The sequence below is a fragment of the Cyprinodon tularosa genome, unplaced genomic scaffold, assembly GCF_016077235.1.
Source record: "Cyprinodon tularosa strain WSP-4 unplaced genomic scaffold, ASM1607723v1 ctg324, whole genome shotgun sequence".
Lineage (NCBI taxonomy): Eukaryota > Metazoa > Chordata > Actinopteri > Cyprinodontiformes > Cyprinodontidae > Cyprinodon > Cyprinodon tularosa.
Window position 1 is genome coordinate 730,075 of NW_024039035.1, and position 62,426 is coordinate 792,500.

Here is a 62,426-nt window from a genome sequence, read left to right on the forward strand (position 1 = left end):
GTTTCAGAGGAGAGGGGCTTCACAGTTTCCACTGTGTCGCAGTATATAAAAAAAAACAATAACAAAGAAACTCGAAACATTTTTCATATCAAATCAAAACATTTTTATGTACATATATGCTTTATTACCTTTTTTTCTAATTTCTGCCCCCAACCCCCACCCCTCTCACTTTTTTTCCTTCTCCCTTTTTCCATCCTCTCAATTCCCCCTTCTCTTTATCCCCCGACAACAACAACATTTGGCCACGAGTCACCAAGCCCATTCGTTCCCATACACTCTCATGAATAGATCCTATCTCCCCCCCTACTGCGCTGCCGCAATGGTTCAACCCGCTGAGAGGGGGAGAGAGAGGGAGACTGGGCGCACAAAGGAAGTCCACATTCTGATCGTTCTGAAGGGAAATAATTGGGTACATGATGTAAACACGGAATAAATATCGAAAGGCATCATTCCAATTTACTCCCCTCTATTCTATCTCACTTGTCCATTAAAGGTGTTTAATATTTTATGAGGTAGCTTTACTGACTGCGCGTCTGTCTGTACGAAGAAAGGCAGCCAGAGTGGGGAACTAAAGCCAAGAATGGAGGAGAGGGAAGAGGAGTTGAGCTTTGTTCCAACCTCTCTTCGATGAGGTTGCTGGACTTTCTCGCTTGCTTTGGAAGACGCGATGTTGATGCGTAAAAGCTGACCAAGTTCTAAAAGGGTTGATATTCTTTGCTTCGTTGGAGCTACGAAAAAGACGATGGGAGAGAACGCCAATATGTTGCATTTCTGAGGTGAGTGAAATGTCTTTGTTCAACTCAAATTAGTCATCACAACTAAAGCCTGAAAAATAGCTCAGGGTTTTCAGGCTTTTTTCTCTCAGCCAGTAGACAGCCCATCTTTCTAAAAGCGTTGCTTGCTGAAGCAGGTTGTTGTGTTGCCAACACATGCGTGTCAGTTTGATCCGTGCTATTGTGTTCCCTCTTTTGTTTTCAAACCGATACAAGAGAAAATCCAAAACCAAAGAGCTCCGAGACCATGACAGGTCACATACACTTGATTTCTACGGGAAATACACAGCCCATACGTCAAAAGTGAAATAAAATAATAAACCCCTAATCTATCTATCTATCTATCTATCTATCTATCTATCTATCTATCTATCTATCTATCTATCTATCTATCTATCTATCTATCTATCTATCTATCTATCTATCTATCTATCTATCTATGTTACTCTTTATCTTTAAATTTAGGAACTAATATTTTAGTAAAGGACTTTGCAAAAGTTGATTTACTTTATACAGTTTGTCATATTACAAAAATAAAATTCATTGTGTTTTCCTGATGATTTCTGTTACAGAGCAGCACAGAGTAGTGCATGAGCAAAAAATATTAATTATTTTTCTTTAATTTTCTTATAATTATACATTTGAGCCCTCTCATGAGTGACAACTTTTAATAGAATAACTGCATTCCCCCCAATTTTTTTCTCTTCGGTTATGGCAGCAAGCCCTTGGATTGGACCCATTATTATTATTATTTTTATTTTATTTTTTATTTGAATATAGCTTTAAAGTTTGACAAGACAGTCTTCACATAAAAAGGTATTGCAGAGGGTAAAGTCTGCTTTTAGGGAAGTGAAAGTGTCGTTCTCAGCTACAGTGAGGGTGAAGAAAGAAGGAAGGATGTCAGATTTGAAAGCACCGTTTGACACTTTACCTAAAAAACTCAGAAGAAACATTTTAAGCCAAATGTAAACATCATTTGTAATGCAAAAAACAATACCTGAGGTCTAAATCCTACTGCTTGTAGTTGCATTTATCCAACCATAGATGCTCAGCAGTAGCAGCAGCAGGCATATCTGCAAGATTCCTACTGTCCTGACTGCTGAATATTTATGGTGAACTTATTAGGGATGTCACAATCCTATATTAATATTGGATATCAGTCCAATATTAGCCAAAAAACTAATAACGGATTTTACCGACCAACATCTAAAATCTCCTATATTTTCGTGCTGATAGAAATGGTCTGCTTCTGTTAAAAGTTTCTGTAACTCCTTGCCTAGTTTTTCATGGGTCAGCTGTTTTCATACCTTTTATTGTTGTTCCCTCTTTTAGTAATAGCTCTTGATCAAGCCTTTTCCAACAATCTACACTATAAAATAAGTATTAAAAGCTGATATGATTCATGCTAATATCGTATCAGCTCAATATCATTATTGGCCAATTCTCAAAGCTGCAATATGGGAAATGAAAAAATTTATCGGAACGTTTTTGTAATAAAACAGCTAAAAGATAATATAAACAGTTTTAAATCTCAAATTAAAGCAAAACCCTTATAAAAAAGTTATAGTTGGTTTTGTTGTTGTAACACGTGTCCAGGTATTGGCTATACCTGATTATCATTAATAAAAAATAATCAAATTAAAATCTTCAGTAGCTTTTTCTGGTCAAAATATTCCCAGACATTAAGAAATAATAATGTTGATTCTTTCAACAACTTTTTTTTTTTAAGGTTTAATCTTTACAGTTTTCTCACAGTGGAGATTAGTATGTACAGGGAGCTGGGAAGAATGTGTTTCCTTTCAAACATAATCATTTGCCTTTTTTCTTAAAAAGTTTTACATCAATATGCTGATGAAGACACCCAGGTCATAGTCATTCCGTAAAAGTTTAAAAACAATCCACTGGACTTGGTTCCACATCAATGTTTCCGCTACATGCTTTGTGGTGAATATACAGTATTTTTTATGGCTTACATTCTTTCTTTCTTTTTTTAGCATAAATTTATTTGCCTTCTTCCACAAATGCCAGATTTATTGTCATTAGATTCTTGCTTCACACCTGAGTTGTCTTTCTCTGCATCTGCACCAAAGCTACCCTAACACTTGCCTTTCTAGGTTGTTGACTTGGGTGGACAGCCTTTTGCCTTGCAATATTTACTTATTAGGTCACTTCTCAAAAACATGGTTGTACTGGAATTTTACTTTTACTGTTCCACTTGTTTCATGTTATCTAGTGATGTGCCTTGGTCCATGACAGTGGGATACACTGAAGTCTAGGATTAGAATGTGACATATTTATGATGTGAAAAAAAAATTGCAAGTGCACTATTAAAGTTTAGTGTGCATAGCCTTTTAACTGACTTCTAATTATTTAGGTCAAGAAGAGATACAAAAATAGCATACGACTTAATAATCAAAAAAGCTAATTGCAATATTTGGTTGGTTTCTCATACTTGGTCTTTTGTTTGAAGCTCTGTAGAAAATGCTGGTGTCAGTCTACAAGCATTCTTACCTTGAAAGTTGATACATTTTACCTTAAGAAAATGTCCCTCAAGTTTGTAACGAAGTAAATGAGCTAATTAGAAATGTTCTGATTCTGATACCAGTATCGTAATTTTCTCAGATACTACCGAAAATGCTGGCATCAGTATCGGTGAGTAATGGAGTCCAGGCACCGATCCGATACATTTACTATCTAGTTCCTTTAGTTCTTACACAGTTCTTCTTCACCACTCTTAAACAGTTGCACTGTTCACCTGGCACCTGTTAGAGATGGCTCCATTCAAGGGTTTAACCGCAGCCTGGCCTTACCACATTGAAAATCATATGACAGTCATGCAGATGTGGGAATGATATCGGAAGAGAACAAATGGTATGGGAACATGTTTCTGCTCAGAAAGATGACCTTAAGGGAACCTAGTAGATAAAAAAATATTCTTAAAACATAGTTGATTTAATGACTAAATTTTTTAATGTCACATCATGTTTTGTCTGCAACACAGCATGCCTAGGAGCATCTCTATTTCATCAGAGCTAATCTTCTGCCCAGAGGAGCTAGCAATGATAATATTTAAAGATGGAAAGTCATTAACATTAAGTGCCATTGTTGATGATCCACAACAGGATCCTTTGGGTATTTTTCTAATCATAATTTCATAGTAAACAATTTGATATTGTTTAATACGGTACTATTATTCACTTGCCCTCAGTTCCTCTGTGTTTAATACTACTTAGCTTAGCTTTGTAAAAGTAGTGACGCAGAAGGACTAAGTAGGTATAGAGATATATGACATGTATAGAGATTTAAACCCACACGTTCATCCCCTATGAGTTTCCCATATGGCGCTTCCCTGACACTTACGTAACCATAATAGCAAGCCAACCAGACCTCAGACTTGGGACTTTAGCCAAAGCGACAGGCTCAGTTGATGAGAAGTCTAGCCAGAGCTGAAGGTCTTCTAGTCCTCATGGCATGTCTTTTATCAAAAGCATCAAATTATACCATCTTGTATAAATCATTTGGGTACCTGAAGGCTATTTAGACAGGGAGGTTTTTAACATCATAAATATTTAAGAAATATTTCAGTTCTAAGATTTTAATCAATAAAGTGTAGATCTCACTGCTGATAGAACGAAATTTTGAGCTGAAAATGTATAAATGGAAACTCATCACTAATGTAGAGGATGTCATGATATCGCAATATGCTCCTATGAAGAGTTATTGTTGATGTTTATGGGGCAGTAGCAAGTGATATATGAATTTTAGAGTGCAGGGGTAGAAAGGGGAGTGACTTTTTGTAATTATGTAGAAAGGGCAAAGAACTGGGTAGCAAAGTTAACAGAGAAAGGATTTAGAGTGTGAGTGAACGGGTGTGAGTCAAAGGCTAAAAAGTCAATCCTAATTTTATTAAGGCACACTTCAGCTAATTTCCCTGCTTATTTTTTGCTATGAAATACCAGTCACAATCGTGTAGAGTTGTGGCCTGATATGTTTCCCTGTTAGTTTCCAGCTTGCAAGCATCCTCCTTCACAATATAAGAGCACCTCAGGCGAAAATCACTACACAGATCCATGCACCATCAGGGTGACGCAGGCAGTCTCTCAATTCGAGCCTTTGGCTTCAAACAGCTCATTGAAATCCCAGTGTATAAGAACCCTCTGGCAGTGCAGCACGCCATGTCTCATGTTTGTGTTTGGATGTCATGTTGTGGCTAGAAGGATCTTTACATATCCAAATAGGCAAACACGTGCCCCTGCCTGTTTCTGTATAGATAATTCAATTCTATCTATCTATCTATCTATCTATCTATCTATCTATCTATCTATCTATCTATCTATCTATCTATCTATCTATCTATCTATCTATCTATCTATCTATCTATCTATCTATCTATCTATCTATCTATCTATCTATCTATCTATCTATCTATCTATCTATCGCCTGTCTGTCTGTCTGTCTGTCTGTCTGTCTGTCTATATATATATATATACATATATATATATATATATATATATATATATATATATATATATATATATATATATATATATATATATATATATATATATATATATATATATATATATATATATATATATATATATTTATTTATTTATTTATTTTTTCATATAAAGATACTATTGATACTTCAATACATATAATGATGATATATCAAACCTACTTGACATCAGAGAGAGGTGTGTCATTGACTTTTAAAGATGCCAGATTACAGAACTAATAAAGTTAGATAAAAAAGTTAATAGGGTTTAATTTTCCATCCATACCAACACAACCTTTTTGTCAACGTATGTTATGTCAAGGGAAATTGATCAACATGTACCAGTTTAAATGTCCTTTTAGATATAAGGTACTCTGGTATAAGGTATAATGTTCTGTAATTGTTCAAAAATATTCATATTTCTATTATTATGTAAATGGTCAATTTTTGAAATGTTATTTTCTTAAACCTTCATAGTTCCCTGCATAAACTATTTACTTTCCATAATAAATAGCTGTTACTTTGATAATGGTTTCACTTTGCCAATGAAATTATTTTCTTAAAAGTTAAGATTCCCTTATTTTTTTTATATATAAATCTATGAAGAGCTGAGAACTGCTGATGTTTTTACTATCACTTTAAGATTTGTGACATGCATCAGACCTGTTTTTTTTCAAAAGAAGCTATTTCTCTCCCATGATCAGGTTTGTGGGGATGACTTTGAGCCGTTCAGCTCCAGGATATATATAGTTTTAATTATTAAGTAATAGTACTCAAGTCTATGTGTATGCTGCAGGGCAAAGGATGTGGGACAAAACTGGCGATGTGGCCCCAGAGCCCCGGGTTGTGGTAGATTAGACAATACTTATGTGAAACAATTCAGCTCACCAGAGTTAATCATATTAAAACATCTCCCTTCATTCCACTCAAACCCAGGCTGCCAGCCACACCATTTTGGTCAGCTGCCAGAAAAATCACATTATGCTATTCGCATCCTTACTGTTATATTGGGCAAAAAAATGGAGGAATTACTAACAAGAATGAAAGAATTTAAACAAAACAACTCAATTATCTGAAAATACTGCAGTAAAGACAAGTGAAAATATACTGCACTATATATTGTCACAGTCCTACATTTGAATAGTCACTTTCAGGCTGGCTTGGCTAAGGCAAACAAATCCTTGTGGGATTGGAGACAAATTTAATGCGGTTGCTTAAAGCAGGCCGTTTTCAGTAAGCAGTGAAAAGAGGAGAGATGAAGCCAAGTGGCTGAAAGCAGCTGAGAGGTTCTCGCTACTGAAAAGAGGGACGGTGAAAGACGGAGAATGAGCTGTAATCTGATGAAAGCCTCTTTACTCCCATGTCACCTCACCTTCAGGCCCTGAGCAATGGCCAAAGCTTACAAATGGACCAGTGCTGAGGTTAGCGACTTTTACAAACACACAATTAAATTCCTATTGTTATGACACATATTACATTCCCTCCAAACATGGTTTGTACAGTCATCATAGACAGACTTAGTCTTTGTTTTGGAATTTTTACTTGTTTTTTCTCTTCAAAGTGAACTCTGTCTATAAAAGTGAGGCGAAATAGAGCTATTTAGAAGATTTTTGATTAATCTGAAATGTTTAGAACAGATTAACTGAACAAGCATGACATTGATGCTGACATTGATTAAAGCTTCTTTAAAATTCATATTTATGCAGTGCAATAATTTGTTAGTGTTGTTTTTCCTGTATGATCTAATTAATGCTACCCTTCCATTGTTTTTATTAGTGAATTGGCAAATTAATTGAATATCCTTTCTGTAAAATACTTTAAATAGAACATAAAATCTACAAAGATCAATTATCAATTAGACGATTATCAATCTGTGTCAGAAATTACTTGGAAAATGGTGTAATGTGACAGCTGCGACCAGCTATTTTTGTTTTGTCCACATCTTCCACCGTAGCTTCCTTTTATTCATTCTCGTTTTACTTTTATTCCGCATTTGACTATGATGACAAGCACGATAGCACACAAATGTTTATTTATAGTTGTGCAGCTTTCTCTGTCAGATATGTCTGATGTGATTCTGCAACGTCTAAAAAGATGTTTTTCTGTTGCTAATACCTGTACAATATTATATATATATCTAAATCACAGTTTCCCTTTTTCTAAACAGAACTATATGTGTGTCTACATGTTTAAGTTAGAATCAGAAAAAAATCTACTTATTATTAGTCAGGGTTTGGTGCAGGACCCACGTAGAAAAATAAGTTTTGAAAATAAGGGCATAGTCTTTCCCTTCAAATATAAATATTAACTAATGATTCAATATTTTAGACTAAATATGCTTAGAAATTATCATATTTTATAGATCATGACCTTAAAGGCTTTTTCTATTGCATTTGAAATAATACCCTTTTTGTGCAGTTTGTGTTTACTCCCTAATCTGCCAGATTTTTATCCAGATTGCAAAACTGTCTTTAGTCATATTTAGGCCAAAAGAAGAAATTTGCATAATATTACTCTTCTTATAGTGCTGCATTACCCTGCGTTATTGACTTTTCCTCAGCCTAACAGAACTATTGCTTTAGACAAAATCATTGTCTGCCTAAATCATCTCTTTGATGAAATCTATTTTGGAATCTAAATAAACTATATACATGGTCAAGCATGTATAAAACTTAAATAAATTTTAGAAAACAGATACTAGAACTGCTATTTGCAATGAGTGCACAATAAGGGAGGGTGGAAACTACGTAGTTTCTATAAGTAGCTCAGTGGAAAAAAATATAAGTATCAGTAATAGGCAAGTTGATAATAGATAAAAAACAACTTTAAAAATTGTTATTTTAACAACATCACATTTTATATAAAAAAATTGATGTTGTTATCATAAAATTCTCAGTTTGCTTTTTGTTTTAAGTTTAAAAAAAATCGAAATTAGACCTTTTGACTTGAAAAGAGGCCTTCATACGAATATTACTTCACTTAACAAAATAAAAAAAAAATAGCACCTTGATGCTACAGTAGGTGGCAGTATGCAGTGATAAGCTCTTTGCAATAAGCCCATATAGGAAGAAGAAGCATCTTGCTATGCAACACCTGTGAGTTAGATTAATTATCTTATCTTGGCATATTTGAAGTGCTCACTAACACAGGTTTAGTGCTTTCTAGCTAAGTCACTTCAATAAAACAAGACTCATGCACTTAAAAAAAAGCATAAAAAATAAATAAATAAATGATTATGTTTTCCAAAAATACTTAAACATGACTTAGGTTGTTTGCCTATGAGGCTAAGGAAATATCTGTGCATCATTTTTAACTGTGTGTGATGTATGAGAAATAGTCAGATTTCAAAATGAAACAGGAGCAGGTCTGAGTTCACATTTTTGGTGGAAGGAACAAAAAAAATACTCTCCTAAGCTAGAGATGCCAACTTACAGATTCCTAAAGGGTCTAGATCTGATTTTCTATTAAGTTTCAGGGTAAATACTTATTACGTCTTCAGCCATATTGCTTATCTGCAGGACGTGGATATTCGCTTTGAACTGAATCTTCACTTTTCACTGTCAATCAAATATACAACAGTGAAGGTATTTTCATAAAGCAAGGCAGTCTCCTCCTTACTGGTTACTATGCCAACTATAATGACAGAGGGTGTAGTTCACTGTTTCTTTATAATCTTCTTTGTTTGTATCCCTGCATCATTTTTCTCAGTGACTTAGTTGATGAACAAATGAAATATTTTTAATTAAAATAATATAGTACACTTATTCAAATAATGAAAAACATTCAAACATTCAACATGCAAAATTAAACAAAAATGCAAAGTAGTGAAGAAAATGGGTGAGAGTTTGGACTTCTTCTACTGCCACCATTTATTTATTTAAACAATGTATTTAGAGCTTTGTGTTAGCATGTATGAAGACCTGCTAGAAGTCGTTGCAGGAAATTTTAGTAAACAGCATATCAGTGTCAAATCCAACCTCTCATCAACACACTAGTCTGGATTACAACAGCCAACAGTTGACATATACTGATGTTTTATTAAGCAAGCCCCTTTCATATCTGATTATAATCAAAATACCAAAATAAAAGTCATATATTCAAACTGATGTCTAAGGTTAAATAATTTATTGTTCGGTAAGTGAGGAGAATACAGGTAATGGTACATATATCCCTCCGTACACAATAGGCAAATGTGGGACGGCAGCTTCATGTGAGCAGACTACTTTGCTCATCCCCCAAAACACACGTGCACACAGTATTCTTCCCTGTGGCAGATGGCCTAGATTGAAGCTCAGTCACACTGTTAGTAACCGTTAGATCAGTATTCATATGCTTGTGCATGCTCTCACTGTTCGTTTTTTTTAAATGCATCATACTGTTTAACTGACACCAACATCGAGCACATGGTGTTTTCACTATCTTAACATATCATTTATTCTAAACAAATATTCTTCAGAGTTTGTGAGTAAGCATTTTTTCTACCAAATATTTAAGCTGTATTTACAGTACAGTGCAGTAATTTCATTTTTTGCATCTAAAGGTTAGTGGGGTTGGATAACTTAAAGTCTATTTTAATTAAAAATAATTTCCATCCACATTTTACAGAATGTAATCTTTCTAGTATTAAAGATAACTTTAACATAACAGTCTAATGACTTGGTCACATTCTATTTTTTCCTTTTTTCTATTCTTGTAAGATCGGTTTTACTTCATAAAGTAAACAAGCTTTAGATCTAGGTATTAGCTTTAATGTTATTAGCTAGGTTTACCCTGAAATCATTTAATTTAGGACTTGTTGACCATCAGCTGCTCTCACACGCTGGGTCCAAACATGAAAAATAAAATCAGGTATATGATGGATGTTTTTATTTTGGGAAAAATTATGTTTTCAATTTGATATTACTTTTTTAATTCTTTTTTTGCCATATTTCATATATATATATATATATATTTTAATCCAACTTAATCTTCTGGTATAGAAGATTAAGTATATAAGTGTATACACAAAGAAATATTTGTTAATTTAACATTCAATATGTCTAACTAACATCCGATATCAAAGATCCAGGCTTTCAACATGACAGGGTGGGTTTTGCCATCGGTGCTGTACACAAGAATACAACAGCTTGTAGTTACTTTTCCTTTCAATAGGACTTTAATATGGTATACACTGCATTTTTGAGTTGTGACATTTACTCAATAGATCTTTGTTTCATGCTCAAAATGTTGTGGCAGTTTGTCTTAGATCACATTACTGTACACCACTTTATCACCCAGATCCAAAAAAATCCTGCACAATACCTTTAACACTGTAAATGTATCGAGGAGGATTTTTTAAAAGACCCACCCTCTCTACTTTAAAGAAACATTTTGTGTGCAGGAGCATCCAAGAGCCCATTTCTCCTCATGCATCAAGCTTACTTTGTCCATATACAGCTGTCCACATACAATTATATAGTGGAATTTATAGCCAATTCAGTTCACTGACCATTCAGACAGATGATCACTGCTTTTTGCTCTGTTGGTCACGTAACTCCTCCTCCTCTGCATGGTACGTGTGCCATCTTTGTTATTAGTCGCTGCTGTCGGAACATAGTGACACATATGGGGACAACGGACTGCTGGGACAGCAAATTCCATAATGCTCTCCGCACAAAGCATTCTGGGATATATCAGCAATGGCGGCACGCAAATCATTATTATGACTGAATTGTATGTTTTTTCAAAGTAATTTGGAATGTCCCTACAGTCTACCTACAATGTGTATTCATACTCCATAAATATTTCTGTTATACAACATTGTGAACAATCTTCCAGTTTTGGCATTTTGAACTGTAGTTTGCTAAAGTAAATGGGAGAAAGTGAAATTTTCTATAAAAAACAAATGTGATGTTACCAATTACCTCTGAACACCAGCAAAAAGATAATTAAAAGCACCTTGGAGGGTGCAAAACCCAATCTTCAAACTATATGTTGACAAAAAGATTTATTTGACCTGTTTTTAAAGTACACAGTAAACTGCATGACAGCTATTCACATTAGGCTTTTTCTTGTCCTAAGAACTGACTTCAATCTTGATTGAAAGCAACCATTTCACATGTACACAGTCCAAATCTGCACTTCAAATGAAGGGCTTTCTTGTGTGATTTTTTTTATATTTTTTTTTGCCATGTTGAAGATAAAGTAGTGTCAACTGAGTTTTACATTTTCAGTTGATAAAGAAGCCTTCTGTTTCAACTTCCCCAGGAAAAGCAGTTTATTCCTGTTCTGATGATGCTGTCACTGCCACTCACTGTGTAGCCTTTGAAATATTCATGTTGACACACATGCATAACATATAGAATCTTACATTGGCTCTAACAGTTTTACTCTTCATGTTTTGTTTTTTTTTCCGTCAGTTTACCCTGTATAAAGAAAATATAGAAAATATTTGACATAAAATTTGTCTCCTGGGAGAAGAAAATAAATAAATAAAACACTCACTTAAAAGTGAATCATTAGAAAAGTAAAAGATGTACAGGTATATACCAAAATGTTATATGTATGTTTTATATCTTGTGTTTTTATTCTTTAAAGTGTTATGGAAATATTAAGTCAGTCATGTTTGTTGTCAGTAAATTGTGACATAATTTTAAATTTGTGTATTATTAGAAATATTGGTTCTAGTAAGAAAACTATATCTCTAGTTTAAAGTTGATATATACTCTAGTTGAAAAGCGGTAATCACAATTTTAGACCTAAAGTAAAAGCTGGTATACAATAGTATTTTTGCAGTGTCACCAGTGGTCTTGTGTGATCTCTAGCCTTTGTGTATCTACTCTTTGAGAAGAGTGGAATAAGAAGCAAGGCTCAATCAAAAGTGCATCAACACAGAAAAGTAATCTGATCGCCAATGGTTTTATGTGACCCTTAAATTATTTTCCATGAAAGTTGATGGAGTAAGGATTGTGTGCTGTGTTTTCAATGCAGCGGATCTCATGTCTGATTCTGGGCTCTTTGTCAGCAGGAGACAGAACACGCCTGTGAGGCATCATTTAAATGTTGATTTTAGTGAAGTGATCTCACTCCAGTTCATGAGTGTTTAGAGGAATACATAATTCTGTGTTTTTTTCTGTACTCTGAAAATAAGGCTTTGAGTCCTGTGACAAAATGATACATTTTTATTGTTTTTAGGCATCCTTTTATGTTTGCAGTAAATGTTTATTGATGCGCAATAACTCAAGGTTGTGTATTTATTTATTTTATTCTCAGAGAAAATAATAAAGTATTACGGCAAAGGGAATAGTTTTGGAAAAATCAAAATCAGGATTAATTTATAATCAATATGTTATTGTATCATATAACATATAATTAATGGTGTGATGTTCTCTCATCCATTTTTCATTACATCCAAGCATAATGTTAAAGTTCATATATACTTTGCAAAATGGTCTAATATGAGTCAGACTGCAAAGAGAATTCATAGCTACTGTCCAAACTCTATCTGTCTAAACATCCCTCTGCTTTGAAGCCTGTGATCTTTTTCATCTCTGACCCAACATGTCTTATATTGTTCTGCTGGAGCTTGCTGTCCAACTTCTTATTGTATGCATCCCTGCTTTCTCTTATCTTGACCTTAAGTTTCTATTATACATACCTCAATAACTTCCTGCGTCCCTCCCTTAAGGCTATTTTTTGTTTAGCTGCTCCTTCAGATCACTGGTGATCCAAAGTTTGGTACTGTTCTTGTGAGGTTTGTATTATCTACACCAACGTTTACAAAGTCAGTGATACTTACTTAGTCACTGCATTGATGTCTTCACCATATTACTGAGACAGTACATTCCTGTGTGAAGCGTTTAAACAATCTTTCTGGGCTTCTTTAACTTTTTGTACCCATTAAATGGATTTATCTTTAATACAGGTTGCCTCTTATTAAGGGGCTTATAGTCTGAGCAGAGAAAAAATTATTTTTTCAAGAGTTCTTATAGTGCTATGAGTCGTTGACATTTGCATATATCAAGTCCAAGGTTTTGTTTTCTATGGTGCAGCACCTTGCAAACTGTTAGAATGTTGGCAGTGTTGCAGAGAGTGAGGAATTATTAAAGTCAATAGTTATAATACTCAAATGCATTTGACTGTTGTGTATGTAGCTCAGCAACAATGGAACGGATGATATCAAATGCAGTGTGGCAAAACCAGAAGGTAGAATGTAAACAACTACCAAAACAACACTAGTAAGCTCCCTGGTTAAATAATATGGATAAAAACCAACTGCCAGCAGTTTAATAACCGGGCTACAGAGAAAAAAAAATTCCAAGTAATGGATGACACCATTTGCTGTTCACAAGCAGTGTCAACCCACTTAATTGATTTTTTTCAGCCTTCTTCAAATATGTGTGTTCATATGGTCAGAAATCCTGGCAGAGAGAAAATGGATTTAGTGATAGTATACTGGTTAGGTCCTTGCTATGGCTGGAAGTTCTTCTTACTTGCTTCTTAAGGAGATCACATCCCATAATGATTGATGGAAGAGATGGCTTGTATTTAATACTCCTCTCTGTTCTCTTTGTTCATGCTCTTAATCCAAAATCAAATTTTTTTATCACAGCTTGTACTTGCAGAGGTAGTTGAGTATTTTTTCAGCTTTTGAGATGTTAATTATCAGTGTCAAGGTGTAAAAACCAGTTAGCTATGGTTGCAATATTTATCATAATAACAATTGTCCAAAAATAAAAAGATACTTGCAGAGCTACTTCAACGTGCAGCCACCTTAAGCAGTGATATTCTAATAATATATATGTACATTTTTGTTGAAATCTTGGTCTCAACAGAGTCTGATGCTGCATCGAATATTTAAATGGTGAATTGCAGTAAGGAATCTATTTGGTTTATATGTAGGCTTAATTCTACACATACATTTGACTATGCAAAGGGTAGTAAGACTGTTATTCCTGAGAACGGTAAATCGAGCAGTTACTGTGGAGACCCTGAGAGTGAATTCTAGAATGGCACAAGCTGAATAGGGTCAGAGGTCAGGTCTATCTAGAGCTAAAGATCTCAATGGAGACCATCATGGAATGGCTCTGAACATTCCCATGGAGACGATCCCAATGAACCATTTGGAAGGTCTTACTCTTTCTGCTGGTTGTTACAGCAACAGCCACAACGTGACATTGATGCATAATTTGTTTTTGTTTTTTTACTATTCCTTGTTCTAACCTTACTGGTTGGCTTTTATCTAAGATGAAGTAGTCAACAGCAAAGGTGAAGCAAAGTTCCATAAGCAAAACATATATTCTGTGAATGAAAATTGATCAAATTTATTAGTTCAACCAAACCCGGATGGTTCCAGTTTAAATAAGCTCCATCAAACTCCTGTTGTATATATATATATTCTTTAAATTCATTTAAAATTTCACATTACATCTGTCTTTGACAGAAAGTGTGTTTATAGCTTTGCAAGCATTGTACTTGTTAAAAAAGGCAGTGTATCCAAGCAACAGAACAAGTTATTCTATGTGTTTTTCACTTTATGCTGGGAGGATATAAGACCACCTCTGAATACAATGAAGCTAGGCCCACACCAAGAAAGAAAAACAAATAATTGTGCAAGTCTTAAATGAATTGAACTTTAAGTTATTACTTCAAATTGTCTGAAGTTAATAGTAAAAAGGTTCAAAGGTTATTTTGTGGACACACTTAATCTTCATACTAAAGAAATTTAACTGCTTCACCTTAAAATGTTCTTATTTTTGAAACTGGAAACTTATGCTATATATCTATTTGGATACATTTCAATTACAATCAGCCACTAACTACAATTACTCTAAGTTTCATGTGAGCAGATTGCACTGATAAATACAGAAACATTTTGAAATAATTATAGTTAACAGGAAGAACATAAATTAAACTAAAAGAAGCTTTTAAGTCTATTATTTAATTCTGAAGATAACATACAGATCTGCTCCCACTGGTGTTTTTCTTTTGATTATTGACTGTAGATTCTGCATTTGGGAAACATCCAAGACTGTAAAAGTTTTTCCTTGTGTGATTGGTGTTAGTTAGCTAGGGAAAAAAAACAACATTTTTGGCAAAGAATAATCATTTCACCAAGCTTGGCTTGCTTTGAACTTCTCTAAGCTTAAGTAAAGTTGATTTTTGAAGTCTTTTCTATCTGTGTTTCCCCTCAGTGCAATGTATAATGAAGCTTGTAGCAACCTTTTTTGCTCAAAGTTACATACACTTATTTAAAAAATGTATTGCACATGGTTTCGTCTCATTAGTTAAAGTGTTCAGCTAAATGTTTCTTCCAGCAATAGAGTCTGTAAACTCTAGTTTTCTGGCTTTGTGTCACAATTTTGCCTCTGTAAAAATAAACTTTACAATATGTTTTCTTAATAATTCAAATATTAAATGTAGTCTGTTGTGGAGATGCACATTTGTTGGGGAATGATGGGCAAAGGCTATGAGAATTCAATTTCTTAATGTAAATTTTATTTCATTAAATATTAGGCAAAAGGGAAATAAGAGCTGATGATAAAATTAGCATTTTACAAACTACAACAGAAATTAAACGCATGTATATAACATGTTCTTTTGTTAAATCCTCCCAACAGTGGTCAGTGGTCCCAACGTCTAGACCTCCATCTAACCAAGAATATTGTATTTTCTAAAACCTGAAAACTGCAGTTAAAAGGCACTCTCCTTCTAATCTGACATAGTTTGAGATGTTTTGCATAGAAGGATGTAGCTATTAAAAGCTTGGAGAGCTATGGAGATATAATAATAAATACTTGTAGCGTAAACAGACATTAAAGTGTTTATATTTTATTTTGATAGAGGAACATTATATAAGGCACATTTTCATGATGATTTTTATCTTAATCTCTTATCTGTTCTTGTTACTTTACAGTTAATAGTACTTTGTTTTAGTAGGTCACATAAAAACCCCAAATAAAAGGCATAGAATCGACAACACATGAAAGACTTTGGCGGAGCTTCCAATATTTTTCTTAAGTCTTTGCGAATGTGCATTATGTGCATTTACTATTTTTTTTTAATGAATATAGGTGGGAAGAAGAAAGAATAAAAAGAAATGCAGGTTTGTCATCTGTCATCTCAGACATTAAAGGTTCACTGATCTGGATTAGAGAGCCTTTTTATGGTAATGGATACGGAGAAGGAATAACCAAAACCATTAACAACAGTGAAAGGAAATTTGATGATTGTAACAGTTCCAGAAGGTTCAGATAGCATTACCCACCCTTGGAATGAAATGTGTTTTTTTAAAACCAGGAATAGACAAAATATTTGTAAAATACACAGTGTAGTACTTCATATGCTTAATGAGCTGGTGTATAAAATGCAGCACTGATGCTTTTATACAAATGTATCAACTGCTGAGGTCTTAATTTGTGTCTCAGCTAGACATTTAACCACTGGGATGTGGTACATGAATGAGTGTGAAGCTGTGTGTGGGTGTTTGGCTGGCAGCAACACTCTGTGCTTCATGAATCACACAACGCACTGCAACAAAATAGAAAAAGATTTTTTAGATGCTTTAGTAAAGCATTTTTCTACTTAGCAGATGTTTTAAATCTTTAAAGCTTTTGGCAAACACAATTTTAAAACATCATTTTTATTTGTTGCATATAGATCGACATAATTCTTTGGTCTTCCACAAACCACAATGATGGCAGCTTTGTTACATGTAAGCATCAAAAGTTCTTGTTTGGATAAAATAAGATATAAGACTGCTTGCTTTACAACTGCTTGCTACACACACAAAAAATCCTCCTGATCTCTGTACCTGTCATAATCCCGGAAATAGTGATAAATTAAAGCATATGTTGAATGTAAAGACTGACATTCATTATCTTTAAAGTTCTGTTTTTCTGACATGAAAATCATGATGACTTAAGACTCTTAAATTCAGAGTATTCTTCATACAAAAAAGTGATTCTGAGGGGTTTAGACAGAGTTTACACATATAAATCTAATGTGAGAATAAAGAACAGATTATATGATGAAGAAGAGAAAGCTATGGGGCAAATGTGTCAGCCCTCAGCTATTATCAGTCACAATCTGTGCTTTTTTCTCACACCTTTATCACTTAATAATACTAGAACAAGGGAACAATAAATCAGTTTCTTACATTTCTCTTATTTGTTTACTGCTGAAAGCATCATTGTTGCTTCAAGTGAATTGTTAGAGAAAGTATGATGCAAATATTTTTTTCTTTTGGTTTACAGGCCTTTGCCTGTAAGAAAAAAAATCAATAAACTGTCTTGTAATAGTGCCACAAATTCAGACAAAATGTTAATTTATGAAAATGAATTCTGTTTCGCTCTATACAGCAACTTGTATTTGTGCTGCACCATCCTCCCTATTTGTTACAACATTTAATGGACTTGTTAGTCAGCAATACTGGCTGCACTGCATTTCATTTTAAGAAGGACTTTTGTGAACTTCTTTCTTCAGATGTTTTGTTTTTCAAAATTATGGAACATGACTACCGCAGTGTCAGCACTCACAGCTGAGTACTTAGAAGAGCAATCAATAATCGCTCCTCCTCTCTTCTTTTTTTCATGTCCTCATTCATTTCCATTCCCCTCTTTGTCACCCTTTTCTACAGGCAAATACGTCTCCATGGGAGAGGTCCGCTGATCCAAGAATCCCTGTGTCTTTTACCCCTCCCCATCCACCCTTGAACCCTTCCCCCTCTAGTGGAGCCACAATGACTTCCACAAGCCAGCTTCTGGGTTTAGCTGAGATGGGCCTAAAGTGTGACCAGGAGATTGAGAGGAGGTATGAAATCGTACCATCGGTGGTCTGCTCCATGTGCTGCCTCTTTGGAATCATCTACTGCTTCTTTGGTGAGTGAAGCTGTGAAAGAAGACTCCCATCATTCACTTAATGTGAGATTTATGGTGAAGTCATTAGTACTGTGCGTTTAAAATAATAACCATCCCCCTAATCAATAAGTAATTCACAATAATTATTCTCATTCTTACTATAAGGACATTTTTTCAGACTCCGGGCTTAGAAGAAACACAACACACACACACAATTACATATAAAAACACTTCTAGGAAATATAGAACAGCCTTAGATGATAAAACTGGAAAATGTAAAGCACTCCCACAGGAAGAAAGAATAAAGAAAACCCTTTAGAAGCAAAAAAAATAAAAATAGAAGAAATCAGTAGAGGATAGAATTTTTAATTTTTCTAATATTTTAATTTGTTTAAATGTTTAAAATGTTTATACACATTTTGTGTTTTTCTAAACCCCTTAATTTATTTAGAAGGGGCTATGAACTTAGAACTATTATCTTGTATGTATATTTTAGTTCTAGCATTAAGGCACAATAATCCTTATTTAGGCCTATATTTGTGCTAGCACTGAGCGAAGTCACAAATAATAACAACTCTGAATTTCTTAAAGGGAACAAGGAATCTGATAGAGTACCTTGGAAATGTTATAATACTACTGAACCTTTTAGTTTCCGTCACCCTACAATCGCATCTGCTGTTTTATTGCAGTGTAATGTCATAGATCAACAACGTAGGGAATAGTTTTTAGGTGGCAGGAAATGATACATGGGATTCTAAAGTTTAAAAATCTTTGAAGTATTCTTGCTGTCTTTATTTTAAGAGTGCTTTTATAATCCATAAGGGATATTACTGCAACTCACATTATGCTGGGTTTTACAGATAAACTCTAGATGCTGATAGCGTTTGGCTGTAAGATCCCCTGTGGTGGTCTGTCTTGTATCAAATCTAAAGAAGCCACTGACTGAAGAAACTGTTTTGTGACAATGTGATGGAAAGGAGGCTCCGGGTTGTTAATATTGTTGTTTATCTTATGAAATCCTTGCTTGCTCAACCATCTCCACAGGAGTCCCTGTAGAAAACAGCCACCCGCCTTTAATGGGTTGCTGGCACTGATGCTTCAACAGCAACAGATGATGGCAGAGGAGATCACTCTCTTCACAATGGACTTAAAGAATATTTGCAGGATCTTACTGCAAACATTTAAAGCCCTAAAGGCTGATGTATACTAAGAGACCAGGTCGTCTGCATGTGTGTCACCGTGAACGCAATGTGCCTCCACTCCTTCCGCAGAGACTCTGGTGCACCTCTCAAAATTTGTAGGTGACCGCAGGCAGTATTGTAGACAGGAGGTCTCTGATTGTTGAAATCTACATCCACTCTACACTATGTGTATTTCCTGTTTGGTACCTTACCAGCTTTTTTGTTTATATGACCTCCATTGTGGAAAAAACGACTCATGATGTTGGACCAGCTAGAAGAGCAAACTGCGTGTTAACACTGGGACCCTTTTTCCACCTGGATCCCCGCTCTTTTTCACCCTCATGTCTCTCCTTTGTTGCCTAAATTTGCCCCCACTTCCTCACCGCCTTGGCCATATATAGACCCACAGCTAGTTCATGATTGTCGCTCTTGCGTTCTGGCGTGGAATAACATTGTGCAGACTACGCTTCAATATTAAGCATAAATCAAAAATATCTGCAACAAGCTCACTGCGAGACACTGCTACGGGAGTATAACCAATCCTTAAGCTTCCTCTAGAAGTCCAGTCTGTTTAATTCCTTCTTCTAGAGGTCTTTATGGTTGTAGCTTCCGCCCAGTTTGTTGTTTAGGTGAACATCAAGGTATTTAGTCCTCTGAGAGTACAGCCCCCCTGGTGATTCTGTCTCACTGAATACCTGGACTCACTCTGACAAACTGATCTGTTTTCACAGCTACCTTCAAATATTTTCTTTTTGCTAAAAATCAAATCAAAATGATGTAATCTTGGAGATTCCTATTCCTGACCTCAAAAATATGAAAAAATATAAAACATTACAAAAGCTTCTTCCACAAAACATGTTTCTTTTATTATTTTTAGGTATAGCAACACAAGCTAAATTATTTATTCTCAAATCACCGCTCACTGAGTTAAAGAAGGTAAATATTACAGGTAAAGCTATTTTTTTCTTCTCTTACTTTTAACTTTTTGAAACAAAAATAGTTACCTCTCATTCTAGTGGTGGTTCTAGATCAAATTTCCCAGGAGAGCCAGGTGTTTTTTCCTGGGGGCACTGAACAAAAGACCTAAACAAAAACAGGGAAACATTTCATTGTTTTATATATTTACTGAAACAAAGAGCAATTTTGCCATCTAGCAGAAAACTGTTATCCTATTTGAAAATGACAGATGCTAAAAGTGTCATGAAACAAGGACAGATGGACCCAGTATTCAAGGAGACAGTTAGTGGGCAAGTTTAAAACATGTATTTAATGAAAAACAAAACTAAAAGGGGAGCTGCTAGGATCTGTGGCACACGGCAACTGCAGGTGGGAGGCGGGGCACCGCCCAATCTCAGACACTCTGTTAGTGGGAGAAACACAGGTAAGTGACCACGATCATCTGACAGAAGATGATTATCTGAGTTGGTCACTTACCTGGTCCAGTCCAAGAGTGTCCCACAGTGCTGCAGTCCCAGAGGTCAAGCTGGAGGCCGATCCTGGTCAGGGATGCAGAACAGACAGGAACAGACAGAACCAGGCTTCCAGGACTCGTAGAGCTCCCAGAAAGGTTCAGACTCCAACAGAGTCTGGAAGCGTTACCAGGCGGTCACGCACAGGAGCAGACAGGAGCAGATGCAGACGGGGAGGCTCAGTGGAAGAGGGTAGCAGAGACAGGACGTGGAACCAGAACTTGATGCAGGACCTTTAAACTGGTCTCCTCCTTGGAGCAAGGCTTACTTGGATAAAAACTGAACCTCCCCGCGTATAGAGCCAAAAACCCTGAGGACTCAGCAGGGGAGGAACAGTGGACAAGCAGGAGACGAGACAGACCGAAAAACCCTCTTTCCACTAGCCACCAGGATCCAGGACAAGAACCTTGCAATCAACAAAACAAACAGGCTAATAGAAAGACAAATAATGATCTGGCCCCGAATGCTCAGGCAGAACAGAATATAAACCAAAGGAAACAGGTGAGAGGAATAAATGATAGTTGAGGCAGGGAGGGAAAACGACAGGTGAAAGAAATAACCAATTAAGGGAGAGCAAACAGGCCAGATCATGAGAAAAAGGGCAACAACTTTATTTTTTTAAATCATCAATACAATAAAACCATAAAAAACAAAAAAATTGATGGGTCCAAGGGACCTACTGTATCAGTTGCTGTTTTCATTTTCAGGTTGTGTGGACCCAAATGCAAAGACGGAAGTTGTGGTGGTTTCTTGCAGATTTAATGTAGATCCAAAAGGCAACAGAAGCAAGTTCAAAAACCAAAACAAAACAGAAAACCAAAAAACCAGGAGACGTCATGGAAAACTCACATGAGGAGCAAAGAAAAGATGAGCAACCAGCACTGAGACACTGCACAAGAGGAGTATAAATGGGAGACTGAACAAAGACTGGGCTAATGAGCTGACAAGGAGCAGGCGTGGATGGAAGCATACAGAAGGGAGCTAGAGGAAAGAGACTGAAACAAGGGGGCAACAGAGGGTAAACAACATTAGAAATATAACCAAGAAACAACTAGAAAGACACAACATGAAAATTAAACCAATGAAAACTCAAAAAGAAAACTAAACAGAACCAAAACCATGACAATCATATTCTATTTATCATTCATTTATTTATTTTGTGTCAGGTCTTCGGTACAGGGGCCATAACAAGCCCAGGGTCATGGGCACTGGCCCCTGTTGGCCCCCCGTCTAGAAACACCCAAGGTTCTGCTGGAGATACTGAAATTCTGAACAACCTACTTATTGAATAAAAACACAGGATGGCTTAGTGACCATAATGGATTGTGGTCATATGTTAATGCTTAAATATAGAATTGGGTCAAAATGATATATAAAGTAAACATTAATGTATTTCACTAAGTTTGCTCCATAATTTAAATTCTTATTGGTCAAATACCCACAAGCTGATATTTTAAAGCCTTTCTTTCTGTTAATGATGATGATTCTCTGCCTACAGCTAGGAAAAATACATTTAGTTTCTAAGATTACAATACTTAATCTGGGTAATAAAAATAAATTGTTTAATACAAAAGTTTTGGCTAATGAAAAGTATTCAAGTCCTGCTTATATGAAGTTATTTTTAAAAGGTACATTTCATCTGAAAAATTAGCCTTGCTTAAACACATTTTCGCACCAAGCTGTACTTGTAGCGAATTGATTGTGAAAAGAATGCTTTGAGTAACCCCATGTTATATAGATTATCTATGAATGTACCAAACTCTGCACTGAGATCCAGTCATACAAATCCATTGTTAATAAAATGTTGGAGAAGGTATTGTCACTCAATTGATAAATAGCTTGTCTCAATGAAGAAATTGGTGATGATCCAAACCTAATTGGAGAAAAAAAATTGGTTGTATTGGTTGATTTTATCCAGAAGCTTTTATGGTGCAAATCAGGAGTGAGGTTGCCGAAATGAGACTGATAAAGAAAAGCAAAAGGGAGATAACACGAGGGAGGACATGAGCTGATTAAGTGAGGATGAACAGATGGGATTGGCTGATGGCTTGAGGTAGAGAAAAGAACAGAGCAAAAGATAAAGACGGAAGGATGAGCAGAGAAGAAGAGAGGTAGTGGAACAGTTGGGGGGATAAACGACTGAGAGGAAAGGATGAGTCACTAAAACCATTAGCAGGAAATAGGAGGTGACATATTACAGAAAATTCATTTATTGATTGACAGAAATCATGAGATATTAATTATTTAACAGCTACAGCAGTAATCAAAATGTCCGTAGAAGTTTCAGTTATGACTTGTGTATGTTCAGGCATAATGTAGCTTAAATGCAAACAACTGTAAAAAGCTACAGCATCATCAGCAAACATTGGAGATAAAAGATATCAGAAAACCCGCAGAGAACTGTATACCAGGACTAAAAATGCTTTGAGAATCCATTCAATTAAATGAGCTCTGGTCACAGGAACAAGGCTTGGACATGGGTTATATAAGTGTATAAAAGTGTATTGTGTTGCTCAGTGGTTCACTGCCTGATTAAACAAAAATAATATTCTGAGGTCGGGCACCCTAGAGACTGAGACCAATCTGAGATAGAAAAAGATTTAGAAAGGAATAATAATGAATTTGAAGCCAGAGAAGATTGAAATAACTGAGAAGCTCAGCTTTTAATGATTTGGAAAGATTTTCTATGGTTTCATTTGGAAAAAGTCATAAAAAAACAGACAGGAACACATTTTGAAACATAAAATTAGGATAACAGCCAATGTTTCCATTACTCCTCTTTACTGATGAATTTAGCAATATTAATAAAATAGCTCTTTTGTAAGATTTAGAGAGTTTGGAGAGCACATTTCTTTTTATTTACAAAGAACTACGGAGTCTTTCAGTTATATTTGATCTATTCTGGTGCAATCTCTCTACCTAATTTTAATCTGTAAAGTACGCAGCAATCAATTGTATTGCCAAGCGAAGGAAATGGATTTGCACAGTTGGATAATAAGAATACATTTGCAAATCAAGCAAACCCTAAATGTGCGTCTTATTAAAGAGTTGCTCATCTTAAGAGCATGTTTTAAGTAAAACAGTCATGGGAATGGATTGGATAGAATGGATTTTTTTCTAAATCCTATGTTGATGTCCTGTCACTTAAAAAAAATCTGATTTCAAACAAAAAGGTAATATATCTAAATGTTGTAAAACCTGAATATTGATTAGACTATTGAAAGATGTATTGCTTTGTTGATGATATTAATAAGAAGTCTATTACTTTCCTTATTGTTCATTAGTCTTTACACAGTTTATAACAAAGCATAATAGTCTTGATGAATTAAGCCTCGGTTCATTTTATGCAACACTAATCACAATAAATCATTGAACATTTGCAAGCTCAATGTGATGAATAAAATATATTAGCTAGTGTTTGCACACATATATTTGCTAAGCATCTAATTTATGTGTTTGCCTCACAAACTGACAGTGTTCTGTTTTTTCCCTTTAGGCTATCGATGCTTTAAGGCAGTGTTGTTTCTAACTGGCCTGATGTTTGGCTCTGTGGTCATCTTCATGCTGTGCTATAAGGAGAGGGTAATGGACACTCAGCTGAGCGTAGAGGCGTCTGTCGGCATTGGCCTGGGCATTGGGACACTGTGTGGCTTGGTAACCATGTTGGTCCGCAGTGTGGGTCTGTTTATGGTAGGCCTGCTGCTGGGCCTGCTGGTTGGCGTTGCATCACTTGTGGTAATTCCTTTCCTTTTTTCTTTTTTTTACTTTTCAGGGACATTTAAAATACATTGAGATAAAGCATTATTGTTGTCATTATAAGAGATGCACTGATCAAATATTTGTGACCAATGTAGCAATCTCTAGCAGCGTTTTTTTTCAAAGATTTTTCAATTTTATCCAAATTCATTTTTTTATTTATTTTTTTCTGCTGATTGGTTAATCCAGGAGTAGACATCTTACTATCTTTATTAATGATGGTTCTCATGAAAGCCTACTTTAAAATGATGATGTCAGTGATCAGCATTAACTTTTCTAAGTTTCTTTTAAACAATTATATTGCAAAATCAGGTACAAATTTACCAAAGCTGCAAAAGTATAGTAAGAGACCCAATTGACTCACTTCCTTTTAATTACACTGAAGCCCTGTGTTGTAGTTGCCATAATGACTAGCTAACATGCTTCTTTGCAAAATACACTTTTCTTTGAAACAGTTTTATTCATGTCTTTACTTTATCTACATTTATTAACTTCTCACAGAGACTGAACATTTGGAACTTTCAGGTTCCTTTGCTCATTAATTACTTTGAAACAATTCTTGAATTTAAAATGAAAAGTAGAACCAAAGTACATCAATTTAGCAGACAACTTCAGAACTGAATTAAAAAGAACAAAACAAGCTCAGTGCATAAAACGTTGATAGATGCTAATGAATGCACATTTAGGTCAAGAAAAAACTTTGCTAAGCAACTTTACTTGCTGTGGCAGTATTTGCTGGTAGACTTGATGATATGTTGGAAATTAATTTGAGAATAAAATGCACAACTTACTATCTAGTTTCAACTGGCGATCCCTCCCCTTGTTAGAGAGCAATTCCTATTTCAGTATAAGATCAGTCAGATCAGAAGATAAAGGACTCCATTGAGAATAGTTTCAGAGTCTCCCTGCCATAAATGGTCATTAAAAACTTATTAGGAACATATGCAGCTGTGCAGGACAGCAGTTAGTGTGAAACAGGGTTTGCTAATACTTTAAAGTAAAGAAAAATATTTTATAGAGTTAACATGTTAATTTCCTTTAGCAACTATATCTAAACACCATCTTCTGTGATCGTTACCTAGAGTCAGTCCCTCATGTTTTAGAATCTGTCCCTGATTCAGTGTGATAGACAGTGTGATAGACTATCTACTATCACTTGATTTAGAAGCCTGTTATTCACCAATTTATGCCAGGGCATTTAGAAACACTCCCCTAGAGAGCATAGATATGTTTTCAAATTACAGATTGAAGTTTACCGGTATGTCAAAATCACAGAGCAAATAAGCTGTTTTCCACTCAGCCTTTGTGTTATCTGTTGAGCATGTCTCTCCCTTTACTCTTTGAAAAACCAAAGATATGTCTCGACATGTCACAGCAACAAAAGAAAATAAAAAAAGAAATAACATGTCTTAGATAGTTTTAGACTTGGTGGCTTAATCGTAATAACTACAAAGGGCTCGTCATAGTGTATTGACTAATTGGAAGAAAATTAGATTTTTTCATTCCTGGCTGATCTGCCACAGCTCATACTGTAGCTGATCAAAGTGAAATATTTAACATCCAACTAAATTTAAATATTTCAGTAGATAATAATACTAATAGAATAAATTAATAGAATAAATTGATAATAATAAAACTAAATTCAAAGCTTTTCTTTTTCTCAGAAAATTCTCTAACTTTCCAGGTTTGCATCAGTGGTTATAAAGCAATCAACAACCTACTTTTTTCTACAGGTGCTGGTCATAAAATTAGAATATCATGAAAAAGTAGATTGATTTCAGTAATTCCATTTAAAAAGTGAAACTTGTATATTATATTCATACATTACATACAAACTCATATATTTCAGATGTTTATTTTGTTTAATTTTGATGATTACAAATGACAACAAATGAAAATCTCAAATTCATCATATCAGAAAATTAGAATATTGTGAAAAGGTTCAAAATTGATGGCCCCTGGTGCCACACTCTAATCAGCTAATTAACTCAAACCACCTGCAAAAGCCTTTAAATGGTATTTCAGTCTAGTTCTATAGGCTACACAATCATGGGGAAGACTGCTGACTTGACAGTTGTCCAAAAGACGACCATCGACACCTTGCACAAGGAGGGCAAGACACAAAAGGTCATCGCTAAAGAGGCTGGCTGTTCACAGAGCTCAGTGTCCAAGCACATTAATAGAGAGGCGAAGGGAAGGAAAAGATGTGGTCGAAAAAAGTGTACAAGCAAGAGAGATAACCGCACCCTGGAGAGGATTGTGAAACAAAACCCATTCAAAAATGTGGGGGAGATTCACAAAGAGTGGACTGCAGCTGGAGTGAGTGCTTCAAGAACCACCACACACAGACGTATGAAAGACATGGGTTTCTGCTGTCGCATTCCTTGTGTCAAGCCACTCTTGAACCACAGACAGCGTCAGAAGCGTCTAAAGAGAAACAGGACTGGACTGCTGGTGAGTGGTCCAAAGTCATGTTCTCTGATGAAAGTAAATTTTGCATTTCCTTTGGAAATCAAGGTCCCAGAGTCTGGAGGAAAAGAAGAGAGGCACTTCATCCACGTTGCTTGAAGTCCAGTGTAAAGTTTCCACAGTCAGTGATGGTTTGGGGTGCCATGTCATCTGCTGGTGTTGGTCCATTGTGTTTTCTGAGGTCCAGGGTCAACGCAGCCACATACCAGGAAGTTTTAGAGCACTTCATGCTTCCTGCAGCTGACCAACTTTTTGGAGATGCAGATTTCATTTTCCAACAGGACTTGGCACCTGCACACAGTGCCAAAGCTACCAGTACCTGGTTGAAGGACCATGGTATCCCTGTTCTTAATTGGCCAGCAAACTCTCCTGACCTTAACCCCATAGAAAATCTATGGGGTATTGTGAAGAAGAAGATGCAATACACCAGACCCAACAATTCAGAAGAGCTAAAAGCCACTATTAGAGCAACCTGGGCTATCATAACACCTGAGCAGTGCCACAGACTGATCGACTCCATGCCACGCCGCATTGCTGCAGTAATACAGGCCAAAGGAGGCCCAACTAAATACTGAGTGCTGTACATGCTCATACTTTTCATGTTCATACTTCTCAGTTGGCCAACATTTCTATAAATCCTTTGTTTTTATTGGTCTTCAGTAATATTCTAATTTTCTGATATGATGAATTTGAGATTTTCATTTGTTGTCATTTGTAATCATCAAAATTAAACAAAATAAACATCTGAATTATATGAGTTTGTATGTAATGTATGAATATAATATACAAGTTTCACTTTTTAAATGGAATTACTGAAATCAATCTACTTTTTCATGATATTCTAATTTTATGACCAGCACCTGTACTTAATGACTTCATTAATCTCTCATTGTCAAGTATTTTTGTTATTTGTATGTTTTTATAATAAGGTGAACATTTTTAGCATTTTATATATCTTATCATTACAAATTAACTAGGCTAGCCTAGTTAATTAAAGTTAAAGGCCTTGTTTGAAGCCCAGACAAAAAGACATCTCTAAATCTCATGTCAGGGTCGATTTTTCGTAATGCTAATGGTTTAACATGTATATAGAAGGTACCATAGAAAACGGGGAATACTAAGCAAATCTACTGTATTTTTTTTTATCAATTTCAGGTAATGGAGGAATTCTATCATCCTAAAACAGTGTGGGTTCCTCTGGGCATTCTTCTGGGCTCCGGTACATTGTTTGCCGTCCTTACTCTTCAGTGGCAACGCTGCTTCGTCACCTTCTCCACAGCAACATTCGGCTCTGCCGTCATCACAGTCACAGTGGATTACTTTATAGAGCTGTTTGCCTTAGTGCACTACATCTATGAGAGACTCAAGGTCAGAACAGCAGCATAAAGCTGTGTGTTTGAGAGCGTGAGAGATCTATTTGTATTGTAAATGTCAATGTGATAGATGGATGATAGATAGATAGATAGATAGATAGATAGATAGATAGATAGATAGATAGATAGATAGATAGATAGATAGATAGATAGATAGATAGATAGATAGATAGATAGATAGATAGATAGATAGATAGATAGATAGATAGATAGATAGATAGATAGATAGATAGATAGATAGATAGATAGATAGATAGATAGATAGATAGATAGATAGATAGATAGATAGATAGATAGATAGATAGATAGATAGATAGATTTTTCAGGTTACACATATAAACTATACAGTGTGATCAAACAGAAATGTCTTAACATACAGTAGCTTAAGCAGGACATAAAAAGGAAGAACATAAGTTAAGATGTGTATTTTCACTACATCCAAAAACATTTAAAGAAAACGTATTGGCATTTATTACAGGTGGCACCAAAGAAACCTGTCTGCTGGTTTACCTGGGTCATTTTGGGGGTGTGGCCTGTCTTGACCCTCCTTGGAGTTCTGATCCAGTGGAAAGTTACTGCAGAGGGATTCTCTCACACAGAAGGTAAGTATATATCAATGTGGAAGTAATTTTGACACTGTCTTAACAGGAATCCAAAGTAAAATTCTTTTGATGGTGTATTTCTGTCAATAAGAGGTTTCCTGAGAGAGCAATTTGCCTGCTTTCTTCTTCTTAGAAATCAATAACAATACATCCTTATTTTGTTTCATTATTGTTTTTTTTTTCAATAATCTAGTTTCACCTATGTACTAGGAGATAGACTAAATTATATAAACACATCATAGTCTGTGTAAATTCTCAATCATTTACACACACCAGAGTAAAACAGGAAGGGAAATGATATGAGAAGCAAGTGCAAAACATTAAGAAGTATAAATAAATCAGGTCAAATATTTTCTCTTTACATTTTCTCATCAATAATTATGGGTGGAATGCTGTAATCAGAAACTTTTGTGGCCTCTCACTTCTCCAATCTTCATAAGATTGAGTCAATGCAATCAACTGGTTTTCCTTAGATAGAAAACTGAATCAATTTGACTGTATGATCTGGTTGAACTGTAAAGTGCCTTGAGATGACATGTGTTGTGAATTTGGCACTATATAAATAAACTGAATTGAATTGAATTGTGCTGGCAAACCAGCATGTTGGACCTCGCAGGATTGCTTTATCAACATAGCCACACCCATGCCCACACATACACACAGAAGATGTGCAAATAGAGGTTTGATGTAGGGAGAAATACGAAAGAGAAAGGGAGGGGGTATTATTACTCAGTTTTCCTAGCAGATGGTGCCTCATGTCCATATGCACTAAGGAACAATAACACACCACACAAAATGTTCACACACTAACACACACGCAATGTTTCTGTAAACAATATGAGGATATCTTCAACTGACATAAAATTCCTGAATCAACGCTTTTTAATGTTTTCGTGTTAAATAACTGGACAGTGAAGCAACATGGATTCTTGGGATGTTTACTTCTGAAAAGGGGATTAAAATAGCAAGTTCACACTCACCCACTACAGTACAGTATGTAGGGAAACTGAAGAGCTCAGTGCAAATTGATTAAGCAAGGAAATGACTCACCTCAAAAATAGATTTTTTTTTTCTATATTTTCTCTCTTTAAGCTGAATTTTATGTAAAACATCATATATTAAAATGAAAGCCAAATGACAGATTCACAGACAAAATAAAAATTTCCGGTTTACATTTTTTAACCACTCTTCTCTATGTCCTCTCTTCTTGGTATAATCGGCTACATTTGTTCCTCACTGGTTTTCTCTGTTGCAGTACACCCCCTCACTCTTGATTACTATTGTTCTCTTTCTTTCTTCCATTCAAAAATAATCACCCTGCTGTTCTTTTTGACCTTAAGTGGTACTAAGTCGACAGCAACGGCGGGTCCAGCTCATGCGGATCAGACAAAGGGAGGAGAAGCTGAAAAAGGAGAAAGAAAACAAGAAGAAGAAAAAACGTCAAAGCCAGAAGACTACCGTCAAGCAGAAGGTTCATTCCCATCACCACCAACATCACCAGCAGTACCACCACCCAGTGTCCTCCCACACTCATCACCAAAACCAGAGCTCTCAGCAGCCTAAGGTCCCTCCCCCTCCTACACATACAGAACCCGGATATCACCGCAAACCCAATCCTAAAAGACGCTTTGATGGAGATGTGCTTTCTCCGGTAATATTACAAAGCTTTTGTATTCTTAATACTTAATATAAACCGTTGTTATAGATGTTAGTATCTAAACTATTACATAGATTTATTTTTCTTTTTTGGAATCCACTGGTCAAACAACAATACAGATTGTATTGTTTATGGTGTTTTGTTTATTTTTATTGTGCAAAATGTGTCTCAAACAAGTATTCATATTAGGGCTGGGCAATACTGTTTAAAAATCAAATTTACAATTTTTTTCCTTAGATTTTTTTTTGTTGTTTTCCAGTGTTTTTATTGTCATTACATTGTCACAAGTACAGAGCAACGAAATTAACTCTCTGCATTTACCTATCCCCTTGGGGAGCAGTGGGCTGCCATTGTGCGCCACTCAGGGAGCAGTGAGGGGTTAAGGGTAAACTGATTTCACCCACAGGCCAAGGAATGCTTTAATTAAGATTTTTCCAATAATTCGATCTTCATAAACAAAAAATGTAATTTGAATATATTTTATTAATTAATCGTCCTGCCCTAATTAATAACTGTTTCCTTATTTTATTGTGATGCAATGACACATTAGAATGTATTTTATTGAGAATTAATTTGATGGTCCAACCTCAAGTATCACAAAAACACAATGTAAATGAAACATTGTTTTTCCTACAAATAATAACAACATGCAAACTGTGGCATACATTTAAATGTATTCAGCCCCATTAACCATGACACCCCTGTTTAATCAACTGCTGTCAGATGTCTCCTGATTAGTAAGTTTAGTCTAATTTAATAAGCAATATGTGGCTGTTCTGTTAAGACCGCAAACAAACAGAACTATGAAAACATGCCAGACAGATCAAGTATGAAGCTGTTGAGAGGGGTATATCTGCAAACCTACAAAGACATGGCAATCCAATTACATCCTCAGGCCAAGCAAAGAAAGCATTTTAGACATTTACGAAAAATATTGTGTGTGCTGACTGTGTTTTTGCAAAATGGTCTGTCAAATAAAATCTGAATAAAATACATTCAGGTTTTGTGCTTGTAAAGGTACATAATGCAATCCAATTCAGGAGATAATTTGTTCTTTCTTGCTAACTTTTTATGAAACACCTGTTTGCTTGTATACAAAAATAATTTTGTATGATATTTTACCACAAAACAACCACATAACCATTGGCAGTCTGTTTATGATGCCTTTTCTCTGTCCATCCACAGAGCTACATCAGAAGTTTCAGAGACAGACAGACTGAAAGACGGTCATACTCCCACACTCGAATGAGTCGCTCTCGGATGGCTCAACTTGACTACGACTGTGGCTCTCAAGTGCCTCTCACAGTCCCCAGTGGACCTCCAGTTCGGATCTGAAAACATTTAAACAACCACTGCCTCCCTCAAAAACTCTAAGAGACCAACAAAGGTGAAGACTTCATTAAGTCCATTCAACTGCCGGTTTAGCCAACTGAAGCTGATGTCTTCAAGATTATTTAACCTTAAATGGTTCAACCATGTTTGACTTTTTTTCTGCCCATTTAGATCTTTTAGACAGACTAAGGAACCAAGAATTTTATCTTGCAGGGAGCACAAATCAATTGCCATCAGATTATTCCATTTTTGCCTCTGTCATTTTTCTTTTTTTTTGTTGGGGCAGTGGAGAAAACTGACCTGTTTTATATGTAATCAAGTGAAGCGATGTGGAGGTGTCTTTGTCAGTGTGATGTACCATTTGACCTGCAATGGAATTGCTTATATATTGAAATATCAGGGTAATGATAGTTTTGTTCTTTTTTCATTAGGAGTTTTGCTTTGCAAGTTGTTCAAGGATGATCCCTTTTTGCTTTAGTTCTGGGGAGAATGCAGAGCAAACATAAAAACAAAGCTCTTCATTTTTTTTCATGGAGGTCTCTCTGCAAGAAAGAGTATTTTTTCCATTGGCCTTATATTTTTCACCATAGCTTGTAAATTCACAAAATGGTATCTGATCCTGTCTTTTATTTTTCTCCACAAAAATGGAGAGTTTTGGGTGTGAATCGAGCTGAACGGTTCAATCCAAAGAGCTCTTTTTTTAAATTCCCATTTTCTGCATCTTGTGCCATTTTACTTGGTAGACATGTTTACACCTCATTACTGACCTCCCTACATGCTTGAGCCCATGCCTTTTGTTTCTATGTTTAAGTGGACTCCTGAGCCCAGCCCTTCTCTGATGGGCTAGCTTAATTATTAGCAAACATGAGGGGGATTCATTTAAATCTCTGACAAGCATGCTGTACAATACTCTTCCCCCTCTTGTTTCGCCATACACTCCTTTGCTTAAAAGGATTAAATTCTGAAGGTTTTTAGGACATGAAGAGAAGGCCTTAAAGAAAGATTATCTTTTTAAAAAGAGCGAGATAAGATGAAATCATATGCAAATGGCACACTCTAATGTTTACTGCTGGACCTGTCTTTTAGACCTATTCTAGGTCTGTTTGTGTCAACATTGACTTTAATGTTAGCCTCTTTTTAATTAATGGGTTTCTTGTATTTATTCTGTTGAGCCACCATCAAGACAGAACAGATTCAATGTTTCTCAAAAGGAGTTTTATTTTATCTCAACCTTACTTAAACCTGAGATTTTTTTTTTTAAAACGCACAATTACTACTTAAGGAAATGTTACAATGAACAGTGACTGATTAAACTGGCTGAAACGATATTTTACAGTTTGAAGTTCGAGGATAGTTAAGCAAAAGAAAGATATTTGCATTTCAACTTAACTCTTTGTTACTGGATTACAAATTATTTACATCATAATCCACTGTTGCATGACAAAGCGTGTGTTATAACTTTATCCATTGTGTTGTGTTGTCGTTGTTGCCGAGATCTTTTTACCAAGAGTGTCCGGTTGAGTGGAGGTTTGAAGAGGACCCAAATACAGAGACTGAAGCTAAAGTGGTTTATTGGAGATTTAATAACAAAACATGGAAACTGAAGCAAAATCCAAAAATACCAAAATATAGAAAACGTCATGGAAAACTCATGAAGAGCAAAGAAATGACGAGGAAACAACAAAGACCAGGCTAATCAGCAGATTGGGAGCAGGTGTGGACAGAAGAATCTAGAAGGGAGCTAGGGGAAAGGACACTTACACAAGAGGGCAACAGGGGGCAAACAAGAAATACATAAGAAATAAAATACAAACAGAAACACCACAAAATTGGAATGAAACCAATAAAACTAAAAAAAAAAACTTCAAACAGAGCCAAAACCATGACAGAGGGTGAATAAACTCTATCCTTGCTTCTTGGTTCCAATGTCCAAGTAGAATTCTTTAAGAGGTTATGCTTTGTTTTTCAATGGATAGTTCAGTATATCTGAAGTGAAATTACTCATACAGGTATGTAGGTTACATACAGGTAATTATATCACCCTCAGTGGTATAAATCCAGATCAGTAGATTCCAAAAGCTGTAGCAATGTTTTAGTGTTAAACTGAAATAAATCTCATTCTCAGAATCATCATAACCTTTTATATAGTCACTATTTTATAAATTTAAGCTGTTGCCAGATGCACATTCATAATTGATTAACAAAGAAGACGGCCAATTTTTCCACAAGCAAGATAATAGATTTAGTGTACCACTTATGATTATTTTGTGTGAAATATTAGCTGATTGGTGGAATATGGGAAAGCCTTTTTGGTCAGAGTTTTAAAAAAAAGCTCAAATATCCTGCGAGTTTAGGAGAATGTTTTATATGGAATTTTACACTGTCTTACTTTTCTATTTGGTATTTAATCTGACCAGAATATGCTAAACATCTTAGGTTCTCAGGGCACGTTACATAAAGAAAGATTAATATGAGGCACCACCTCCTATTTTAATTTGGTACAGCTATGGTCAAGAAATCTGGTCCTCAGCCAAAGAACGAGATCCCAGATACAAGTGGCTGAAATTAGCTTCTTCTGCAGGGTTGCTGGGCACTCCCTTATAGGGGTGGAGCACCATCTTGAGAGAGATGCTTAAAGTTGAGCTGCCTCTCCTCCACATCGACAGGAGTCAGCTGAGCTGGTTAGGGTATCTTTTTCGGATGCCTCAGGAAGGGTTCCGAGGTTGACCCAGGATAGGATGGAGAGACTGTGTCTCTTAGCCAGCCTGGGAGCACTTTCTAAATTGGAAGTCCCTGGTTCTCCCTGCTTATACTGATGCCCACCCAGTCCCGGATAAAGTGGAAGACGACGAGTACAAATAAATAATGGTTGCATTAACCACACTGATAGTCATTTTACTGGAGTATATTTAAATATAATGTGATAGAAGTCCACTTTTGGTCTCAGATTAGACTTTAGCTTCAGTCTCATTGATCAACTAATCTTAATTTATGTATATGATACTAAGATAGTTTTCAACAGCAGACAGCTGTACCTTGTAACAGAAGCTCAGCTTTAAAAAAATCAGAGCTTTTAATTAAAACCATCTTCTGTTCCACTTCATTGTAATACTCCTGTGGTCTTTCACCATAGTCTCCGTAGTGGTGTAATTTTATTTTTTGCTTGTACCTCAGTCCTCTGTTTTATTTGACCTACTTGTGTTTTACTGTAGTAGTGATGTATGTTATCATATGTAAAAGCTAATCATTGGTTCCTCTCTTGCTTGTAATTGTTAAAGAAATCTGGTCATTCTTCAATGTATATCGCTTCTTCTTTTCATGTAGTACAACATTTTGATTGTAGATACTGACTTGTAAATAACTTTTCAGTCTGCAAATATTTGATTTTGTTATTAACATTAACATTATGCTGTGTTTGTTTTTTTCAGCTGAATATTTTTAATGGAGTAGACCCGTTTATGCTGTAAACCTGCTCTATGTTATTGATTTGACCTAATGTAAATATATCTTTCTCATCCTGCTGTTTAAATCTGTGATGATAAAATTCAGGAGAAAAATTTTAAACTTTAATTTGAACTTGGCTCTGACTCTTATTATTGTCACACAATTAGTTAAAAAACAAACGTCTACTAGGGAGATAACTTTGGTACTGGATTTAATATGGATGTACAGACAGCCCCTCTAAGCTCTGACTGTAAAATTGTAGTTCAGAGGCGTTGACTGCATGATAATAGTTGTCCTATTAAATGAATTTCACAATGTTTGTGATTATGGTCTAAAATGATGTTGTTTTACTGACCTGCTACACATAGATATATAGATGTAGGGAAGAAGAAGAATATATATATATATATACACTATATTGCCAAAAGTATTTGCTCACCTGCCTTGACTCACATATGAGCTTAAGTGACATCCCGTTCCTAATCCATAGGGTTCAATATGACGTCGGTCCACCCTTTGCAGCTAGAACAGCTTCAACTCTTCTGGGAAGGCTGTCCACAAGGTTTAGGAGTGTGTTTATGGGAATTTTTGACCATTCTTCCAGAAGCGCATTTGTGAGGTTGCACACTGATGTTGGACGAGAAGGCCTGGCTCTCAGTCTCCGCTCTAATTCATCCCAAAGGTGTTCTATCGGGTTGAGGTCAGGACTCTGTGCAGGCCAGTCAAGTTCATCCACACCAGACTCTGTCATCCATGTCTTTATGGACCTTGCTTTGTGCACTGGTGCACAGTCATGTTGGAAGAGGAAGGGACCAGCTCCAAACTGTTCCCACAAAGTTGGGAGCATGGAATTGTCCAAAATGTCTTGGGATGCTGAAGCATTCAGAGTTCCTTTCACTGGAACTAAGGGGCCAAGCCCAGCTCCTGAAAAACAACCCCACACCATAATCCCCCCTCCAACAAACTTTACACTTGGCACAATGCAGTCAGACAAGTACCGTTCTCCTGGCAACCGCCAAACCCAGACCCGTCCATCAGATTGCCAGATGGAGAAGCGCGATTCGTCACTCCAGAGAACGTGTCTCCACTGCTCTAGAGTCCAGTGGCGGCGTGCTTTACACCACCGCATCCGACGCTTTGCATTGCACTTGGTGATGTATGGCTTGGATGCAGCTGCTCGACCATGGAAACCCATTCCATGAAGCTCTCTGCGCACTGTTCTTGAGCTAATCTGAAGGCCACATGAAGTTTGGAGGTCTGTAGTGATTGACTCTGCAGAAAGTTGGCGACCTCTTCGCACTATGCGCGTCAGCATCCGCTGACCCCGCTCCGTCAGTTTACGTGGCCTACCACTTCGTGGCTGAGTTGCTGTTGTTCCCAAACACTTCCATTTTCTTATAATACAGCTGACAGTTGACTGTGGAATATTTAGGAGCGAGGAAATTTCACGACTGGATTTGTTGCACAGGTGGCATCCTATCACAGTTCCACGCTGGAATTCACTGAGCTCCTGAGAGCGACCCATTCTTTCACAAATGTTTGTAAAAACAGTCTGCATGCCTAGGTGCTTGAATTTATACACCTGTGGCCATGGAAGTGATTGGAACACCTGATTCCAATAATTTGGATGGGTGAGCAAATACTTTTGGCAATATAGTGTATATATATGTATATATATTAAGGGTGTGCAAAATAATCGTCATGACGATGCATCGCGATTCTAATTTTTGTGATCTACTGCATCGATTCTTGAAGGCCAGAATCGATTATATAAAAAAAAAATAATGAACAAATAAAATACATTAATGGTTGGCGCACATCAGCCAAATCAAGTGGAATACAACTTCCAGTCCAGCAGATGTCGCTGCGGATGTGTTGACGCCCGCTGCTTTGTGTCACAAGCATGTCTGGCCGCGGGATACTGAGACGAGTCATTCGTAAACAAAATATGGAGGAGACTGAGAAAATTCGCCCCCCCGGCTCCATCACATTTCAACAGATGCTTGGATGCATTCTGGCTTTAAAAACAAAGAAGGTAAAAATGAAATTGATATGATGCACGTAATTTGCAAAAGGACCACTGAGGCCATGTAAACGGCACTGATTATCCTTATTTTGTTATTTCAAGTTTGATGAATCCTAAGATCTTTTTATCAGTGTGTCCACGCCAGTAATAGTAGTATTTCTGTCCAGCATTTGTTTTCATGGCAACACCTCCAAAAGTCATTTCAATAAATACAGCTATGTATGAATTCAGTTGCTTTCAGTTATGTATCAATTTAAGACACTATCCAGATCACACACAGCCAGTCAGCCACTGGTAAGGGCTGTATCTTTTTCTTACAGTGTTCAGTGAAAATATCGCAATGCATCGCAATATTTCAAGTATCGTGGTGCATCGTGATAGAATCGCATCGTGGCATGTGAATCGTGATTTGAATCAATAATGACTTCTTTGGCAATACCCACCACTAATATATATATATATATATTCATGAAAACAGTAAGTGCACTGTAACAGCTTTCTTTCATTTGAGTCAGAAAGATAAATCTCAAATTTTAAGCAGGAATAACTGCATTTTTTATTCAAACAATCAAAATTTAACTTACCCTTTACTTAAAAATTCAGTCCAGGGTCTTGTTTCAGATCAACAGGCAAATATGCCATTTATTTTACTCAATTACCAGCTGATTTTATTTCCCAATTTAAACTTCAACTGCATAATTTGTGGTAGATACATAGTATCAGTTTCTTAGGTATTTGATCCCTACCACTGGAAAATATGCTAAATAAAAACAACATTTTTTACACTGTTTTTGCCATTTTGGACTAAGTAATGTTACTTATCAGCAAATTAAGAATGTTGAGTAAAGTAAAAAAAAATGTAATTATTTTTAAGTTATTATTTATGTATATCCAAATATGAACTGATTGGGATTGGTTTGACAGACTTTGGTCCTTTTACATATTTATTTTAATAAAACGTAGTGCAGAGTAGTTGTTTATTTTTAATACCATGACATTGGAGTATGAAACATTTATCAAAAAAAAAACCTATCTTGTCATTTTACGCTTTGATTTGAGCAAACACCCCAACCTTCTTTCCTCATAAAGTCCATAGCCCTTTGAGAAGATGATATTGTATTGTCTGTTCATCTGGCTTTGATTGCCTGAATATTAAACTTTGAATTACATATTTTGCTTTTATCTTTGTGCAGTTTTCCACCAGTTCATATTGTGTCTCTCATGACCTAAATGGCTTAAAGCACTGAAAACTAGAAGCAATGTTTAAGAAGAGATCATAAAGTAAGTTAACTTCATTTTTGAAATGTGCTGCCCTTTGCTGTTGACCTACTATATAATGAGCAGGATATTTTTGACATAAGAAGTAAAAGATAACGTCTCAACGTTCTACCTAACAAAGCTCAGACTAATTAGTGGAGCACTCATCACATTCTTTCTTTTTGAGCTGCTGTGTTATTTAATCTCTAATTCAACCTCTTGTGTTTTATTTCTGCCTAGAAATCCTTTTTATACAGCTCACCTTTTCCATTTCCCTTGTTTTCAGCTTACATCACCTTGTGCTCATTTATTGTGTTTATTTTCTGTCTTCTACACGCACAACCCCAGCCTTTTTTCTACCTCTACTGACATTTTGCTCTCATGGTTTCAGAGACAAATGATACAAACTCTCCTGTTGCTTTCTAATCTGCTTTTTTGTTGGAAACAAAGTGACCAGGGACAACCCATTAACTAGCTGTTGCTCACATTTCTCACACTAATAGATTAGCAGGGCTTCACCTCCTTAAATAAAGTAAATAGAACATCAATATCCTGTAACAGCCCTATGCCTAGCTGATAATGCCTGCATTACTGCTGAAATGGGAGTAAAAATAGGCTAATAAACGGTATAAATACTTTTGGTGCCTCGTAAAGGTATTCATATTGTCTTTTTCAGATGTTATATTACTAGAACACACCATTACATATTTAATTTACTTTATTGGGACTTTATTTTACTGGGTAGCCCAGTCTTAAGTTTGGTTGTTTTTATACGATCTAAAAAGTTTTAATTTCTTGTATATTCTATCCATCCTCCCACCAACTTTGTCTAGTTTTCTGCCAATGGTGAAGAGAAATAAAATCTTGCAACATGATGCTGCCACTGCCATGTTTGTGTGCAATCTTGGAAAATAAAGGTAAAATACAAACATCAAATAATATTCCTATTACACTTAAAAAATAATAATAATAAAAACACATAGTTATGCTCATCTTCAGTGAGGTTTATTTAAAGTGAAGCATCATATCGCTGTTATCCCCTCATACACAAACACTAAGCACATCCTTCTAAGTTCAAACTTTAGACATGACTGAGTCTCCTCCTAGTTCATTGTTTTTTTTCTTCCTTTTTTTTTTAGATTACTTCAATCAAATCTGACACATCCCTTAAATTAGTAACAAAAAATGTAACTAATTTACCATATGCTTGTACTTGTGCACAGATAAACTTCTGGATACCTTTCAGTTTGACATTTAACCACACTGTTACTGACTCATTGATCTGTCTTGAGCCTCAATAATGTCCATCCTTGGTGCTAAACAACAACATTCTGTTTACATTGATGCCCTTCTGAAGAAGAAAGTGATGCTAAAAAAAGGTTTCAAATCCTGGAATGCCCTTCCTTTAAAACCAGACTAAGGCCACCATGCCAGCTTCTATGCCATGATGTTAGTGAAGATTGTTATTATAATCATACTCTTCATGTTTATAAACATTGGCTCAGCTCATCTCTTCTAATTGTAATGTAGGAAACGACTTAGATATTTGTTCATTTTTTATTTCTCATTTCATGTTGCCTCTTTACATGATGTCCTGCTGATGCTGTGTTGACTCGCTGACGACCTAAGGCAAAAGAAGAAATCTCATTAGTGATGGTAAAGGCACTCAAGGGAATAAGCAAAACATAACACAGACAAAAGATCGAGTAAATAATTCCAAACTGCAGAGGTTATGGCTTGGATTGAAGTGCTGTGCAGGTTTGTGAAGTCACCCTTCGTATGTTTACACTATGACAGAATGCAGCAGTTCTAGTTAAGCGTCTACAAACTACATGTAAAAGTGAGAAACAGTAGACTTCCATATTTCCTTGTAGTGTGATTGACATGCATATGTGCAGAGATACTGAAGAAAAGCTATAAAAGGAAGTGAGCGGCAAATAGAAGGTAGGTGGATCAATAAAACTAAACTTACACTCTGGGCGATTGCACCCTGGCTCATGGAATATTTCATCTAAGAACATAATATATTTGAAATGATCTGTCATAACAGAAGCATTCCCACTTACAGTTGTTTTCAACAAATTTATCATGACAGTTATTGCTAAATCAGCATTGACTCGTGGCACTTTATTATTAGAGTCTAAATATGTACTTTTAAGGGTTTTTGCATCATTATTGTGGAACAGGAGTAGGGAGCAGGGAAGTTACTTTGATCTTTGAGAACATTTAGGGATTTCTACTTAAAGAATAACAAGTATACCATGGGAATATGTGAAATTTAGCTATTTGCTCAATTTACACATTCTAGATGGTACAGTAAGAGCTGCAATCTCTATAATGAGCCTTCCTGCTATTTTGTATATTTGTATACAGTTAAATATCACTAACATATATAATAAAAAATAAAGTTTATATATTTCTCAAAATACAATTATTAAAACCAAAAATTACAATGTTAATTTGGGAATACTCTGCATTAAGTTTATGTTTTTCTAAATAAAGAGGCCAAAAAACCTGTTTGTGTAACTATTTACATTTAAATTTAGCTATCAGGAGTCATGAAGAACATTAACTGATTTAAAAGGTATAGGAAGGATGGGGACTAGGAAGAGGGATTCAGCCTGTGTTTGCATGAGAAACTCATGTTAGCTTGGACGGACTAATTTGTCATTGCTGTGGTTGTGCAGATGCATGTAAAGTCAAACCTCTCCATCACGGGTCTCAATCGTCTTGATGACAACAGTTTTCTTGGAGTGAACCTCAGATCCTCGCTGGGACTCAGGACTGGTCTCTGTAAGAATACATTCAGCACTTTAGTAAGCTTAAACAATAGTTTCAGTGTATTATAGATTGTGGATGCTGTCTAGATTAGAAAAAAAGATGCTTGTTGAGTCAAAAAATTATTGATACACAATAAAACTCCCTCAGTGTACGTGTTTTAATTTTACTATTACAACATTTTTATCTAAAATATGACAATAATGATTAATTATTGTACTTAGAAATAAAATCTGAGATACATATTTTTTGGGCATATTGTATTCATATCACATGATGTTATAATACAGCTTAAAAAGTTGATTTATGAAATTTTTGGAAGTCTTGCATATTTTGATATACATCAAGTACACAAAACAGTTAACGGTTAACACATAAAAGGAGGAGAAAGAGGTATATGATTTTATTAGTTTGGCTTTCTTTATTTGAAACCAATGACCATTAAGGTTTTGTTGGGTTTTTGTGTTCTTCAACATCCCCACACTGTGGTCACAATGTGTAACTGCACAATATGTCATAACCTCAAAATAACATCTACCATATTTAGTCACAGAGTATAATTAGATGCTTTGATCTTTCTTTTTGACCCCACTTGGAACGTAAAATTTACGAGTTAATGAAAGAACATGTTTCTAATTCAGCTACCTCTGAATCCAATGGAGGAATAGGCAGACTGGACAGGCATGGTGGTGGTGATCCTGCAAGTAAAGACACATAGAATAAGGAGAATGAATGGTAAAAAGTCTTATGAGGTAGATATTGCCCTTGAAGATGTTTGACTTTTAAAGCAAAAAAAAAAAAAAAAACGAAACAGACCTGCTCTCCTCTCCCTCCAGCAACTTGCGATAGGTGGCAATTTCAATGTCAAGGGCCATCTTCACATTGAGGAGATCCTGGTACTCCCTCAGGTGGCGAGCCATATCATCCTTAAGGTCAAAAGCATTGAAAGTATTTAATTAAAGGCCTTTTTGATTCCCCCCAAAAATTTCTAGAAACTAAAACATTCGGATGAAAACACTGAGATTATCAGATGCAACAGGTTTGGTTGTTTCCAAAAGACCACATCTGATATTGGCTGCTTTCATCAATCTGCTGTTGCATTCAATGTGTCAGAGATATTAAAATGTATTACCTTCATCTTGGCAATGTCTGCCTCCAGCTTTGAAATGGTATCCTGGAAACCGGAGGCTTCTCGGCCCATCCGATCCTCCATTTCCCTCATCTGGCGCAGCAGAGACTCGTTCTGAAAGAAAACAAGACGATGACAAGTTTATTCCAGAATCAAAGCAGATAGAGAGATGTAATTCAAGCTGTATCACATAACTAAAACATATTGAGTTAGCTAAATACTGACGGTGCCCTTAAGAGAGTCAATTTCACAGGTGTAGGACTGGATCTGGTGACGGTATTCCATGGTTTCCTGCTTGGCCTGGCGCAGAGCATCGTTGTTCTTGTTCACAGCTTGGTTCAGATCAGACACCTTGAGAAAACACCAGGCAAGTTTTTAAACATTTCAGGAACAGTGAAAACTATCTTTTACTAACATAGTGCTTCTAATCTACCTTAGACTTGTACCATTCTTCAGCCTCTGCAATGTTCTTTGCAGCGATGGCTTCGTACTGCATGCGGATGTCCCTGAGGGCAGCAGTCAGGTCAGGCTTGGACATGTCCATCTGGACCTGGACCTGAGTGTCCTGCATCTGGTTCTGCAGCTCTCTGATCTCCTGTAAGGGGTCCATGGAAAGAAGAGGTGTATTTTAAGCATAAATAATGAATAAAAGGTTAGTTGGTAATATAACAAAAAAAAAAAAAGATTTATAGATTATAAACTGGAAATGAACTCCAGTTTAATTTTTCAATTTCTTATTAAAGAAGCAATGTTCAGAAAAGGCTATGCTTTGAATGTTTTTAAAAAAAAACACAGGGTCTGGGGGTTTTGCTGTTTTCTGGTGTGAGTGAGCTTCTCATTAAAGCGAGGATCTTTGGTGGTGGCTGGGCCGACCTGTGTTCCTGCACACCTGAGAATATTTTTCAATCAAGATAACAAGCATGTATATCAGGAGGTGAAGGCTCATTTTGGTTCGTCGGATGATTACCCCTGATATTCCAGACAAAGACTTAAACCCGGAATTTCCCTCTTGTTAAAATTTGTCTTCTTGTGAATCTATTTTAATGTGGAGTCTGTTATTGCTCCAGGCAACCAGTGATCCACAGTTTGACGCCACTCTTCAAAGAAAAAGGTCTAACCTGTGTACAGTAGTTCTCAGTCTTCATCACCTGTCTGCCCGCTCCCTAGCATGATGTCTGTTGCAAGTACCAACACTCTTGGATCTCATTTACTTTCTCCTGGATCTCTGGGGTAAAGTCTGCAAAGCCCACTGAATTAAACCCCTACAGATCCATGTTACCTCCCCTTCATCTCTCAAGTATCCATCAGTCATCAGTTGTCATCAAACAACTTCTTCCTGATCTTTACCTTTTTCCCCTCAGACCAACCAGACAGTTAAACTGACTTCTTGTAGTTTTCCTCTAAAAGATTATTGTTGCTTTTTCTAAACTAAAATGTTAAAACTCACTGGTTCTCTATGGGATTGTGCATGTGGGTCAAAAAACTACAAACCAACATGACACACAGGGCCCCCCACACACAAAGAACAAATGCTTAAATAAGTCATAAAATAAACTTGGTAGACTAATGATATACAACTGATAAACAGGCTTTCATTAGTTATATGTTGTTGCTATTGTTTTAATCATTTTGTAATTTTTTCACATTTTCTTCCAATTTTTTTGTGTTACAGTTTAAAGAGAAAAAAATGAACTTGATAAATGATAAAAAGAAAAGGAATGCTTAGACATGTTTTTTGTGCTGACATTTTAACCTTGTAATGCGAAAAGCTCTTTTTTTAATAAAAAATATCTGCATCTTACAAAACTTAGTACTTTACACAAAAACATATATCTGCCAAAAACCTTTAGTTGCTAATTATGTAATAAAAATTCTGTATAAAGAAGTGAATGGCATAAAAAAAACTGTCTACATATAAAAGACCGAGTTTCAAAGATCTTTTTCTTGATGTTAACAGCAGCTAATTACACATCTTTTAAAGTAAATTTTCATTAACACTATATTCAACCCTTTAAATGGTTTGGAAAAGATCTGAAACAGATCTATCAAAATCAATCATTTAATTTAATAGAGTTCCACCTTTTAACCTTGTATTTGTATTAATAAACCTTCTGAATGACTGAGTTGTTTTCATTTCTGTAAGGAAGACTTAGCAAAGGGAAAATCCTTAAAACAACTGTAATTCTTTCCTTTTAGATATGTTTTTAACTTGCCAGCTTTGGTTTTGCTCAGATGACTGTCTGGTCCGATCAAAGGTTTTAAATAGCAATGCATCTGTTGTCACGCATACAAGCACACACACTGTAGCAGTGTCCCACAACAGCTGCCATGCTCTTTTAAACCAGTTGGCACTTCAGCATTTCTAGGAGGTCAAAGTTGAGACAAAGAAGAAGAAAAAATGATGAGAAGGCCCCTCTGCTGCGCTCTGAATCTGAGCTTGTGGCTCACCCAGCCTCTATGCAAGGCAATGTGCGAAAATATCTTTTGGTTCTGTACGTTTTTTCTTGAGTCAGAGTGTGTGTCTTAATGCGTGTGATTTAACATCATAGGAAGCGTTTATGTGTGAAGTCTTTGATTGCTTAGAGAGATGCATTCTGACAGACTCTAAACTGATTTTACGTTGTAGAATCTGGCTTGCGAAGGTGCAAAATGGTTAAGTACAAGCCATCTTAGAGACAGAACTATGTAGATATGCTGAAATCCCTTATAAGAGTAACAAACCTCCTCATGGATTTTCTTGAGGAAGGCAATCTCCTCCTGCAAGCTCTCAATGCGTCTCTCCAGGTCCAGCCTGGCCAGAGTTGCACTGTCAACATCCTGCATACAACAATAGAGCAAGAAAATACATTCAGACCATGTAGATGACAAAGAATCTGTATTACAGCACAATTCCGACAAAAGGTTACATTTCTATTGGCAAATTAAACTTAGAAAAGCATAAAAATATTTTAACACATACAGCTCTAAATGCAGACAGGTTGTTCTCAGCCTCTTCCTTCTGGTGAATCTCTTCTTGAAGTCTACGAGAGAGATATGGTCCAAAGGGGGAAAAGATGACAGAAGAAAGTTAAAAGGCAAAATCTTCATGCATTTTCCTTATTATCTGGCTTCTGGTTTATTTGTTGATAAAGCTTAATAGACAAATGCTGGTTTCTTTTTTTTTTTTTTATCTAACCTCTGCAGCTGTTCCATTAGCCCTACGGCTTTGATGCAGCTGCTCTCAAACTGTTAGAGACTGTGGGGTAAAAAGAAGAACTCTATAGAGCCCTGCCCTGGCTCCTTCTGTTTCTACATTTAGCATTTCACAAAGCACTTCTAACAAGAAGGACATCTGTTTAAAATATATATTTAAGCAGAGTTACAGATATGTGGGATTTAGAATGTCTGGTTAAATGTTCATATTTGGGGAATTAAAACATGAAAATGTTGTGATGAAATAGCTGAATGTTAGTTTCTCATCTTGTAGCTGTAAGCAAGCCAGAGGTTTATGTGTATTTTGATCTCAGCGGGTGCATCAAGTGCTTTTTCTGGACTCACTCACAGCTTTGGGCACCTGCTCAAAGAGGGCTGATAAACAGAATATGAAGAGCTGAAGACTGTGTCTGCACTGTGTGTGTGCATGCAGCCATGTTTTTGCTATCTTGTGGGGACGATTGGCCAGGAATATGCTACATTTTGGGGACTTATATTGGTTGGTTCCAATGAGCAATCGTTCTCTTCTTAAGGAGGGGGTTAGGTTAAGTCCTAAGGTGTTAATTGAGTTTAGATTAGGTTTAGGGTTACACATGTGTTGGTAATGGTTAGGGTTAGGGTCTGGGTTAGGCTGTAGAGGTGATTGGGAAATGAATGGAAGTCAATGGAAATAACCCACAAGGATAGTGTCACACAACAGGTGTGTGTGCGTGTGTGTTTGTGTGTGTTGGGCGTGGGGGTGGGATGTCTTAAGAGGAAGCTGAGTGCACCGTGTGCATGTTGGGTGACTTTTGATCACACACTTTACTGTGAGCTATGATGCATTTGGTGACATGATGGAATTTTCACAGAAACACAACCTGACATAGAGGCTATGAACAGACAGATTTAGCCTCACAAGCATATTTCACAATGAAATGCTGAATTAAACGGTAGAAGATATTTTGCTTTAATCGAGAAGAGATCTTGGTCTGAAAGCTCGCAGTCTGGCTGAAACTTTATCTTCCAACTGTTTATTCCTATGAGTCCACAAGTCTGTCTCTATCTCCATTTCCCTTTGTGGTGATTCTTGGAAATATATTTATGTAATTATAGCAAGGTGGAGAAGTGTAACATTCCATGAAGCGTGCCTCTCAAAATGTTTCTGGCCTACCTGATGTATAGGCCAGAAACATTATTTCTGTCTCTAAAGGACAGAAATAATTAGCTTTTTTTTTTACAAAATACTTTCTACCCACATTTTTTTAAGAATATCTTGACTTTATTGGACAGAGGTTTGAGTTTGCCTCATAAAAGAATGCTTGGCAGGTCTGGTGATCAAGCTGACAACATCCAAATATTACGGTTGACCTTGTGCTTCTTTGGTCCCTAACAGTAGCATCACCATAGCAGGCAGAATGTTTATCAGAATCTGTTTATTTCTAAATAGATCATCCAGCTTTCTTAATAATGCCACCTTTTAAATGTCTGTCACTACCTCCTAGCCCCGCCCAAAAGAAAACATGGACAGTTTCAGTTTTTCAAATCAAGGATACAAAATTTTAAGGTCACTAAAAAATATGTTCGGAATTATCAAAGGGTCACCCTTTTTGTAAGTATACCTTAATTCTAGGCTCTGCCTCTTCTAACCCATACTGTATACATTTCCTGAAAAACTGCTCTAGCCTTCCAATTTGGTGTATCACCTTGGGTTATTGTTTTTGGCCCCCACTTGCCTACATTACATGATTTTTGTGTGCCAAAAAACTCATAATGCATTCACCCACATACTAACACACCATGATGACATCCTACCTGAGCTTTAGTTTCTGCAGATCATCTGCTAGGTTGTCCCTCTCTACTTCCACCCTGGCACGTTGGTTGGTGAGGGCCTCAATCTGCCTCCTCAGCTCCCTCATTTCCTCCTCGTACAGCTCAGCCACACGGCCAGGCCCCTCTCGAACCCTCAGCTTCTCAATCTCCATGGTCAATGCAGCATTCTGCTGTTCCAGGAATCGTACCTTCTCGATGTAGCTGGCAAAGCGGTCATTGAGGTGCTGAAGTTCGGCCTTCTCATTGGTCCTTGTGTTGAGGAAGTCTTGGTTCATGGCATCTGCTAGGTTGAAGTCGAGCTTCTCGCCACTGTAGGTACGCATGGCTGTAGAGGAACCGAATCCTGCTCCCCCGGCTCTGAAGCTGGAGAAGGAGGGGACAGCGGTACTCTTGACCTCATAGACTCTGGAAGACATATGACTGGAAGCAGAGCTTCGACCTCCTCCTGAGGAATAGAGGGATGACATTGGTGATGAACCAACACCAGAACCAAAGGTTCGGCGGTAGGATGAGGCGCTCTGGGCTGAGGAGGCGTAGGACTTGCTCATGGTTGCTTTACAGCTTGGTTGGCTTGTTGGTTTAAGGAAGCTGTTTCAGAAGCTGAGACCCAACCGTCCCACCAGGCAACTGGAAGAAAAACTTGGTGAAGAATCTGCAGGGACTGTGAGCAGCTATTTGTAGACCAGCCACACCCACTCCTGCCACCAGCCCCTCCTCTATGTCCTCCCTCTATCTCCGTTTACTTGGTACCTCTTTCCCACCACATAACCCCCCTCAAAACTGAGTTATTCTATCCATTTGATATAATAGCAAGGTTTATAGAACATTAAATTGAAACCATTTTTTCAATGGTCATTTTTATCTGACAATGGTTAAACTATAAACGAGGTATTTATTGACATTTAGAAAAGCCTAATATGCTTAATTTTTACATCGGATTATTGCATTTTTGACCCATACTGTTATATGATTTGATTTATTTTGCATTTGAAATTGGCTCCAGAGTCTCCATCCCCCTCACATTCCAATCCCCCACCTTGTCTCGCCTGTTGCCAGCCTTGAATTCAGCTGTTGAGACGATCCAGTTTCAGCTGCTGGTAAAGTTGATCAGCTATGCATTCATAACGATCTCTTCTGAAACATGACCATGCAAGCAATGAGGAGTCTGATTCATTCAGGGACTGCAATAGTTAGCTGTTGTAGCATTAATAATAAACTTAAAAATGAATTCTGTGAATAAAAAAAGACATGAAATCAGACATATCTTTCCTTAATTGTTGATCAATAAAACTTACAATACAATACAAATCCTGTGAAAGGAGATATATAGTACCTCAAATTGCATCGCAATGCAGAATTAATCTCACGCTGTTATGATATGAATCACGCGTATTATATTTAAAGTTAAGGGAGATAATATAATGGTCTCTACCAAACTTACCTTTTTAGTAATTTGAGGCCAAATATTAGATTAGCAATGGGAAAAAAAGATTCCCACACAGATATTAAAGTCAGTGCAAATAGTCCAGAAGAATATGACTAAATGTTTACTACAATTTCATTATTATTTAGAAACAAACAACAAAAATATAATCACCTACTACCTTTGGTTATTGAGTTTTCTGTGTAACTTAATGGTGGGTTCAAAAGCATTTAATCAAACTGATGTAATTGAAAGGTTTTTAATGAATGTTCCCTAATAATTTGTTTCAGAAATAGGACCTAAAATAAACCGTCTTAAAACGTGAATATGCCATTATTTTGTTATAAAAGCAAACTTGTATTCATATTTTGGGTATTTTATGTGATAGGTGAAGAAAAATTAAGTATTTTTGTAAAGAGGAAGGATAGTGCATATGCTTAAATTTGACATTTTGTCATAATAATAATAATTTAAAAAAAAAGCCCACTGCTTTAATGCTCAACTTTCTTTGCTTAGATATTTATTATAGAATCCATTATCAACAAATTACATTCAAATCAAACCAAATTAGTGTAAAAGGTGGTTGCATATTTATATACATAATCATACATATTCATCAATAAAAGTAATCCTAAAGTAAAGTCTACATGTATTTCACTCAATGTTAACAAAATCTAGCTCTTCTGCAACAGGCTTTTAAAGAAAAATGGTTTCTTTAGAACCAAGAAACACTGCAGACACATCAACGATTCATTTATGGAGTTATAGCAAAGTTAATAAGCACACAAGGCTAGTTTTCGGATGGGCGGGTCTATGCATCTCATGAGTTCAAATCTGGCAAAATTAGAACTTTTGCAAAAAAGAAAGGGGAAAACATTGATCTCCAGAAGTGAGAAGCTGATGGAGACACCACAAAATACTTTCAACATTAAATGCAGCAAAAGAGAAGCAGACGTTTTGAATTGGTAAAGTTAAATGCAAATAAAAATCAGACTTCTCCCATTTCTTTTTTGTGAGATCTTGAAAACCATGGAAAATGTTCCTTCCATTTCAAAGCTATGCACTACATTACTTTTTTTGTAATTTACTGTACAGAATAACATCACAAAGAAACAGAATGACTCTTTTGAGTTTAATGTAAAAAAGTCAACAGGTTTGATACTTTTGCACTGCTTTTATGTTACCTTATAATTGAATTTACTTTTCATTTTCAAGAGATATCGGTTACATTACCAGTTTATGAGATTTAATTACGGTATTTAAAATAATCTAAATATCATATCATATCACTTTTAAAACCTTCTAGTACTTTTTTGACCTTTGGTAATTCCATGATTAGAATGAGTCAGAGCAAACTATTCTTATTATTACAATACTGTACAACTTATGCTCTGTTATTTCAGATGTGTATATTTATCCCTGGTTATATAAGAAGCAGCAAAATTTAACTGATAAGAGCTGCCAGAAAGGTTGCATACTCTTCTCTGAGTCTGTGACCTTGATCGCCTCTTGAAGGGTCATTGAGTGTTGAATGTTTTGGCACACTAGATGTAAGCTAGGCTTTGCTTTGAATCTGGATGGGTTCACATGTTGTAATCATTGAAGTAGACTAAAAGCTGACATGGAGACAACTTTTCAATGAAATAATAATAATAATGCAAACTTCCAGTGAGAACCATCCTGAACCATTTCGAAGCTTAGCTTGGGACTGAAAATCATCAGGGCCTCCAAAGAAAAGTCATTTAAAAGTTTTACCATAAAACTGGTATCAGTCTACTTTGTACTATTGCTATTACATTCCAAATAGCAATGTTGGATAGACTAAAGTTCACATTTAGGTTACCTTTAGGTCCACATGTTTTTTTTGTTATTCCTGTCACTTTCATTTTCCAAAAAGGTCATTTCTAGAATTTTATTTAAATTCCTCTGTCTTTTTTCCCTGTTAATCTTTAATTTTCCTCATGTCCTCTGTTTCGGTCTTCATCCAGTTGCATTTCATTTTTCTGATTAGTCTCCTCTGGTTCTCATAAAACACCCCCCAAGCAGTAACCATTTACTTTCTTTATCTAATCATCAGATTCTTCATTGGTTAGTTCTGAGTCATGCCTACCTGTCTGCATTTCTGTTGCCAGGCTGCAAAACTTCTATCCACACTGTGACTCATCTTTGTATCTAAGATCTATTACTAATACATTGTCTCTTTTGTATAAGCATTTCTTTAACTTACTGCTACATATAGGTTTAAAGAGACCTAAAAATGATAAAATATCTCTAAAAAACAATATGGCTTGTTGATGCCAAAGAAGAAAGAACAGACAGGTTGTAGTTGTTAGAAATGCAAGACTAGCTCAAATAACCACTTTTTACAACCAAGGTATGTAGAATACCATCTCTGAAAGTTCAATAACATAAGGACCCCAAGTTGTTTAACTCCTGGGAGAGAACTGAGGCTGCAACTCACACAAGCTCAGTAAAATTGGACAATATCAGATTGGTGTAAGGTTTTGTTGTTAACCAGAAACATGCTTAAATGCTAACATTAAAGCATGGGTGCATTCTGTGTTTAACAACCTAAATTAATTTATTGAATGCTTGTACTCTCATTTCATTAGCATGAGGTTGGGATGAGTTTAGATTAGCATTGCATCGTGGAGTTGCAGCCATCCCTTCATGCTGTCATGTATATTAATCGTTACCTTGTATAATTTCTGACACCTGATTAAATCTATGCATTGTAAGTGTTTGCAAATAAATTCAACAAAGTTGTACTTTGTTGCTCATAAGCAACTTCCCTCTAATCCCTCTAATACGACAGAAAATATATTTTTAGCTTACTTGTGGTCTATAAAATTATTTTTATTAAATAAACAATGCACAAACAAATCTTAACTGGTCAAAAGAGCAGTCAGTGTTAATATAATGGTAATATATGGTAAGAAATCAGATTTAAATGGAATCAGGACCCTTAAGCAAATTCTGCTTTGGGCCCTATACATTCTTGCTTGCTTTGCCTAGTGGGCTTGATGATATTTGACTTAACTGTATAAGAAACTGTTATTAGAAAAAAAAAAAATTTAAATGATTAATCAGATTGTAGCTAGTATTGTCAAAGCCTAAGTTGTCTGCATGTCGAGTATGTAACTATTTGTCTTTACCAGTTTGGGATGTTTCATTTCATCTGTAAGCATTACAAACAACCTACTGCACATGTTTTTAAGATTCAAGAGTGGCTGGAAACAAATCATCTACACGTATTAGGAATCCAGGTACTAAATGCTTGTAGGTGCAAAGTGCAAAGTGGAAACCTCATCTGTAAAAATAGATTGCACTTTTGCACGACTTCAAGTTCCTACCTTAAGTATACTGTCATAGCTGTGAATTTATGAGTTGGAAGTAATGATGAGTCAAATACAACCGTTGTGAAAATCTTGTAGTAACCTTTGAGAGCCAAATACAGGGAACAGAAAAGTTCTCAGTACAACCAGCCCAGAAGAAAAAAGGCCAGTAAGTGTTTATTCTGTGTACCTAAAAGATTTTATTTTGGGTTAAAAAAAGAGGCATTAATGAGTCTGCATTCGTATTTATAGGTAACCATGCAGGAAGGGTCATTGTGTGTGGTCAGGCACATATTCATCTTTTAAAAAGAAGCAAGCATGTCAGCTGTTGTGGGTGGTAGCAGCCCTATTTTTAGATTTCCAATTCAGAGCTCAGCCTGGTTGGCATTTGTCCCAAAATACCTCACAAGAATAAAGACAATGCATATTAGCATGGATTCAATAATTACAAGCATGTGATCTGTTTGGGGTTCATGAGTGTTAAATAGTACTGTTAATAACATAATGTAAATTTTTGATCAAATTCAATTGATCTTTTCTATCTAAAGAAAACCCAGCGAATGGCATTGGGTTACTGACTTGAAGAATTCACAGGTTATGGATGAGCTGCGATGGTCAAAAGTCAGATACGTTGTGACGCCAACATTGCAGCATTCCCTCATATGAACTTACGTGTTGCAAGAGTGGAACTCCCCTCTAAAGAAACCTCCAGCAGAACCTGGCTCCGTGTGAACAGCCAGCTGCCATGACCAATCAAGGGTTTAAGAATAGAGAGCATTCAAACAAAAGGAACACGGAATAATTGATCCAAGAGGACTTTCTATGTCAGATAACGGAAAAAGGAAATGCCAGAAGTAGCTTTATTCATTGGATAACTTTTCTACAATGTAATAGTGCTCCTGTTATACACTGGAAATCTACTGGGATTCACTGATTATTGTGGTTAACAACCAAACTGACTCTGTCAACAGATAAATGCCAAAAAACAACACTTATTTCACAAAATAGCATGCATATTCAATAACATGATGTGTTCAGAAACAAATGTGGGTCAGTATGTTTTGCAACCAATCTAAAATCATGCAAACCTGAAGCAGTGAAAAAAACTGATTGGCACAGCCCCTTCTATTATCTCCGAGCCAATCTTTGCATCAGAAAAGACATTTTTTTTTTGTCCTGACCAAGAAGAACTTCTTATTTCTTTTCCTGAATTTCTCGTTCCTCCCACCTGAAACAAAATAACACATTTTATCTACCATTGCAGATAATGTGCAGACTTTAAGAGTACTATCTTTGGAAACAAACACTGTTAGAGAGCCGATGAGAATGTGGGAAAAAAAAAAAAAAACATATTATTCTAGAGCAAATATATTGTGGAGAATTTGTGACGCTGTGGTATCGTCAAATGTCCTGGGTAGACTGAGAATGCTTTCTATTATAAAATCTCTAAAGTATCAAAAGACATCAAATAAACATCTGACAGTCTCTAACTTAAAAATAAAAATTGGTCAATAACTGGATCATTCAGCAAGATAATGATCTAGAAATTACCAATATGCATTTTTGTATAGATACAAAAAAGCAGAAATATTGATTTAGAGAAAGAACCAGTCATCAAAATATATATCATATTAAATGGGAGAAATTTTGAAGTCGTTGATGCCATATGATTTAGCACAAGTTCTATTTGCGTTGGTATTTGCTTCACAGGGACTGTGCTGGATTTTTACTGACAGAGCTGAGTAAATATTCTATTTGTGCAGGATGATGTATAACTGTGAGATAAACTCCTTAAAATTAGATGGACGGACATCCATGTGATTTCCAGTTGAAAACTACATCATAACCTTAGACAGAAAGTGAGCCAGCGACTGGTTGCCTAACATCGACAGAACCAAACAACTCTGAACTGTAGCCCAGAAAAAGACACTCTAAAATTAGCAAGCACCCTAATCCTAGAGTGACTGCTGAAACAGTTATCACGCAGACCCAGACGGGAAACCAGTCTCAGAAAAACTATCAGCACATGACAGTCAGATACTAAACCTAAAATACATGACATGATTGTCGTTTTGAGATAAGATTCAGTATAAAAATAGCAGCAGATTTACCCTGAAGAATCGAGGTACTCTTTTTAATATTACATGCAAATCTGGGTTACAAGATGGCACAATTTTTTATGTAATGCTTGATATAAACCTTGATGTCAAGTAATAATGTACCCTATAGTTGTAGTCCAAAAACCACAACAGGCTTTATAATTTATAGGTTCCTGTTAAGTACCTAAAATGTCATGAGGTGTGAAAGACAAGATGGTGAATTGCTTCATTGGTACTTTTCTCAAAGACTGACCTTGAAAAATCCTTTTGAGTATGTTTATGAGCAAAATGCATCATAGAGACGTTTATCTTTATTCAGCCAACTAAAGGGTAAATGGATAATAGATAATATCATTACAGATACACATCCTTAATAAATTATGTGAGTTTCTATATTCAGCAGCTACAGAGTTTAGAGAAAATGCTCACAAATAAGACGCAAAGACTATTCATTGGTAAAGAGGAAGCTGGTGGTTTCGTCATTAACATGGACAGAAGGGTTGTTGCCCGGCAACACAACCAACATGCATACACACATACCAGAGTTGAGCTGCCAGACAAAATTGACCTCATGATGAAACCGGGAGAAAAAAAAAGATGAGAGAGAAATACTGTGATTGTGTGTCTCTGTCACAACCATGATATGGTGATTGCCTGCATGTGTGCAATGCAAAATTCCCGTTCTATCATGAAAAAATATTAGGAGAAGCCACTTGATGATTTAACTGGTCTATCTTTGGAAAGATCTGATATCAAAGTGCTGCAACATAACAGTGTTTTAAATAAAGAGAATAGAATTGATATATTGCAGTTTTTCACGGAACAATCCAACATAGCTGTATTCTAAAAACATTTAGAATTGAAAAAAAATCTGATAACAAAAATGAAAATTTGAATAATGCAAACAAGATCGGACATAACAAGCAGAAATATAATGTTAAATCTGTTTTTCGGATGCTTTTCTGGCTATGTTTTGCTGATATTATGGTTTAAATGAAAAATGTACTTGTAGGAGTGATAAAAGAAGTCTACAATAAACACAATAAGATAATGACCACATGTTTTTATTTCATCATTTTGAGGTATGCTAGTAAAATATTAAAATCCCTGCACTTAAACTGCACTGGCCGAGTTTCCTCATAAATTTCTTTTGCTTTTTTTGGTTTGTTATTTTAAGTAACGCATGGACTAAAATTTGATTCTCACCCTAAAAAACTGGTTTAAAACATCTTTTCAAGCAAAATCTGCACCATGGACCAATTTCTTGTTAGGTAGCAGCGGAGCAACCCTCATTTTCCATTTACTAAAATTCTTTATTTTATAGCTTTTAGGGCCTTTTATGAAAAAGTATTATCAACTTCTGTTTTCCTAATATACAGTATATAAAAGAGTAATAAATGAATAAATGCTGGTTAACTTGTAGGTCTGGTGTTCATTGAAGAGATAATGGAACAATTGTGACATTATTTAAAACTGGAATTTTTATCCATAAGTAATGAGACAAGTACGTACAGTAAGAACCTTCTGGGCCAGGTTAAACAACAGGCTGGTAGTAAAATTACAATATGGTTACGTGAAATAAAACAAACAGTTGAAATATCCAGCATTAAAGTAACTCTTTAAATTGAATCACACTTTTTTCAAGATGATTAAATTGATGTCTAGAATGAAATATTTGTCAAAATCCTTCCTAAAACCAAACAATCTTGTTTCTTCAGGACAATGAAGCTGAGAAAATTATTTTTCACCATTTGCATCAATCCAGCAATACAACCAAATCAAAAACAGAAGGTTTGCGTCTACAAAATGTAAAAGTTTTCAGAACTATAATGCCAGGTTTGCCTAACAAGAAATGTGGACAAGCAACACTATGTCATAACATGGTAGGCAAATGTGTATTAAAGCTGCTGACAGAATCCAGTCCAAGAGGAATAAATGCTGATGATAAATCAAATGTCACAAGAGAGTATCAGTATAAGGGTGCGCATATTTATTCAGACAGGTCACCAAAGGTCTTGTTTTTCCATAAAAGATTTCATGTTTTTTTATTCTTTTTTATTTTACATTTGAATTGAATTTTAAATTCTATAAGACATATGTCATTTTAAAAATGTGGAATATATATTATAGACTCTATCTTGTGGAGATTTTAAACTATTCTGGTATGGTCTAATTGTTTAACATCAAGAATAAAACAGTCTGTCTTGCAGTTCTGATAACAAATATAAACATTTTCTTTAAATTGCTTTTAGTGTACAATATCTTAGTAAAATATGGTAAGACAATACCTACTTTTAAAATGATGTTGCTATTACTGCCTCTTTTTTTATACACTGGTTTGGGGGTTGACATCAAAAGCATGTATTACTGGGAATTTTTGTGCTGTTTCATATTTACAAAAATGTAAATAATGAAATAATATTTAAAATAATATGTAATAATGGTAAAAAAAAATGTAAATCTAGGTAATCCAGTTTTTTCTTAACTCATTTTTTTATTAAACAAGTAACTGAGAGACTTTAACAATGGAAAAAGGCAATTTACATTTAAAATAAAAAAAGAAAAAATACTGCAGTCACTTATTTCAAGTGCATAATATCTAATTATCTTATTTCCAGGGTAAATATACTCATTGCATTGGCAAATCATCTTATTTTCCTAATCAAATTAAAGCTGAATATACTTATTTTCATAGGCAGTTCTAGACAGGGGTCACCAGGGGCCAGAGCCCCTGTACATGATGTCCTGTCCCCTGTTATGGCCCCTGTAGATCATAATACTCAATGATATGTGCTGGAACAGACATGGTTACTGATAGGTCCTTTGGATCTATTTATTTATTTTTCAAATTCTGTTTTATTAATTATTTAAAAACAATAAGTCGATAGCTTCAGTGGTATTGAGACAGGATCCCAGTTTTTTATCTGCTAAACGTTTTTTTAAAACAATACTAAAAAATTTACAGCTGAACTTATCAGTTCTTCTTGAATTCTAATTCATATTTTATAGAAAACGGTAATTTTAACTCGAGTTAAGTCAAAAATATGTAAAATTCCTAAATTATGCATCTATTTTGACCTGATAAGACATAGAATTTCACTTCATAGAGCTATCTGAATATATTTGAATCCCTTGCCCTGTTTTTTTTTTAATAACTCTTCAGATATCCTAACCAACCAGCATGCACGTTGTTTACCAGTATGTTTCGAATTTATATTGTGTTTTTTATCTGCTCAAAACAGGATATAGAAATATAACAGATCTAAGACACACTAGAGGGCGTGAGAGGACAGCAACACGAACTTTAAAGCACCAGCTGGCTTTTGATTTTGTAACTTTGTGTACAGATCTAACAGGTTAATTCTTTATTTTGATTTAATTAGCGTTTTAGGATCCAAACCTGCAGCACGATTGACTCTTAACAGGAACTACTGTACGACTGTTATGACCTCAGGGACCAAGAATGTAATGTCAAAGAAACTGGTTCCCAGTGTTCTTATACCTGAGTTTGTATAGGGCTCGGGATCCACGTTGCATTGTGGGACGTCGCGGTCATATTGACGGCTACGCAAACGTAAACATAGCTCTGACACAACGTTGTTGTTGAAAGAAGAGACAGAAGTAGAGAGAAAAAAGATGTTAAAATCCCGAAAAGGAACTGGAATTTACCGGGACACATTAAATAGAGAAGCCAGGGACCGGTATGTTGACAAAATCAGCATTATTAATCATTTGGATCCATATAAAGAATATGATTTTTTTCTCAAATATTTTAACTTTAATTAAATTTCCTTGCAAAATGCATTGCTATTAATAGCTTAATAATGATATAAATTAAATAACTAAACAACCGTGGAAAAAAGTAAAGAGGAGCTTGGTTTGCGCTACAATACAATATTGAACACATCAGATGAAAGCAAAATAAGCCTCCACGTTTTTCTGCGCGTGTCCAGCTTAAAGGAAACTGCACTTATGACGTATCTGGATGGGAGGAATATTAAATTAATGCTTTCTTTTCACCTCCCCCTTCACTCCCTTTTTTCTTCCTTGATGACGCATCTGTATAGCTTTCCTCTGTTGCTGAGAACTCCCCTGTTTTCAGGCTGTTTGCGCAGCGGTGCTGTCGTGAGTCTGTGCGCCGCTGTGCGTCCACGGCCTGCGCCCTCCTTCTCTCCCCACGCCCCGCCTTTTCATCGGAAGGATTCCTTCTTCCCTATCCATCCATCATTCTTAGTCCCTTCTGATTTGTTTTCCCTTGTCCTCGCTTTACATGATCTGAACATAATGGGGATTTAAAACAGGTGGAAAACTCTTCTATCTCCATCAATCCTTTGCAGTAAAGCTTTAGGGGATCATGCAACATCTGAAGCCATGGCGAGCTCTGCTCCTTTTGGCGGTGCTCTACCAACCAGCTGTCCCTGAGAAATACGGTAAGGTGCTGGTGTTGCTTATCATCATTTACTCTAAATAGTGTGTACAGACAACTACCTGTTTTACTGAAGAAATGTGCTGCTTCTCCTACTTTACTCAGTGTTTCAAACGCATCTGTAGATTACAGGAGGAAGGTTAAGATTTATTTACCAAATTGAACTCAGTGATTGCCTCTGTGGATAAATACAGAGGACTCTAATCAGATTAAACAGTGGTAAGGAAGAAATGGAAGATCAGGGAGAAAGGGGGAAGAAAACCTTATTCTATTCAAGAAGTTATTTTATGTTCTTACATCCTAAAAGAACAGGTTAGGTCATATAATCAGATCTTAACACTTTAGCTTTGCTTTAATTGTGTTTACTGATGAGGGACCTAACAGCATATTCTCTAAATGCAAAGGCAGCAGAAACCAGTAAAATCACATGTTGATATATAAAATAAGATTTAAAAAAAAACTTAGTCACTGTATCTTGCATGAAAACTATGATCTGGGTTTTCTATATTTGTAGAATAACTCTAAGTTTACAATGAAGGATATTCTTTACTGAGTAAGATATGCGTGCAACTGCAGTTTAAAATATGTTTGCTGATCGGTCTTGGATTTAACTCCCCTCCATAGAAAAGACTGTAAAAGACACAGTATTTAGTGGCATATTGATGTTATTAACAAGCACAGTCTTGCTTAGTCGTGTTAATTTCTGTTCTTAAATCAGATTTTGAATGGTGTGGATTAATACTATTTAATGGATCAATTTGACCTTTCATGTGCAACATGAGGTTTTATACTTGTTTTTGTTCTTTGTTCTGGGTGAAGATTATTTGGCTTTAGCATAAGAGTAATTTGAGCTTCTAAAAACATAAAGAGCACCACCATCAGCCTACTTTCTCCTACAATATATTAATTATATATTATTTGATGGTTATTTTACATACTTTATTTCTTCAGCATGATGTTTTATTGCTGTATGAGACTGTTAGTGGAAACTGCAGAGAGCAAAGGAAGTAAAATGCACCTGTATTCATTTAGAATAATACAGAAGAAAAATGAGATGAGCAATAGTGAACGATGAACAATGATGAGTTGTTTTCAGCACCATGGAGAGAAACCACTAATTGTGCTTCCACTGTCATCTCTTTCCTTCCACTGCTGTTTTTTCACCTTCTAATCCATCCCACTGTTTGTCTGATCCACCCATATGTGCAGTGGTATGATGCTCATGTCTGTTTTGACGTCTTGGAAGCTTTTTTTTGTTTTGTTTCTTTATTTTGTGTGCATGTGTCCTTTTTTCTCTTAGGCTCAAATGTCTTGTTGCCATGAAAAAAAACGCTGCCATTGGATGACCACAGGTTGATTGAAATGTTTGGTTTCTATTGCAATGATTCAATAGTTCAATAGTACAGTATCTGTTCTACAAAAAAAAAAAAAATAAAAATATTAATAATGATTGTTAGCTTTGATTACGGTGATAAAATGGAACCTTTGCCAACTTTATGCTTAAGCTTTATGTCAAGCCTTGCGTATATTTATAATGACCATTCCTTTCACCTCTTAATTCGTAAATACAATCTTCTGGTTTTCATATCTGGTGTCAGAATTGTTCAACAATTAGGACCAAAGGCCCCTAACCAAGCCGAAAGTGTTACCAAACATTAGTAACACGAAGTAGGCTTTTTGTGCAATAGTTTATTACTTTCATAATAGTTACACTGTTTTTTTGCTAATTTGCACTGCAATCCTTGACTATGGAACAGCCAGCACAAATTCTGCCTATAAACTTACTTGCTGTCTATGTATGTATAGAGGGCAATATGATTATGTAATTAATCATTATCCTTGGTGCATTTTTGGTGTGTTTTATTACCAACTTAAAATGGTAAAATGCTCATTTGACATTTACTCCCTCTCCTACAGGATTTCCATTCAGTAGACAAACATACTGTGTCTTGTAACCCTTTTTTTTGTAAACTATAGACAATAAACATGAGTGAGAGTCCTGAAAGGCTTTTTGACGTGCCTTTAAATGACTGGGCTCCATTTTAATCTGTGACTGTTTTTATATAGGGGAACTACTTGGTTTTAGACCCTAACACTGAACTAGACAACACATATTCTAAATATTATTAGACTGCCCTTTCAATCTACATTAAATTGAAGTGGTCAACAGTTAAAATTGACCCAATCAATCACACAACTCCTTGAACTAACCCCTCTGCCAAGTAAGCCTTATATGACCTAACATGATATTAATGACTACACAGACAAACAAAGATGGATTAAAGTTCTCTTTTCACAAATCTTTCTTAAATTTGGAATCTTCCTGTTACAAAGGACAACAGGAAACCCAACGTTTAAAGGATTTAGAGCCTTTTCATTTAAAACTAGATCCTAAACTAAGAACTGAAGTAGTTTTCATCAGACACCTGTACTCTTCAGCAATATCTTTTAATGTTTACTCAGTGTACACAACAATGGTTGCTCTTTGCTGTTGACTGGACAGGCAAATATTACATAGAAAAGGTGTCCCTTATGCAAGCTTTTTATTTGCTTCTCAAGACAAACCACCAGTGCTTAGCTGCTCAGGAAACAAACTCATATTGCTCATGTTTAAAACTGTTACTTGTAGAGTATAGAATACACATTCATTTACTTGTTAGCATTTCTTTACCTTACCTGTCTTAAAAGTTAAGATTACCAGTTAGATAGAGGACATTTATTTTAGGATGTTAAATGGCACCTGGTTATGTGGTAGTCAACAGCTGTGTTTGTCTAGTTGTTGTGTATCTAGTATAAAAGCTTCAAACTGCGTACTAGTTTGAACATTTTGGATAATAATCCATTATACTAGTAAGAGTATTAAGTTAAAGAAGCCCAGCACATTATTCAATAGGTGCAAGTTAAGGTCTAAATAGGTGAGTGAAGTGAGAAAAAAAAATGCAAGGTGTCAATAAAGACACATTACTTAAGGACATTCAGTATTTATTCAAGTGACTTGCTTTGGTTTAAAGTTTTGCTTTTTGGAGTGTTCAATGCCAGGAAAATAAAATTTTTACGTGGTTGGAATCTGATTCCATGTTTTCATCTGCTGCCTGTTGACAAATCAAAGCAGAAGCCATTTCCTTCACATCAGTCGGAGTGTGATGACAAGCAGAGACATTTTACCAAATTGCTGAATAACTAAATGAGTCACCCGTGAGTTTGTTTTTTCATCTTTTTCTAAGCACTGAAATAAAGGCCGTGCTGACAGGGTAGTGCGCATTGGGACGATACACACTGTTGTGTTTTTAAATTATAGATATTTTATTTTGTAAGATGTATTTATATATGACTGAGAAATCGCACAAAATTCTCAACACTAAAATAAGCATTTGATTAGTCTGGGAGACATTTTGAAACTACAAGATATTTGCTAAATGTTTCTTGCTCAGTGGATATAAGTCACAGTTGCAATAATCTTTTTACTGAGGCAGAAAAAAAAATTGACTACTGTTAATGTGTTATATTCAGTTTGGCTTTTATATATTTTAACTTCCAATACATATTCAGACAATTTTAA

At 35.8% G+C, this 62,426-nt stretch overlaps 3 protein-coding genes across 3 annotated transcripts in view; 2 read left to right on the plus strand and 1 right to left on the minus strand.

Annotated features, from left to right (window-relative positions):
- Positions 1-327: 327 nt before the first annotated feature.
- On the plus strand, positions 328-33,752 carry tmem198a (transmembrane protein 198a). Its single transcript, XM_038293325.1, has 7 exons — positions 328-776; positions 17,888-18,128; positions 24,254-24,492; positions 28,138-28,350; positions 28,834-28,957; positions 30,298-30,608; positions 31,800-33,752. Exons 2-7 carry the CDS (start codon positions 17,990-17,992, stop codon positions 31,947-31,949), a joined length of 1,176 nt encoding a protein of 391 aa, XP_038149253.1. The 5' UTR covers positions 328-776; positions 17,888-17,989; the 3' UTR covers positions 31,950-33,752.
- A 5,910-nt stretch (positions 33,753-39,662) lies between these two features.
- Positions 39,663-48,238, minus strand: desma (desmin a). Its single transcript, XM_038293340.1, has 10 exons — positions 47,567-48,238; positions 45,540-45,600; positions 45,302-45,397; positions 43,014-43,175; positions 42,806-42,931; positions 42,584-42,694; positions 42,268-42,377; positions 42,097-42,149; positions 41,379-41,464; positions 39,663-40,297 (listed from the first exon to the last, which is right to left on the minus strand). Exons 1-10 carry the CDS (start codon positions 48,130-48,132, stop codon positions 40,256-40,258), a joined length of 1,413 nt encoding a protein of 470 aa, XP_038149268.1. The 5' UTR covers positions 48,133-48,238; the 3' UTR covers positions 39,663-40,255.
- Positions 48,239-58,485: 10,247 nt separating this feature from the next.
- ptprna (protein tyrosine phosphatase receptor type Na) overlaps positions 58,486-62,426 on the plus strand; it is a 33,159-nt gene continuing 29,218 nt past the window's right edge. Inside the window, exon 1 of the mRNA XM_038293341.1 lies at positions 58,486-58,871. Coding sequence (XP_038149269.1) covers positions 58,796-58,871 — 76 coding nt within the window. The 5' untranslated portion in view covers positions 58,486-58,795. The remainder of the gene's footprint in view (positions 58,872-62,426) is intronic.

Excerpts from the sequence above, each read along its gene's own strand:
- tmem198a (XM_038293325.1), top strand. The coding sequence starts at position 17,990 with ATGACTTCCACAAGCCAGCTTCTGGGTTTAGCTGAGATGGGCCTAAAG. Across the intron at positions 18,129-24,253 it reads AATCATCTACTGCTTCTTTG|GCTATCGATGCTTTAAGGCA; the intron begins GTGAGTGAAGCT and ends TTTTCCCTTTAG. Across the intron at positions 30,609-31,799 it reads ATGGAGATGTGCTTTCTCCG|AGCTACATCAGAAGTTTCAG; the intron begins GTAATATTACAA and ends GTCCATCCACAG.
- desma (XM_038293340.1), bottom strand. The coding sequence starts at position 48,132 with ATGAGCAAGTCCTACGCCTCCTCAGCCCAGAGCGCCTCATCCTACCGC. Across the intron at positions 45,601-47,566 it reads CTGCAGAAACTAAAGCTCAG|ACTTCAAGAAGAGATTCACC; the intron begins GTAGGATGTCAT and ends TCTCTCTCGTAG. Across the intron at positions 42,378-42,583 it reads CAGACATTGCCAAGATGAAG|GATGATATGGCTCGCCACCT; the intron begins GTAATACATTTT and ends TTTGACCTTAAG.